Source organism: Dermacentor variabilis, chromosome 4, assembly GCF_050947875.1.
Source record: "Dermacentor variabilis isolate Ectoservices chromosome 4, ASM5094787v1, whole genome shotgun sequence".
Taxonomy (NCBI): domain Eukaryota; kingdom Metazoa; phylum Arthropoda; class Arachnida; order Ixodida; family Ixodidae; genus Dermacentor; species Dermacentor variabilis.
Window position 1 is genome coordinate 160,808,677 of NC_134571.1, and position 72,089 is coordinate 160,880,765.

The 72,089-nt window shown below is 47.9% G+C and overlaps 1 pseudogene; it reads right to left on the reverse strand.

Annotated features, from left to right (window-relative positions):
• Nucleotides 1-11,136: 11,136 nt before the first annotated feature.
• Nucleotides 11,137-41,130, reverse strand: LOC142578400 (uncharacterized; annotated as a pseudogene).
• Nucleotides 41,131-72,089: the final 30,959 nt, after the last annotated feature.

Below are 72,089 nucleotides of genomic sequence, written 5' to 3' on the forward strand. Positions count from 1 at the left end.
GACCGAACTGATTTACAGTGTTGATTACAGTGTGAACTGAACTATCGCCTTTCCGTTTCTCTACCACGGTTGCGCTTTAAAACCACGGCGCTGCAAGTTTGCTTCAGAGACTTTCCTTTCCTTCCCTCTTCTCCGCCCTTAAACTGGCTCTCTTAACTACTACACGCAGAGACAAAGAAACAGCGCGCGCTTTAGATCCTATAGATGAGATGAATATTTACAATTATTATTAGGGTTATAATTATATTCGAGTGCTGATTGCCGTGTTGTAGTTTGTTAACGAAGCTTCCCCTCAAGTCTAAATATTGTAAGGCAGTTTGCCGTGTGCGTATCATGGACACGCACGCTTATATCGCCTTCCGTTTCCCTACCACGGTTGCGCTTTAAAACCACGGCGCTGCAATATTGCTTTCCTCTCCTTCCTTCTTCTCCGCCCTTAAACTGGCTCTCTTAACTACTACACGCGGAGACAAAGCAAAAGCGCGCGCATGCGATCCCATAGATGAGATGAATACATATATATAGAAAAGCATCAGTCATAGCTCTTGAAGTATAGCCTGCTGAGCCGTTTCCTTTTTTTTCTTTGAAAGAAGTCCTATTAGGGTTATTATAATTACACGAAGGTATTTCGCCCTCGCCAGCAGCAGTACTTGAGATAGCTATTCCGGCGGCTAGCTTCCCACGCTATGCGTGCCGCCCTCGCACCTGTTTAAGCTTTTTCTAGACGCTAGAGCTAAACTATGCCTGCGCAACCTTGAGTGATCGGAAAGCGCGTTTTCCACGCTTGGCCGGCGGAGAGGGGAGGCTTGGTTCCGGCCGCGAAGCTCTCCACATCTCAACAAGGTTCCTGGTGGTGGTCTCGTGCTGACGATGCCCTCTCGGTGAGCGCATATTTCCCCCCCCATCTTTTAAGAGATTCAATACATACAAGCATTTGTCTCGCAAACCAGATTTATTTCAAGGGAATTTTCCACGTCTCAATAATTTCTCTCGTCGTATTCGGGCGCTGATTGCCGTGTTATAGTTTGTTAACGAAGCTTCCCCTCAAGTCTAAATATTTTAAGGCAGTTTTCCTAGTCTCTAAAGCCGCTCGAGTTCACGCTGCTCCTCTGGCGGCCATTTTTCCAAGAAATTATGCCTTCCAACCATTCAGAATCCACATCAGTCCCTTTCCACATAAGTACGAGGCTCGGAGCAGGAGCTATGCCGCTTGAACGTAACCGCAGGCTTGACGAACCAACCGACTGAGCTACCTTTCCGGGCAACATTGAAGGATCACGAGTTCAAATAACAGGTTATGTTCCTTTTTTCCCCCTTTTTTTCTTTCTTTTTAATGTCTTTTCCTTCATTTTATCACTGTACGGAAACACTCCTAAAAAAATTATATATCCTCAATTATGTGTGGCCACACATGTGCAGGTCATAAATACCAGGTTCTCTAGCCGAGTGCCATCCATGCGGTATAACCGAGCTCAGATTGGCCCACCTTGACTGGTCAAATAGGGCACCACTGTAGGTTAAATGAGGCGTACAACTCCTGCGGGACCCGCCGTGGTTGCTCAGTGGTTATGGTGTTAGACTGCTGAGCACGAGGTCGCGGGATCGGACCCCGGCCACGGCAGCCGCATTTCGATGGGGGCGAAATGCGAAAACACCCGGGTACTTAGTATTTGGTGCACGTTAAAGAACCCCAGGTGGTCGAAATTTTCGGAGTCCTCCACTACGGCGTGCATAATCAGAAAGTGGTTTTGTCACGCAAAACCCCATAATCCAATTTTTAATTTAACTCCTGAGGGGACGGTAGAGTATCCGTCTCCAGTGCAAGAGGACCGTGATTCAAATCCCAGTGCCGCGCAATTCTCTACCAGAAAATACAAAAAAACGTGTGTTGAGAAAATTGCACAAACAGGCCTGGAGTGCGGCCTGATCCCGGTGACCAGAACCGGTACCGCACTCTCTCACCAGAGCAGGATTGGCCACCCTGGTGCAGTACTTGGGCACAACCTCCTATATGAATACAACAATCAAACCCCGGCCCTCAGTCCCCAGCAGCCGCGAAGCAACTGACCACGGCGGCGGTCAGATCTGTGACGCTGCAGAGGGTGCTAAGAATACCTGGCTCCGGACAGGCCGCCATTGGAATTTGAACCTGGCAACGTTTAACGTTAGAACGCTATCCAGTGAGGCGAGTCTAGCAGTGTTATTGGAGGAATTAGAGTGTAGTAATTGGGATATAATAGGGCTCAGTGAGGTTCGGAGGACAAAAGAAGCATATACAGTGCTAAAAAGCGGGCATGTACTGTGTTACCGGGGCTAAGCAGAGAGACGAGAACTAGGAGTCGGATTCCTGATTAATACGGAAATAGCTGGTAACATACAGGAATTCTATAGCATTAACGAGAGGGTGGCAGGTCTTGTTGTGAAACTTAATAAGACGTACAAATTGAAGGTGGTACAAGTCTATGCCCCTACATGCAGTTATGATGACCAGGAAGTCGAAAGCTTTTATGAAGATGTGGAATCGGCGATGGGTAAAGTCAAAACAAAATACACTATACTGATGGGCGACTTCAATGCCAGGGTAGGCAAGAAGCAGGCTGGAGACCAGTCAGTGGGGGAATATGGCATAGACTCTAGGAATAGCAGAGGAGAATTATTAGTAGAGTTTGCAGAACAGAATAATATGCGGATAATGAACACCTTTTTCCGCAAGCGGGTTAGCCGAAAGTGGACGTGGAGGAGCCCGAATGGTGAGACTAGAAATGAAATCGACTTCATACTCTGCGCGAACCCTGGCATCATACAAGATGTAGACGTGCTCGGTAAGGTACGCTGCATTGACCATAGGATGGTAAGAACTCGAATTAGCCTAGACTTGAGGAGGGAACGGAAGAAACTGGTACACAAGAAGCCAATCAATGAGTTAGCGGTAAGAGGGAAACTAGAGGAATTCCGGATCAAGCTACAGAACAGGTACTCGGCTTTAACTCAGGAAGAGGACCTTAGTGTTGCAGCAATGAACGACAATCTCATGGGCATCATTAAGGAGTGCGCAATAGAAGTCGGTGGTAACGCCGTTATACAGGAAACCAGTAAGCTATCGCAGCAGACGAAAGATCTGATCAAGAAACGCCAGTGTATGACAGCCTCTAACCCTACAGCTAGAATAGAACTGGCAGAACTTTCTAAGTTAATCAACAAGCGTAAGACAGCGGACATCAGCAACTATAATATAGATAGAATTGAACAGGCTCTCAGGAACGGAGGAAGCCTAAAACGGTGAAGAAGAAACTAGGAATAGGCAAGAATCAGATGTGGGAGCTAAGAGACAAAGCCGGCAATATCGTTACTAATATGGATGAGATAGTTCAAGTGGCTGAGGAGTTCTATAGAGATTTATACAGTACCAGTGGCACCCACGACGATAGTGGAAGAGAGAATAGCCTAGAGGAATTCGAAATCCCACAGGTAACGCCAGAAGAAGTAAAGAAAGCCTTAGGAACTATGCAAATGGGGAAGGCAGCTGGGGAGGATCAGGTAACAGCAGATTTGTTGAAGGATGGTGGTCAGATTGTTCTAGAGAAACTGGCCACCCTGTATACGCAATGCCTCATAACCTCGAGCGTACCGGAATCTTGGAAGAACGCTAACATAATCCTAATCCATAGGAAAAGGGACGCCAAAGACTTGAAAAATTATAGACCGATCAACTTACTGTCCGTTGCCTGCAATGTATTTACTAAGGTAATCGCAAATAGAATCAGGAACACCTAAGACTTCAGTCAACCAAAGGACCAGGCAGGATTCCGTAAAGGCTACTCAACAATAGACCATATTCACACTGTCAATCAAGTGATAGAGAAATGTGCAGAATATAACCAACCCTTATATACAGCTTTCCTTGATCACGAGAAAGCGTTTGATTCAGTCGAAACCTCAGCAGTCATGGAGGCATTACGGAATCAGGGTGTAGATGAGCCATATTTAAAAATACTGGAAGATATCTATAGCGGCTCCACAGCCACCGTAGTCCTCCACAAAGAAAGCAACAAAATCCCTATAAAGAAAGGCGTCAGACAGGGAGATACGATATTTCCAATGCTATTCACAGCATGTTTACAGGAGGTATTCAGAGGCCTGGAGTGGGAAGAATTGGGGATAAAAGTTGATGGAGAATACCTTAGCAACTTGCCATTCGCTGATGATATTGCCTTGCTTAGTAACTCAGGAGACCAATTGCAATGCATGCTCACTGACCTGGAGAGGCAAAGCAGAAGGGTGGGTCTGAAAATTAATCTTCAGAAAACTAAAGTATTGTTTAACAGTCTCGGAAGAGAACAGCAGTTTACGATAGGTAGCGAAGCACTGGAAGTGGTAATGGAATACATCTACTTAGGGCAGGTAGTGACCACGGATCCGGATGATGAGACTGAAATAACCAGAAGAATAAGAATGGGCTGGGGTGCGTTAGGCCGGCATTCTCAAATCATGAACAGCAGGTTGCCACTATCCCTCAAAAGGAAAGTGTATAACAGCTGTGTGTTACCAGTACTCACATATGGGGCAGAAACCTGGAGGCTTACGAAAAGGGTTCTGCTGAAATTGAGGACGACGCAACGAGCTATGGAAAGAAGAATGATGGGTGTAACGTTAAGGGACAAGAAAAGAGCAGATTGGGTGAGGCAACAAACGCGGGTAAACGACATCTTAGTTGAAATCAAGAAAAAGAAATGGGCATGGGCAGGACATGTAATGAGGAGGGAAGATAACCGATGGTCATTAATGGTTACGGGCTGGATTTCAAGGGAAGGGAAGCGTAGCAGGGTGCGGCAGAAAGTTAGGTGGGCGGATGAAATTAAGACGTTTGCAGGGACAACATGGCCACAATTAGTACATGACCGGGGTAGTTGGAGAAGTATGGGAGAGGCCTTTGCCCTGCAGTGGGCGTAACTAGGCTGATGATGATGATGATGATGATGATGATGATGATTGCGTAAAACTATCATAATCTGTGGCGCTTTAATGTAAAGCAATTCTAAACATTACCATTCTAATTCTGCAATCAGCTCTCCACGATTGGTCAAAAAATTTTCGGGACACCCCCGTTTCGCCTGTGTATCCCGCAACATCACGAAAACCTCGATAGCGCTCTGTATGACATGACTTGGAACACTTAATATACATGACTAAACCAAACAGAAGAAAGTAATTTATTTCTCATTCAACGTTTTTTCGCCATTAGCCCTCGGATATTGGTCAAAAGTTTTAGGCGACACCCACTTTACAAGCCAGTAACGCCACGTCACAAAACTGCGAAAACTCACCACGTCAAAGTGACTTGTACGTGTTAATGATGCATTAATATGGCGAAAAAAGTTGAATTTTCTTCTGAATAGCCGCAGGCTGCGCCGTTCCGAAAGGAACAAAAGATGGCTGCCGCCGATTGTTCATACATTGGCTACTCGCCCCTGCCGGAGAGCATTGATTTATTTGCATACAATAAAGCTTTTTTTCGTGGTGTTGTAACGTTTTGGAGCACATTCGGCACGTTCACGACCTCATTCTGTCAACTCTTCTTTGGTGAGGGTCCGTTTTAGCGACACCCTTAACCTTCAGCTGCACGCCGCCGCGATTTTCGACCAGCCACCACAAGCTAAGTAAGCGGAAGCGGATTAATCGCAGAGGCCGGCGCCACCCTCTTCATCCGCTTGTCTATTTTCACCGCACTGACTCGGCCCCACCGGAATCCTCTCCAATTGAGCGTGCTTGTCTCCTCTTTGGAGCTAATTACATAAGAAAGAAGCAAAGCCATTTCCACCCATTGAAAGCTGTCAAACCGGCGAAGCTGGTGGTCATTTTCTCGAGTTTGTCATGTTTAGCGCGATTTTTATAGAAGTCTTTTGTGTCGTCGTTTTGATAGGTTCAAGCTTCGGCTACATATTGCGCACACTCTTCAATTGCGTGAGGTTGCGATCAAAGCACAGTCTGTCGCACACCTTGGAGCTGTGGCCACCCTCACGGTGGAGGAATTCTCTCTTGAGCCGTCCGTCGGCACCCTCCATGGGAGGAATCTCTCTGCGTCGACGTTTCTGCTCGGCCTCCTACACTCTAGGTTGGGGTTTAGCATGCCTTTGCTGACGCTAGGCTTTGGTTGTCTTCTCTTGAAAGTTGGGGTTAACTTGCCTCGCGAAGCGATTGGCTTGCGCTTCCTGTTGTCGAACCTCGGCCGTAGATACTTGCCCTTGCTGGCAATTTGCTTGCGCTTCTCGCTCTGGAAGCTCGGGATTTGCACGACGTCGGCGCTGCCGCTATTCTGTGAGCTCTCGCTGCCGCTCGCACCGAGCAGAGTCCATGGGGCGGAAGGCCGCGCGCTAGCAGAACCACGACCTGCTGGAACTCCAGACGTGCATAGATATCCGGCTTCTATGGGAGCCACATGGGCCCACTCTTGTTCAACCATAGGCTGTTGGTGTCGCTTTTATAACCTCTTCCTCTGCTACTCTACGGTTGACTCGTATGTCGTTGTACTTAGTCAGGTGGCTGTTGTTTGTGACGAACTGCTTGCCTAGTAGATGATATTTGCGAACACAGTGACAGTGATGTCACAAGGCTTTGATCGGTCACTTCGGTCCAAAAGTTCACTGCCCGAACCTTAAAAACATCGGTGCGTGTAGTCCTCTGCTCTCTGAAGTGGCGTTAAATAGCCGCTCCTATTGCCTTTTTAGGCAATAGCAAACCGCAGAGATCTTGCACATTATTATAAGTGAAATTGTTTATAGAGCTCATAAAGTACACGTTGTAATGTTTGCTTGTGCGCTCTTATAAACTGAACACTACCGACGTCAGAACAATTACAACTAGTTTTAACTCTTAAAAGTTTTGTGTAAATACGTCGCGGGTTAAGAAAGAGAATTACTCATACAGCTTCACTGCAAATGTATCTTTCGCAACACCGTTATTCTGCCACCGTAACACGCAGAGAAGCTAGTTTTACGGTCTGAAAAAAGTTCCGCGATACGCCTGCAGTGCAGCACGTTTTATTTGCACTGGGATTGCTTTTGCAAGCTTTCTGCTGATCGTGACATCCAACATCATTAAAAACAAGCTAAGCTCACCTTTTCTTGAAAGAGACTTGATCAATTTATTGCACAAATCGGGCGCAAGACTTACTTGTGAATACTTTTACCAGATCATCTGCCTTTCACTACTGCACAAAGAAGCAATCCCTAATGACATCTATGACATTAGGCTATGTGATTATAAACTCAAAAAAGCGAAATTATTCTTTGAATCTTAAAACGACATTTCTAGTCTCTTACGGGGTTTAGGAAATGAATATTTAGGCCGTTTAAAATTGCAGCTGCCACCTATGCTCGTTCCTTAACTTCCTTGCAGCGCTCCTCCTCCTCTAATTTCACTATTCAAACGCAAAGTATTCGCAAATTTTTCATTTTATATTTGTGAAGTTGTTCATTTACCAATAATACAAGCGCGTTGTGCCTCCAAAATGGCTGCACGAGAGATGAACACATCGCAGAAGCAGACGACAGCGATCAGGTTATATCTAGCGCCACTCTGCTCGAACGCTCTGTCCCTAGCGGCAAGAGGGGGCGAGCTAGACCAGTCGTGCTGGAGCAGGGAGATATGTGCCGATTTGGAGTTCTGTAGGTCATGGGCGAAACACCGGCTCCTATACCCCTCTCGTCCCCCTTCTGAATAGTAGACAATTGGGAATCTATAAGCAGCAAAGCTTCCGTAAAGTATTTATTTAAACGCTATAGAGAGAAAGAGAGATAGAAGTCATAAGGCAAAAGCAGTCAACGCTAGAACAATTGTCGTCTACGACGTGTTCTGCAGCCACGCGCTTTTCACGTGCGCGCTTTGTGCCTGTCCCGGAAATCAGCAAGACGTCGAGACTTCACCCACTTGTCCCCATAGCGTGATTTAAGTGGTTAACGTGACGGCGGAGTATGCTGTCTACGGGATGGACCAATACCCAAGTTCTGAATAAAGGAAGCCTTCGTTGCGGCCAGGCCCTGATTCCGTCATTTTTGAAGTCTTCCTTACTGAGGCGTGTTTAGTGAACATTACCTTCACGCTCTCTCACCGTAAGGCAGCCCTGATGGTACATTCAAAATCCCTTTCCTCATGTTTTTTTGTTTTCACTGAACCCAAGCTTCTTGGGAAAGCCTTTATGCACTCTATTTACTGAACGAAGGCTTTTTGGCAATGCTTACTCATACAACATTCATGGGACAAGCAAACTTTTATGTACATAGCCTACAAAATAATATTGCAAATATTGCAGCGCACGTCAACGCACGTGCCACCGCATCTCACGGTTATCACCGCTCATTATGTAGAGCCTCCTTGGCCAAGCGTGCAGCAAAAAAAGAATGAAGACGAAAGAAAGAATGAAAGACATGTTAACCCGTTAGAAGAATAGTGCATGACTGTCCCAGATACCTTGCTGTCGACCTAAACCTTGAGCACGCTCATTAGCAGCCTTACGTGTGTTTCTATCAAAAAGTGTATTCAGGCATAAATGTTTTCCTGTTTTGACAATGCATTTTTATGGAACTTCAAGTTTTTAAAGTACAGACAGATATGAAGGATTAAAATAAAAAAAGGAACGTTAAAGTTTTTTTACTAAGTTACAAGAAGAAAAAGGAAATCGTTCAGCGATTTATGACAGCCGAGAGAGTGGACACGCAGGTGACCTTACACATCCAAGAATTGATGTCTGTCTCAAATGTCTGCTAGTGTTATATCGGGGCTCTGTAGCCACCACCGCTTAAACAAGTTGAGCTCACAATTACGGCTTTAGAACTCCGAAACAAGATGTCTACGACGTCTACCCGGCTCTGCAATTGCTTCCAGTGCAAGAACTTATTGAAAACATGGCCTTCGAGACTAGCTGCTGTTGCCCCGAAAGAGGTGTAGCTACGGCGTACAGCTGAATATCACCTAGTAACCGATAAACATGAGCGCGTCGCGGGGAGGAAACATGATGAAAGCAACATATAATTTTTATCGACGCTTTACGACAGTAATAGCTTCATGAGTAATATTTTCCTGTTTCTGATGCTGCGCTGCCCATATATTCATATTAGAATACACAAGCCTAGTAGGTAAGAACGTGGCGTGGCTTTCGTGTAATATCCTACTTATATTAGAGTCGAAAAGCGGTGTTTTAATGGCTGTAAGCGGGGAGGCACAACACTATTTTGCCAGATATTATTTATTGCTCTAAAACCGAATGGATTTTCCTGTGCACAAACAATCCCATAATCACAAGTGCATATTTATGATATATTTCCTTGGTTTGATCGGATAATTTTTTTTTTCAGGTAGTATTCCGATGGCAAAATTCCAACTTATTTTAAACATCGTGGTTATATGCCAGATTCCCCTATTTGGTAAGTGCGCCTGCCTATAAGATAGCGCATGGTTCTAACATAATTGGGATAAAAATTACAATGAACTGAGAAAAATTAACATGTATGTGGACCGTAAGTGCCTGATGGTTGGCGCAGCGGCCAGTTTGCACGCTGCGCAACCTGTTTGTATGGGAACGAACTTATCCAGTGAAACAACAATCGGTACCTAAATATCCTTCAGGGCAAAAAAGTATACATATTAGAAAGCCTAATTATTTCAATAAATCAAGGTCTTCTGTCCGTTCATTCTCATTGTTGTTTAGGTGTGCTAGTTTATACCATGATCCCCACTTCTTTTGCGTCTAAGTGGACCTATAATACATTTTATTTGTGCAATACACGTTTATATCTCTACTTCTATTGATTCAATTCGGTTACATAAAAATAATAGTTGTCTCATAGAACAGTGTTGTGCCAAGTAGACGACGATATAAGAATGCCAGAAATATATATGGGACCTGCGCCTTTTGCTGGTGGGTCTGCAGTTCTTGTATAATAATAATAAAAATTCCTATCCCTAGAGAATCTCCGCTGATGTCCTATGACGCCGGCGCTTCACCACTACTGTTCCACATTGGTTTCCTCTATCTTAATGAAAAGGAAATACTTCTATTTGTTTTTTGCTTTGCCTTTCTATTTCTCTCCACAGCCTTGCCCCCTTCCCACAGCGTGCGTTGGCGGCGTGGCGATACGGTCATCAAAAGCGCCAAACTACCTTTGACCCACACGCGTGGGATGTTGTTACTTTTAAAATCACGTTAATTCGTCACACGTACTTAAGCGTCGTTGATAAAGCACATTTGCGCGCCCGATTTTCTTATCAGCTATCAGCAAGAAATGATGAGCTTGGCTGCAGCAGAGGTTGCTACTCACGTGGTTTTTAGTTAACGCTCAATAGTGCAGAGTAATAAACTGTTCAGTATTGCGTCACTTGATATTGTCACTAGCAGTGACGATGAAGAAGGCAGCGAAACTGTGATTGATGAAACTAGCCTTCTATTAGACGAACCTTTGCCCTCAAAAATTATGCTACAGCGAAAGAACGATAGCAGCGAACACAGTCCGCGATCGTCGAAATCTGATCTACCGGTCAAGCGCGTCGGACATTATACACGAGCCATTGAACGTCCCAGAGTAGTTGCTCGTGCCCGCGTGTTTTCCAGAAAGTTCTACACCATTCACGTCACGCATACATGCAATCAGATTACACAAGTTTTGGTCACAACATACCGCAGATAGAACCATTGATAACATTACAGAAACTTCTGATGCATGCAGGCACGTCCCGAGCTAGGTGATATAATTTGTTGGCCGATGAAGAGAGATCACACAAAAAAAGATAAACAAGTCCACGTGTCAATGCTCCACTATGAAAAACATCGACCCGATGCTACACACATAACAGGACAGCGAAACACAAAGCGACAGTTATCAAAGAAACAGAGCCCAAAGTAACACAGCCCAATGAAAACAAGAAAGTACAAAGGTCAGCTACGCAAAGTTACAAAGCTCATCCGCACTGGTAGAACGGCCTAAGTCGTGCAACGTGCCCTATTTCAGGTCGTGAGCGGCGCCGCTGTGATAGTGAAATGCCGTCTGGTATGACCTCATATTCGAGTGCGCGAATGCGTCGGATGACCTTGTAGCGTTCGAAGTAACGGCGTAAAAGCTTCTCGTTAAGTCATTGTCGGCGTATTCAGGTCCAAACACAAACACAGTCACCGGGCTGGTACTCGGCGTAGTGTCGCCGAAGGTTGTAGTGCCGGCTATCGGTCCTCTGTTGGTTCTTGAGCAGCATACGGGCGCGCTGCCGGCCTTCTTCGGCGCGCTGAAAATAAGTGGAGACGTCAAGATTCTCTTCGTCGAAGACGTGCAGCAGCATGGAGTCGAGAGTCGTTGTCCCAACAAATCCATCCCGATCTGCTGAAATGGTCGGAAAGGAGGCTCGATCGGCTGCAGAAATCGTACTGCACTTATCGGTGGTGTCTTGTGCCGCTGGCACTCTCGGCATGTCTTGATGTAACGGGCAACGTCAGCGCTCAGGCGCGGCCAGTAATGCCTTTCCTGTAACCTCGATAGCGTCCTGGAAAACCCTAGATGTCCAGCGGTCGGATCGTCATTTAGGGCATATAGTACTTTCGGACGCAGCGCTGAGAGAACAATAAGACGGTAGTTGGCACGGACTGGTGAGAAGTTCGTTACAAATAGATGGTTTTGAAGCGAGAACGAAGACAAATATCGCCCAAGTGCCGTAGGCACAGTGTCATTGTTCCCTTCCAAATGCTCGACGAAGCTTTTCATCCCCGGGTCTGCTCGTTGCTGTTCAGCGAAGTGTTTTCCGCCTAAGAGGCCAAGGAAGGCGTCGTCCTCCTGATATTGCAGCGGCGGGTCAATGGGAGCACGTGATAGGCCATCAGCATCAGAGTGTTTTCGTCCGGACTTGGAGATTACTGTGATGTCATATTGTTGCAGTATGAGGCTCCACCACGCGAGGCGTCCTGAAGGGTCCTTTAAATTTGCAAGCGAACACAATGCGTGACGGTCGCTGACGACGTTGAACGGCCTCCTATATAGGTAAGGGCGGAATTTTGCTGTAGTCCAAATGATGGCGAGGCATTCCTTTTCGGTCGTTGAGTAACTGCCTTCCGCATTTGACCACAACCGGCTAGCGTAAGCTATCACCTGTTCAAGTTCGTCTTTCCTCTGGACTATAAAAGCACCGAGTCCTAGCCTACTGTCGTCAGTGTGGATTTCTGTTTCGGCCTCCTCGTCGAAGTGCGGAAGTACTGGTGGCGACTTTGTGCTTCATTTATGTTCTTGAAATATGTCGGCCTGCAGCGCCTCCCACTTGAACTAGACGTCACATTTAGTTAGATATGTCAGCAGCTGAAGGATTGCGTGAAAAGTCATTGACAAAGTGCCTGTAGTAGGCACACATGCCAAGGATTCTACGCACTGCCTTCTTGTCGATGGGCTTCTGAAACTTTGCGATGGTAGCCTTCTTCTGCTTGTCGCGCTGGACTCCAGATTTGCTGATCACGTGGCCCAGGAACAGAAGCTCATCGTGAGCGAAGCGGCACTTTTCAGGCTTCAGGGTGACCCCTGATGACTTGATGGCCTCTAGTACTGTCGAAAGTCGCCTAAGGTGATCGTCGAAATTTCAGGCGGAGATGACGACGCCATCCAAATAAACAAGACAAGTCCTGCCATTTCAGTCCTGCTAACAAGGTGCCCATGACGCGCTGGAACGTTGCAGGCGCGAGCACGGTCCGAATGGCATGACCTTGATCTTGTAGAGGCCGTGTGGCGTGATGAAGGCGGTGTCTTCGCGATCTCTCTCTTTGACTTCTATTAGTCAGATTTGAGATGTATCGACAAGAAGTGGTTCACATTACAGAGCCGATCCAATGCGTTGTCTATTCGTGGGAAGGGGGTATACGTCCTTCTTAGTGTTCATCTTTTGTCAGCGACAATCGACGTAGAAACGTTGGGCTCGGTACTTTTCCTTCACCAAGAAAACAGGAGATGCCCACGGGCTTTTCGACGGCTGGATGATGTCGTCGCGCAGAATTTGGTACACTTGTTGTCTTATAACTTCATGTTCTTGCGTCGAAACTCGGTAAGGGTTCTGGCCTAGTGATCGAACGCACTTTTTGGTTAATATACGATGCTTTGCAGCTGTTTGTCGAATCCTCTAATCTTCTAATCGTCAGTGAAGGCTTCTAAACTGTTGCTATTTACTCATGGGGAAACTTTGATTTATATAGAAGTCTTGTTGGGCTACTATGGTTGCCAGGGTAGATGCAGCAGAATCCCAGAGGGCAAGGACATTGCTGGTTTCCACAATTTCCTCGATGTACACGATTGTCGTGCGCTTGTTGATGTGCTTGAACTCCTGGCTGAAGCTTGTTAGCATTACTTCCGCTTTCCCTCCATGTAGTCGATGGATCCCTCTTGCGACGGAAATTCCATGGTTGGGCTGTAGGCGTTGGTCGCTCTCGATGACGCCTTCTACATCGGCGGGTGTTTCGGTTGCGGCAGAAATAACATTGCTGGAGTGAGGTGGGATGCTCACTTGATCTTCGAGCATACTCAAGGCGTGGTACTACGAGAGCTCTCCGGCTGTACCGCTTGATCTTCCGACAGCGTTATCGACTTTGACTTCAGGACGATAATTGCCCCGTGTTGGTTCAAGAAGTCCATGCAGAGAATGACGTCTCGTGAACATTCTTGGAGGTTAACGAAGGTAGTTTGGCATGTCCGGTCATGAACGATAATCCTGCCGTACACATTCCAGTCGGCATTATTATATTTACTCCAGCGGTGCGAATTCGTGGGCCCTCCCATACAATCTTATCTTTCTTCGACTGGGTGGTTATGCGTCCACTCCTGACTGAGTAGTCGGCTCCTGTGTCCACTACGGCGGCGACTGCGTGGCCGTCGAGAAGCCAGTCGAGGTGAGTGGTTCATTGTCTTGTTTTGCCGGAATATCTTGGCATCGAATCACGGCGGCATCGTGTCGGCCTGAAGCGAGTACATCGCGTCGTCAGGCCGTCTTTCGGCGGCGTATTCATTGTTTCCAGATTTCGGTGGGACGGCGGGATCTCGTTGGTAAGTGGTCGAAACAAGCTTTTCAGCGTTTTCGCCAGCGGCGGCGAATCTTCGTCAGTTCGACGAAGAGCAACTGCAGCTCCATCGGTTGCTACATTTAGGTTTCTGGATATGAGCTTGCAGACTGGCCCCGGGCTGGGTCAGTGTACGGTCGGTGTTGCGGGAACGGGTAGCTGCTGGATAACGACAAACGGGACGGTCTTCATGGGCTCCAGTGATTGGTGGCTAGGTAGCCAGTGATATGGCGAGGCCGTTCATCTTGTTGCTGGAACAGCGCGTTGATGGCGAACCCTCGACGTCCCAGGTCTAGGTATGGGCATCGGCGGTAGACGTGGCCCGCTTCTGCGTAGTGATAGCACAGCGGGCGGTGGTCGGGGGCACGCCATACATCTGCCTTGCTTGGGTAGTGGTGCATAATGGCAGACGTGCGAGCTCGTGGTGGTGGCGGTGGCAAACAGCCGAACTGCGTATTAAAGGGCCCTGGCGCGGGCGTAGCAGGGGACTTTGATGGCTGGCGACAGCGGCGTAGGTCATCGCTTCCGGTACGGGAGGCGGCGATTGGGGCTGCACTTCGTAAACGCCCAGTGACCGTCGAATTTAGTCCTTGACCATGTCAATGGCCGAGGACACCTGAGGCTGAGTTAGCCGCGTTATTCCTGGTCGTATCAGGCAAACGTATCAGGGCAGTCCATGCAACCTATGTCTAGCTCGCCCGTCGCTGGACGTTGGTGTTCTCTTCAGGTTTCGGTTTTGGATAGCGGCTTTGCAGGATGTTCGGCACGTGAACGTAAAGCACCTCCACCAGATGTCACGCAGTAGTGATGGTGAAGAAGGCAGCAGAACTGTGTTTGACGAAACTAGCGATTATTGCGCGAACCTTTGCCCTCAAAATGCAAGCTGCAGACAAAGAACAGCAAAAGTGGCGAACACAGTCGGCGATCGTTGAAATCTCTCATCTGCCGATCAAGGGCGTCGGCTTTTATACACGAGGCTTCGAACGTTCTAAAGTAATTGCTGGCACCCGCATGTTTTCTAGAAAGTTCCATAGCATGCGCGTCTTGCATACATGCAGTCAGATTGCACAATATTCAATGACAACAGACAGCGGAAAGAACCATCGATAACATTCCTGAAACTTCCGACACCTGCAAGCGCATCCCGCGCTGAGCGATAACATTTGATAGTCGGTACCACCCGAAAAAGATGAAGAAGTCCACATGTGAATATACAACACTCGGTGCTACTGTTACTTGACCCGATTTCCCTGTTTCTTAAATTCATGATTTCGTTTTCTTTTCTTTTTTTCATTGACGCATTACCAATTTCACTGGTACACGACAAATGCTCGTCTCCTCTCGCTTTTACCTTCCTCCCTGCCTATCCAGTTTTATACTATCAAGTTCTTCAGACTCCTTATAGGCAAACATTGACTAACGGTTTAACTAATTGTTGCAAAAAAAAACTCTGCCGGACCGGAGGATACAAGACAAAGCGCTGAATAATATATATAGTAAACCATAACCAGGGCTACCAATAAAATCGGGCAAGTAAGATGAGGGCACCCAGCTTTTCGATTTCATCCCCCACTTTCACGCTTTCTGCTAGCACAATTGAGTGCCATGTGATAACGTGACTTCTTTAACCAATAACACAAATAAAGAATAGTGCTCCAGAAATTTATGTTTGCGAATAGGTATCCGCAGTAGAAGGTGGAGACCTATCTAGGTATTTTGTACTTTTCGGCTGATCAGAAAAGCCGGTAAAATTACAAAGGAGATTAATGTGTTTGTCTTGCCCCATGATTACCTAGACACATCGGCCAGAGTAAGATTACAGTAACGTTGGCAATTAGCGTACAAAAGATGCTCACTATACTACTTTGCTGAGTGCTTTGATTAGGTGAAACATAGCATGAATAACTATGCTGCCTGGAGAATAGATATAAGGCAGACGTGGAATATGAAAATATGCAGAATATAACTATGGGGTTGAATACATCGATGAAGATGTATGTGGAGAAATCTTTCCAATACCATTCATACGTTGCATGATGGCAATTTTAGTATATTTTCCGCATTTGCAGGTTTAACGCGTGAACTGCTGGCCAACTTGCCAAGCGGGTGCCCTGACGTAAGTGTACTGTAGAAAATTGTGTTAGATATTGTGTATCTGACGGTTGGGCTGTGAATTGTAAGGACTATGTTGTGCATAAAAACAGTGAAATAGTGGTGTATGTAGTCTGCGACAGTAGGCTAAGCGTACTACTTAAAAACTTCATTCTGTAACTCCTCTGGTAGTTGTCTTAAGTATGCGTAATCATTATACCCCTTGTTCTCCTTCATGCAGCCTGGTGCCATTACCAATGTTAGGAAATTTAATCTGATCAGTATAAATCCTTATCAACCATCATCGGATGTTATAACCCTTATCGGACTTGACCAGAACCTTATCATCCTTCATCCATTGGTATTGTTACGTTTGGAAAGCCCCAGCCAAAAGAGAGCGTACACTATAATTACACTGGAGCCAGACCACCAGGCAGGCACACTCGCGCCGAGAGGCCACACACCTCATCGTATTTTCTGCGTCGGCTCGTCTATTGAGCAGCTGTTGATGGTATCGCAATATTATCCCCCGGCAGCAAAAGCTCCATGCCGGTGCTGTTAAAGATCTAAGGTGCGTGGAGAGCTGTAGAGTGTGAGTCAAGTGACGTGAACAATGCCACTGGTTGTCACAACGGAGGACGTAGTGGGAGAGGATAAAATAATTTCATAGGTGAGATCGGTAACTTGACGGAGCACTAAATTTGGGCCTGCGTAACGGAAGAGCAGTTTTTCATACAGGCGAACTTTACGAATTGGCGACAAAAGTACCGCGCGGGTTCCGGCGGAAAAATAGCCATCACAGTCGTAACGGTGATCTGTTTGTCTTGATACATTTGCAGACGAGCGCGTGCAAGTTGGTGAGCATGACCAGCACGGGTGATAGCGTCAGGGGTATAATTACTAGTTGAAGCTACGGCGGAGGGAGGCATTGTATCTATTGGTAGCGTCAGTTCCCGCCCACACAAAATGTAGAATGGGGTAACCAGCAGTTTCAAGACGGGAAGAGTTGTAAGCAAATGTAATTTAGGGTAGAGAAAGGCCTAGTGATGGGTGGTCGGCTGAGGGGTATTTCGATAGCATGCCTGTAAAGGTTCGGTTGAAATGCTCAGTGAGGCCGTTCCTTTGTCGATTGTAGGGGATGGTAAGTGTGTGCTCAATAAAACAGACATGCATGATGTCGTCAATGACTTAGGACAAAAACGTATGGTCACGGTCTGTGAGAATTTGATGCGGAACACCATGCATTAAAATGATACCGTGTAAGAGAAAATTCACAACATCAACTGCGGAAATGGTCAGATGAGCGTGCGTTATGGCGTAGCGGGTCGCGGTACCGCCACAATGGCAACCCATTTGTTCCCATATGTATATTCCGGAAAGGGACCGAGAACGGCTAAGCTGTCACGACCACAGGGGCCGCCCGGGATTTCGATTAGCGCTGTAGGTAACCACGGGCGGAGAGCTCGAATGATTTCTTGTGTCGGTGGCATACGTCCCAAGTGGTGGTGCAACCTCGTACGAAACAGGCAAACGCCCGGTCAGAAAAAAACGACGGCACACTTGATCGTAGGTCTGAGATTCGCCGAGGTGTCCCGCGGCTGGTGCCTTGTGAAGCTCTTATGGAACGTTAGAGCGGAGGTGATTAGGTATCAGAAGTATAATATCAGAGCCGTATGGATGAAAATTACAATGGTAGAAAGTACCGTCTCGGAGAGTTGGATCCGCCGGAGAATATTCAAAAGCGTCGATGAGTGCTTTAATGCACGCGCCGCGACGTTGCCCGTTGCCGATATAAAGGAGCTGTGATATTGAAAAAAACACAAGCAGCACTGTCAGTATTTGAGTGCTGAGAGCCGTCCACAGGGTAACGCGACTAGCTGTCGGAGTCTTGGTGCAAGCTGCCAGACTTGTACACCACGGAATATTAAAACCCTTGGAGCCTCAAAGCTCATCGATCAAGCGGGCCTGGAGTAAAAGATCTTTATTATCATTATTTGAATGGCGAGAGCAGTGTGGGAGGAACCCTATGTCCAGGATCCCTAAGATGACTCCAGCGATGTTTCGAGCCCGTTGTATCACAGCTTGGAGGACCTCGGGAGATCCGTCGCGGAGGGCATCGTCCCACAGCTCTTTGTTGCGTAGGGGGTAAAGGAGAGTTGGCAAGGGAGGAAAGAGGTTTGCAGTGCACTCAATCGTGACGTGGAAGATTGTGGGCGAGCTGCCACAACGATCTGCATAACAATGCTGGAAGCATTTATTGAGAGAGACAAGACTTGGAAAAGTTAAGGTTTGCAATTGGCGTAACGCCATTGCTTCCTCCCGCGAGAAGGACGGCGGTGGTGCGGCGTGGGTGCGACGAATGCGTGTATAATGACGGAGTATGTCTTTTTAACGGAGCAAGGGATCCCTCCACTCTGAACTAGTCACCTCACCACGCCGAGTCGCCCGGAGGGAAATTTGTCGGGCAACCGTATGTGCGCTTTCGTTACCCGTCAGCGAGGTATGACCAGGGGTCCAGAGTAAGTCGATGCGGGGAGGTGTATTTTGCGCGATCTGTTTGAGCATTTGGTGCGCTGCTCTCGGGATACCCTGTCCTGATAGGAACGCCCGGCATGCCTGTTGCGAGTCCGTCAATTTATACACTTCCTCAGGAACACGGATGGCGTATCGAATTGCAAGAGCAACACCGAGAATTTCTGCGTAAGCGGCATTTGTTCCGCGCATTGCAGCAGAGTCTCTCAGGGATTCGGTGTCATCCAAAACTACCGAGGTATAGCCCTCTTGAGTGCGTGATGTGTCCGTGTATAAAGTATGTTTCCGGGATGTTTGCAAGCATGAGGCCAATGCATCGTACACGGGCTTTGAACCCCCCTTTGTCATGCTCGGGTGCATATTACGTGGCAATGGATGAATACTTAGTGCTTGGCGTATCGCTGACGACAAGATCGTTGGACGGGTTTCAGACTGAAGGCGTGGGACAGGGTATCCTGGCCGTGTCAGAAGATGGCGGCCAGTAGGAGTGAGTACGAAGCGCTGGCGATGGCTGACCCAATGTGCCTCTAGCAGCTCGCCCAGTGTGTTATGTGTCCCTAAGTTAAGGAGACGGTATGTGGAAGCATAGTTCGGGACGCCATGCGCAAGCTTCGTCGCTTTACGAATCATTGCGTCTATGCGAAGTTGTTGCGCTGGGGTCAACCGCTGAAATGGGAGATGGTATATGTAAGGCGGCTGATCACGCATGCCTCCACCAAGCGCAGCAGGTCCTCTTCTCGATGGCCCGAGCGCCTGTTGGAGACCCCACGGATCATGGCCAGAATTTGCTCAATCTGTCTGTATAGAAGGGAAACAGTGTAGCTTGACCTGCCACCCGCTTGGACGTGTAGGCCAAGGATACAAGCACGATTAACCGGTGGTATCGGTGTGCCGTCCACGTTCACAGTGATAGGGGGAGTACAGGAATGGCTCCGGCGGCGAATGATTATGAGCTCCGACTTTTCCGGAGCACATCTTGAGCCGCATTTTCTCGCGTACTCGGAAACTGTATCGACTGCTTGCTGCAGTCGGTCCTGAATGGCTCAGTCGGAAACCCGTGTCGACGAGATAGTAATGCCGTCCGCATAAATAGCGTGGGCGACATCAGGGATCTGATCGAGTAGCCGGGGGAGCCCTGCGAGCGCGATATTGAACAGTGAAGGGAAAAGAACTGAGCCCTGGGGTGTCCCACGTCCTAGAAGGCGAATCGTACCGGATCGATGCGGTCTCATTCCTACGGTGGCTGTGCGATCTCGAAGAAATGCGCGGATATAGTTGTACATACGAATTCCACATTGTGAATGTGCAACATTGCGAAGGATAAGGTCATGTTCAACATTATCGAATACCCCTTTTATGTCTAAGGCGATGAGTGCTGTCGTTTGGGCGGATGACGGAGGTCCAATGGCTTCCTCCCGTAATTGTAAAAGCACATCTTTGGCAGACAGATGAGCCCGATATCCGAATTGATGGTTAGAAAAGAATGATTTTTCTTCGAGGAAGGGCTGCAGACGCCGCAAGAGTACATGCCCCATGAGCTTACCAATGCAGGATGTAAGAGAGATGGGTCGTAAGTTTTCAACCTTAACAGGCTTGCCCTGTTTGGGGATCAGTGTGATGTCGGCGAGTCGCCATGCTTGGCGAAGCATGCCCTTCAGCCAGCAATCATTGCAGATATCGGTGACGTGGTTAATATCCGCGTCACTGAGGTTACGAAGGGTGGCGAATCGGATGGGGTCGGCTCCCTGTGCTGTGTTGCGGCGTAGGTCTTGTAGGACCACCCGCACCTCGTCAGATGTGATGTCTGCATCGAACAGTTCGTTCGCCTCGCCTACATAAGGATAGTCAGGGTACCGCGGCGGCGGGCCTGTGGGTATGAAATGCTTCTCTAGCTCTCTGAGGAGGGTCGAGACATCCTCCCTGTACTCGTGCATTAGGAGGTGCAGCTGTTGAAATGTTTTTCCCGTTGTTGTGGTGGGATCTGTGAGTGAGCGAAGGATTGACCACGTTTTTGCTGTGCTCAATGTGCCTGACAGGCGATCGCGAAATCCTCGCCAGTTATTCCTCGTAAGGATTTCTGCACACTCCTGAGTTTCCCGTGTAATTTGATATATACGTTTTCAAAGTTTGCGGTTGAGGCGTTGTCGTTTCCATCGTCGTGTCAACCCTCTGCGGGTGTTCCAAAGATGAAGTAAATGCGGGTCTAAGTCTGGTGTCTCGGTTGTGGTGCGCAGTGTGCTCGTGGTGGCCTCTAGATCTTGTGCGAGTTAGTCAAGCCAGCGTTCGCACCCTTGGCGCTCATGTGGGTCCTGGCGACGTTGCCTGAATTTCGCCCAATCCATTATACGCACATTTCGCTCGGGCCTGCGCGCACCCCGTAATGACAAGGTGGTCGCTACAATGTAGTGGTCACTACCAAGGTGCTCCTCAAAAGGCCCGTGCGCAACGACTGTGCCAGAATTGCACACGAAGGTAAGGTCAGGACAGGTGTCACGAGATACGCTGTTGCCCATCCGAGTTGGGTGCTCTGCGTCGGTAAGCAGTGTGTATTTCATGTTACAGATGGCATTACATAAGCGGGTCCCTTTGGCCTACGATATAACGTAAGCCCATGCAGTATGCGGAGCGTTAAAATCGCCAGCCACCACACAAACCCATCCAAACCTACCAAATTCTGTTAATAGGTGCTGAAATCAGTGTGTTTCCGAACGTGGGGAACTGTATGCATTGATTATAAACAGACTCTCGCTGCGTTTACCTTGCGTAATTATTTCCAATATTTAATGAGGAATGTAAATGTTAGTGGTATGCATGCGACATGTAACATGTTTCAAAACTATGGCTACCACAAGAAGAGAGACACCCGAGAGCGTGCTGTAGCCTGATAAAGAAAGGGTGCAATTGACTTCCTGTAAGAGGATGACATCGGGAGGGTTCGTGGATTTGGCGATATACTGCTGTAGGGAACCTCGTTTTCGGCGGAATCCCCTACAATTCCACTGCCACACCACAAGTTGCTCCGCGTTACGCGGCGCCTTCATCATCACGAGAGATAACAGGTGGTCGTGCATAGGGATGCGGGCGCCGGGTGCCCACATATGAAGCTTGCGGCCGAGAGCCTTCGTCGGAATGCGCGCTTTCGTTGTTACCGCTAAGCTCAGGAACTTGCATGCGTGTGAAAGTGCACTCTATACATGATTTCACCTGCTCCGCAATCCCTATTTGAAGGGCCACCATTTGGCGTTCTATCCTGTCCAGAGCCGCCTGCATACTAGTGCTCATGTCTGCCACCAGCGCGTCCATTTGTTTTTGCAGGCGCCCACAGCGCGCCTCCATGTCACGACGTAGGCAGGCTATTTCTATTAGAGGATCGGGATTTGGTAACGAATCGGTAATAGGGGAAGGGGTAGGGGGAGATATACAGGGCGGAGCGAGCTGTGGCGGACCCTCGCCCGAGCTACCTCCCGAGGCGCCTCCATTACTGTTTTCTTCTCCGGGGTCCGCTGCATCCCTGAAGAGACCAGGGTCACGTTGGCTGGGGCGTTGGTCTGAAGGGCCTTCTTGTAGGGTTGTTGGGAAGATGGGGAAGGAGGGCGCTTCGCTGGAAGGCGCGCCGATGCCTCGCGGGATCGGGACCGAGACGAACTTGCGACGGGATCTGGAACGGGTCTCCGACCGGAATTTTCTGGTCTCCTTCGATGGGGTGCGCGACGTTCGGGTCTCCGCCGTATCTGTGGTAGTGGTCTTGTCACTAGAGGGTTGGAGTTCACGCTGCTCTTTCTCGAGAGCTTTCCGCACCCAAGCTTTGTTCAGTGTCTGCCTTGCACGCCGCGGGCAGTTTGGATCCGCTGTAGGGTGGGTGCCATGACAGCATCTGCAGTGTGGGGTGCACGGATGTGACGGGGTGGAGTTTTCAGTCCCGCACGTCGCGCAAATGACCACTTGCGGCGTAGGACAGCAATCAGCCGAATGGCTGAGCTTGTGACCTATCTTGCGAACCAGTTGGCGGGGTCGATGGGGGGTAGCAGCGGAGTTTAGCACCATAGAAACGCACGTAGCGAAGCACTTTAAGTCCTTCTAGTGTTACCAACGCTACGTTGGTTTGACCCATCATTCGTGCTTGAAGTATTTGAGTTCCAGGAGCCGCAAGCTCATCCACAAGCTTGGAAGACGGTGTACCCGGCAAAAGGCTAGGAACAATTCCCTTGCATGAGTTGTTTGGGGCCGCAAAATATGTCGTGATGGGATAGACCCACCCCTCGCTGTTGGGAGGGAAAATGGGATCGGCGGCCACTGCCGCGGTATCCACCTATCCACCTAGGGCGTCTTCGTTATTGTTGAGGAACGCGCGGCGGCGTTCTCCGTCCCCGATTGCGTCTTCTGCTCGTTGGAAAATGACGTTGCGGTAGATAAATGCTCCATCGAAACAGAGCGGTGAATTGGCCGAAGGCCCTATGCACACCCGTTTAGAAAATGGGCCTCGGAAGAGCTGGTCGCTTGGCGCTCTTGGTTCATGGTGTAGAAAACACGCCAAGGCAGCTATGGCCCCGGCAGGGGCAGCCGCGTTGGAACTGCTTCAGAGCTGTAGAGGCGCGGGGAGCGGCAAGAAAGTCCCGGGAAGAAAAGGCGGTCGGTGGGAAATGGCGAGAAAGCCGCTTCCCATATGACTCCCGGTGAAAGCGGCCCGGGCAAGGGCGGTCAAGGGCGGTCGGTGAAGGTCGCGTAGTCTCGGTGGTTGAGGAGCGCGCCGACGACACGTCCGTTTACTTCGGCCGACCGATTGGAACTCCCCGGGCCTGGAGGATTCTTTAAGGTTGAGAGCTAGCATAGAGCATGATGGCCAGTGAGAACCGAGGAAGCAAGACGGTAGAGGTAGGGGTGGAACTGCACAATTACCCAGACAACAGCAAGGCACTCCCTTTTGGCAATAAAATATTTGCACTCCGATGGTGATAGGAATAGGCTTGTATGAGCAAGTACACGATCTTGGCCCCGCTCACGCTGGGCTAGGACAGCACGCACGCAACCGGCGCCATAGGGGCATCACGGTCGAAATGGGCAAGCATGGGTGGCGAGGTGAAAAGCGGGACGAGACGAGATATGGCGGCGGCTACTGCAGTACCCCGCGCGAACTGTACGCCTTTCTTAAAAAGATTAGTGATTGGTCTAGGAATTGCCGCCAAATTTTGAACAAAGCGACAAAAGCACGAGCACAGTCCTGCAAAATTTCGAGCGTTTACCGCTGTATTCGGAACTGGAAAGTCATGGACAGCGCAAGTTTTGTCGGGAGTAGGCTGTTCTCCGGCAGCGTCGGCGGAATGGGCTAAGACCCGTAATTCGGCCGTGGGCAAGACGTCATTTTGACGCGTGGAGTTGCAGCTTCACCATCCGAAATACATCAAGTATGGTTGCTAGACCCTCAAGTTGAGTGTCCAATGTTGGCGAGAAGACAATGACATTGTAGAGATCGTGGAAACATGTGTACCGTTTAAAACATCGGAGCAAGGAAACCATCATACGCTCAAATGTGGCTGGAGTAGGGCATAATCTAAATGGCGTCAATTTAAATTGATATAGGCCATCGGACGTTATCAACGAGGTCTTTTCTCTGACGATATCGCCAACAGCGATCTGCCAGCATGCAGAAGGGAGATATATAGAAGACAAATAGCTGGAGCCGTGGAGGTAGTCAAGGGCGTCGTGTACACGTGGGAGCGGCTAAACGTCTAAGCAACTTTGGAGAGGTGACGGTAATCTACACAGAAGCGCCATGTGGCGTCCTTCTTAACCAACACCACAGGTGACGCCCAGGGACTCTAAAAAGGCTCAATTCTGTTTTTATTAAGCATTATCTTTACTTCACTTTCAATTTTTCGGAGTTTCGGCGCAGACACTCGATATGGTCGTCGCTAAATGGGCGCAGCATGGCAAGTATGAATGCGATGCTTGACCACGAGCGCCAGGCCTAAAAAGCGATCGTCGAAGTCGAAAATGTCTCGACAGTACAAAAAACTGTGCAAAGGTCCTCAGGCTGCGTAAAGGACAGGTCCGCCGCAACCATTTTCTTTATGTTGGGATCGACGTTCGGCGCTGGCTGAGAGGCCTGCTAAGCTCGGATGATTCATCAGTTATCAGTATTTATCAACTCTTCCACTGTTTATCTGTCTGGGTTGGGCGACGTGAAGCGCATGAGCCCTCAGTGACCGGTGACATTTCCGTCTGCGAAGGAACGCCCTAATGAAAGGCGCATTCCGCGACCACCGAAATGCATCGGGGATTTGGCGTGCTTTACAATAAATTTGCGCAAAATCGGAATTTTCGTGGTGTTTAAAATACTCCAAGTCGGCTCTACATGTTGTCTTGAAGATGGCTTTTATTCCACCATCACCAGATACTTCAACAAAGCCTTCATAGAAACTGTTCTACTTCGACATTTCTTTCTTACCACTGGCATTTATGTAATTCCGATATATTTACCTCCTGAAACCGTGGGTGCTTAGCAAAATTGATAAGGTATTTGACTTCTGTGCAGGGGCTCGTAGGTTCGAAGCGCGCCAACGCCAATGTTTTTTTCCTTTTCGAATAAATTTTGTTTGATACACTAATTTCCTTACAGTGACCTGAATACCTACGAAGGTAGCAAGGCTGCCCCTCCTATTCCTTGCCCACCACATACTGCGCACCCACTCTCACCAGAAAGCTCAACAGCTTCCCCCCAAAAGGCGAAGCAGTGATCGCGACAGCAAATCATTAAGCCGCTTTACGATGTAAGGCTAGTCGTTTTAGCAACTGCATAAAACACTGTAAGGATTCGCTTAACAGCTGAATAAGAAGCACGTTCTCACGCGAACACAGATAAACACGAGCACACCTCGCTCACCGAATGGGGATACTCACTGTGAAAACCCTGACGTGATTAAGGCTTTTCGGTTAAACGCGAACTAGGCGTGCGCTAACATAACACGCAGGAAGCCACCACCTCGAGTTGGCTGCCCTTCGAACCCAGCGCAGATTTCCTCCAAAATAGGGCGCACACTGACCGAGCTTTGCGGCTGCACCACGAATAGAAGAGGTGCCTAGTAACCTGAACTTTCCCCCTACCCGCCTATTGAGCGCACATCTCCCCCCTCACCCGCCCCATTCCGTGCGTGAGAAGACGGCGATCACCTACTACGTCATCCTCCTTGGCGAGTGCGGAAAGACACCACCGTGTAAAACCACCAACCTTCTTCGTTCATCCTCGAAAGCTTTCGCGGGCACTTATAGCATGCGGCACGAGGTCGCGGAGCTATCGCACTTGGTCTTTTACAGTGGAGCTGTTAAAACCTCGCTGGGCTTCTCATTGCGTCCGCAGCTTCGGGGAGTTCCAATCGGTCGGCCGAAGTGAAAGGACGTGTCGTCGACGCGCTCCGCAACCACCGAGACTACGCGACCTTCACCGACCGCCCTTGACCGCCCTTGCCCGGGCCGCTTTCGCCGGGAGTCATATGGGAAGCGGCTTTCTCGCCGTTTCCCACCGACCGCCTTTTCCTCCCAGGCATTTGTTGCCGCTCCCCGCGCCTCTACAGCTCTGAAGCAGTTCCGACGCGGCTGCCCCTGCCGGGCCCATAGCTGCCTTGGCGTGTTTTCTACACCATGAACCAAGAGCGCCAAGCGACCAGCTCTTCCGAGGCCCATGTTCTAAACGGGCGTGCAAAGGGCCTTCGGCCAATTCGCCACTCTGTTTTGATGGAGCATTTATCTACCACAACGTCATTTTCCAACGAGCAGAAGACGCAATCGGCGACGCAGAACGCCGCCGCGCGTTCCTCAACAACAACGAAGACGCCCGAGGTGGATATCGTGGGAGTGGCCGCCGATCCCATCGTTGCCAATTTTCTCTCCCAACAGCGATAGGTGGACACTCCGACCCGGGAAAGGATGGAGGAAGATGCTGCCCCGAACATTTACGGCGACAAAACTGACGACGACACAGGTGGCTGTTGGAAGACAGCCGTACATAAGCGACGCATCCGTCGAACGCGCGCTAAGACGCAACCCTGCGAGAACATCTTGGGCATTCCGGACGCCTCCCAGCCTACCGTACGCAAGCGCATTCGGAATCAGAACCTGCCTCAACTTCCTTTGCACGATGAAAAGATAATTCTGCGGCCTCACGGAGGACTTTGTCTCGATAAGTGGACGCGCCCAAACTCGCCAGTGCTCTATGGAGTGCAGCCGGCTTGGCCACCGAGGGTCGTCAGGACATCATATTTCGACTGCGACCTCAGCAGAACTTGGCAATCATCAGCACACCCAAGTCACACGTAGCCGACGCATTGTACAAGGTGAGGGAGCCGAACCTTGGCCAGCGGGTCTATCCCATCACGACATATTTTGGAGCCCCAGACAACTCATGCAAGCGAATTGTTCCTGGCCTTTTGCCCGGTACACCGTCTTCCAAGCTAGTGGATGAGCTTGTGGGTCCTGAAACTCAAATACGTCAAGCACGAATGATGGGTCAAACCAACGTTGCGTTGGTAACATTTGAAGGACTTAAAGTGCCTCACTACGTGCGTTTCTATAGTGCAGAACTCCGCTGCTACCCCCATCGACCCCGCCAACTGGTTTGTAAGATATGTCACAAGCTCGGCCATTGGGCTGATTACTGTCCTACGCCGCACGTGGTCATTCGCGCGACGTGCGGGACTGACAACCCCACCCCGTCATATCCGTGCACGCCACACTGCAGATCCTGTAACGGGACCCACCCTACAGCGGATCCAAACTGCCCGCGGCGTGCTAGGCAGGCACTGATGAAAGCTTGGGTGCGGAAAGCTCTCGAGAAAGAGCAGCGTGAACTCCAACCCTCCAGCGACCCGACTGCTACCACAGATATGGCGGAGACCCGAACGTCGCGCGCCCCAACGAAGGAGACCAGAAAAGTCCGGTCGGAGACCCGTTCGAGATCCCGTCGCAAGTGCAAGTCTCGGTCCCGATCCCGCGAGGCATCGGTGCGCCTCCCAGAGACTGCCTCCTTCCCCATCTTCCCAACAACCCTACAAGAAGGCCCTTCAGAGCAACACCCCAGCCAAGGTGACCCTGGTCCCTTCAGGGATGCAGTGGACCCCGGAGAAGAAAACAGCAATGGAGGCCCCTCGGGAGGTAGGTCGGGCGAGGGACTCCCACAGCTCGCTCCGCCCCGTAAATCTCTCCCTACCCCTTCTCCTATTACCAATTCGTTACCAAATCCTGATCCCCTAATAGAAATAGCCCGCCTACGTCGTGACATGGAGGCGCGCTGCGAGCGCCTGCAAAAACAAATGGACGCGCTTGTGGCAGACATCAGCACTAGTATGCTGGCGGCTCTGGACAGGATAGAACGCCAAATGGTGGCCCTTCATATAGGGATTACGGAGTAAGTGAAATCATGTATAGAGTGCATTTTCACACGCATGCAAGTTCCTGAGTTAGCGGTAACAACGAAAGCGCGCATTCCGACGAAGGCTCTCGGCCGCAACCTTCAAATGTGGGCACCCGGCGCCCGCATCCCTATGCACGACCGTGTGCTTCCTCTCGCGATAATGATGGCGCCGCGTAACACGGAGCAACTAGTGCTGTGGCAGTGGAATTATAAGGGATTCCGCCGAAAACGAAGTTCCCTACAGCAGTATATCGCCACATCCACGAACCGTCCCGATGTCATCCTCTTACAGGAAGTCAATTGCACCCCTTCGTTATCCGGCTACAGCACGCTCTCGGGTGTCTCTCCTCTTGTGGGAGCCTTATTCTCGAAACATGTTACATGTCGCATGCATACTACTAACATTGACATTCCTCACCCAAATATTGGAAATAATTACGCAAGGTAAACGCAGCGAGACTCTGTTTATACTCAATGCATACAGTTCCCCCCGTTCGCGAACGCACTGTTTTCAGCACCTACTAACAGAGTTTGGTAGGTTTGGACGGGTTTGTGTGGTGGCCGGCATCTTTAACGCTCCGCATACTGCATGGGGCTACGTTAAATCGGAGGCTGAAGGGACCCGCTTATGGAATGCCATCTCTAACATGAGATACACACTGCTTACCGACCCAGAGCACCCCACTCGGATGGGCAACAGCGTATCTCGTGAGACCTGCCCTGACCTTACCTTCTTGCGCAATACTGGCCCAGTCGTTGGGCACGGGCCTTTGAGGAGCACCTTGGTAGTGACCACTACATTGTAGCGACGACCTTGTCATTACGGTGTGCGCGAAGGCCCGAGCGAAATGTGCGCATAATGGATTGTGCGAAATTCAGGGAACGTCGCCCGGACCCACCTGAGCGCCAAGGGTACGAACGCTGGCTTGACTCTCTCGCACAAGATCTAGAGGCCAGCACGAGCACACTGCGCACCACAACCGAGACACCAGACTTAGACCCGCATTTACTTCATCTTTGGAACGCCAGCAGAGGGTTGACACGACGATGGAAACGACAACGCCTCAACCGCAAACTCAGGAAACGTAGAGATCAAATTACACGGCAATCTCAGCAGTATGCAGAGATCCTTACGAGGAATAACTGGCGAGGATTTCGCGATCGCCTCTCAGGCACATTGAGCACAGCAAAAACGTGGTCGATTCTTCGCTCACTCACAGATCCCACTACAACAAAGGAAAAAACATTTCAACAGCTGCACATCCTAAAGCACGAGTACAGGGACGATGTCTCGACCCTCCTCAGAGAGCTAGAGAAGCATTTGATACCCACATGCCCGCCGCCGCGGTACCCTGACTATCCTTATGTAGGCGAGGCGAACGAACTGTTCGATGCAGACATCACATCTGACGAGGTGCGGGTGGTCCTACAAGACCTACGCCGCAACACGGCACAGGGAGCCGACCACATCCGATTCGTCACCCTCGGTAACCTCAGTGACGCGGATATCATCCACCTCACCCATGTCTGCAATGATTGCTGGCTCAAGGGCATGCTTCCCCAAGCATGGCGACACGCCGACATCACACTGATGCCCAAACCGGGCAAGCCTGTTAAGGTCGAAAACTTACGACCCATCTGCCTTACATCCTGCATTGGTAAGCTCATGGAGCATGGACTCTTGCGGCGTCTGCAGCCCTTCCTCGAAGAAAAATCATTCTTTTCTGACTCTCAATTCGGATATCGGGCTCATCTGTCTGCCAAAGATGTGCTTTTACAATTCCGGGAGGAAGTCATAGGACCTCCGTCGTCCGTCCAAACGAGAGCACTCATCGCCTTAGACCTAAAAGGGGCATTCCATAATGTTGAACATGACCTCATCCTTCACAATGTTTCACATTCACACTGTGAAATTCGTATGTACAACTATATCCGCGCATTTCTTCGAGATCGCACAGACACCGTAGGAATGAGACCGCATCGATCCGGTACGATTCGCCTTCTAGGACGTGGGACACCCCAGGGCTCAGTTCTTCCCCCTACACTATTCAATATCGCGCTACTCCCCCGGCTACTCGACCAGATCCCTGTTGTCGCCCACGCTATTTATGCGGACGTCATTACTATCTGGTCGACACGGGGTTCCGACGGAGCCATCCAGGACCGACTGCAGCAAGCAGTCGATACAGTTTCTGAGTAGGCGAGAAAATGCGGCTTAAGATGTGCTCCGGAAAAGTCGGAGCTACTAATCATTCGCCCCCTGAGTCGTTCCTCTACTCCCCCTATCACTGCGCACGTGGATGGCACACCGGTAGCACAGGTTAATCGTGCTTGTATCCTCGGCCTACACGTCCAAGCGGATGGCAGGTCAAACTACACTGTTTCCCTTCTTTCCAGACAGATTGAGCAAATTCTGGCCATGATCCGTAGGGTCTCCAACAGGCGCTCGGGCCATCGAGAAGAGGACCTGCTGCGCTTGGTGGAGGCATGCGTGATCAGCCGCCTTACATTAACCATCTCCTATTTCAGCGGTTGACCCCAGCGCAACAACTTCGCATAGACGCAATGATTCGTAAAGCGACGAAGCTTGCGCATGGCCACCCGAACTATACTTCCACTCACCGTCTCCTTAACATAGGGACACATAACACACTAGGCGAGCTGCTAGAGGCACATTGGGTCAGCCATCGCCAGCGCTTCGTACTCACTCCTACTGGCCGCCATCTTCTGACACGGCTAGGATACCCTGTCCCACGCCTTCAGTCTGAAACCCGTCCAACGATCTTGTCGTCAGCGATACGCGAAGCACTAAGTATTCATCCATTGCCACGTAATATGCACCCCGAGCATGACAAAGGGTGGCGCAAAGCCCGTGAACGATACGTTGGCCTCATGCTTGCAAACATCCCTGAAACATACTTTTTACACGGGCACATCACGCACTCAAGAGGGCTATACCTCGGTAGTTTTGGATGACACCGAATCCCTGAGAGACTCTGCTGCCATGCGCGGAACAAATGCCGCTTACGGAGAAATTCTCGGTGTTGCTCTTGCAATTCGATACGCCATCCGTGTTCCTGAGAAAGTGTATATATTGATGGACTCGCAACAGGCATGCCGGGCGTTCCTATCAGGACATGGCATCCCGAGAGCGGCGCACCAAATTCTCAAAGAGATCCCGCTATATACACCAACCACACCTCACCGAATCCACTTACTCTGGACCCCTGGTCATACCTCGCTGCCGCGTAACGATCGCGCACATGCGGTTGCCCGAGGAATTTCCCGCCGGGCGACTCGGCGTGGTGAGGCGACTAGTTCAGATTGGGGAAATCCCTTGCTCCGTTAAAAAGACATACTCCGTCATTATACACGCATTCGTCGCACCCACGTCGCACCACCGCCGTCCTTCTCGCGGGAGGAAGCAGTGGCGTTACGCCAATTACAAACCGCAACTTTTCCAAATCTTTTCTCTCTCAATAAATGCTTCCCACGTTGTTATGCAGAGCGTTGCCCTGGCTGTGGCAGCTGGCCCACAATCTTCCACGTCACGATTGAGTGCACTGCAAACCTCTTTCCTCCCTTGCCAACTCTCCTTTACCCCCTACGCAACAAAGAGCTGTGGGACGATGCCCTCCGCGACGGACCTCCTAAGGTCCTCCGAGCTGTGATACAACGGGCTCGAAACATCGCCGGAATCATCTTAGGGACGCTGGACTGAGGGTTCCTGCCACACTGTTCTCGCCATTCAAATATTATTAATAAAGATGTTTTACTCTCTCTCTCACCACAGCTTCGCTAAACTTGAGGAGAAGCAGCTGAGAGAGAGATAAATGAGACTATAAAAAAATGGACGACGCTTAAGCTTCGCCTTCAAGAGAGGAACGCGATTGCGTTATCGCACCCCGTTGGCACCTCCCACTTATTCGCTCGGCATGCTCTTGACGAGACGAAGGGGAGAAGCGGGCGAGTGGCGCGCCATCTGTCGGAGCAGCGCCGTACATTGCGAGGAGGGGATCTTCTGTGTTTGCCGCAAGATGGGTCTGCATATGCGCCAAGCGCGGAATAAATGTAGCGGAAACGTACTTCGCTACTCGTTTAACTGCGACTTCTGTAATTTATATGCTCATAATTACCAATATACACCGCAGTATTACTTTCTACAGCACGTTTCTAGGGCAACACCGCATTTACTAGAGGCGCTTTTGTCGCGCTTTCAACCATCGATCTCGTGACTGAGTGGTAGCGTCTCCGTCTCACACTCCGGAGACCTTGGTTCGATTCCTACCCAGCCCATCTTGCAAGTTGTTTTTATTTATGAATTGCCTTCCGGATTTTTCGCTCATGGCCAACACCACCGACGTCGACGACAGCGGCTTTCCTGCGACACGAGCTTTAACGCTGTCTAGTTAAAATAGTATCGCGCATCGCAGCGACGCGGCGAGTGTGGTAGGACTAGCGCGGGAAGAACAGCGGCGCGCATGCGAGCGAGGAGCGCGGCCCGGATGCGTGCCCTCACCTGTGGCGCGCGTGGCTTTGCCAAGGCAGGGAGGTCAGGCGAGGGAGGAGGGGCGTTCTTATACGGCGGCTGCTATGATGTCTCGATGTCCTCCTCGCCCGCCGCTCCGTACAAAGCACAAACAACCGCGGCGTCTGCTACGGCGTTGGCTTCGCGAATCGCGGACGCCGTACTAGACTGTTTTAGCGGACGCGGCAGGGACGCGTTGCCGCACTCGTGTGTCGTGTGTGTGCTTTGGCACTACTTTACTGGCCTTCCCACAGCTCCACTAGTCTCTGGTGTTTGCGATGGCAGAGGCAAGCGTAATTCTTTGCGATACATTACGGCGACTCCGGCGGTCACGACGAAGACGCAAATTCACCTGGAGTGCCGGTTAATGTATAAGGGGACATTGCATTAGCACGTGCAAAACGACATGGACAGAAACATAAACAAAAAGACCGAGCGCTAGACATCAACTGGCTTTATTCTCAGGAGGACACTAATAAATATGCAAAAGGACGCGTGCTACATCATCAATCCCTGAACTAGGTTTCGATAACGGTTTCGCCGCTGCCTGTGAGCGGGGGTCCTCAGCACCGACCAACACCGTAACGCGGGGACGCTATGGTCCGCTGTGGCCCCGTGGTGCCGGCTGCAAAAGAACAGAAAGTTGGGGGCCGCGGGGCTTATTGCGCGAGCAGAGCACACGCTCCGGACAGGCCGCCATTGGAATATGAACCTGGCAACGTTTAACGCTAGAACGTTATCTAGTGAGGCGAGTCTAGCAGTGCTATTGGAGGGAGGAATTAGAGGGCAGTAAATGGGATATAATAGGGCTCAGTGAAGTTAGGAGACCAAAAGAAGCATATACAGTGCTAAATAGAGGGCACGTCCTGTGCTACCGGGGCTTAGCGGTAACATACAGGAATTCTATAGCATTAGCGAGAGGGTGGCAGGTCTTGTTGTGAAACCTAATAAGTCATCCTGGTCATCATGACATCCAGTCATGATGACCAGGAAGTCGAAAGCTTCTATGAAGACGTGGAATCGGCGGTGGGTAGAGTGAAAACTAAATACACTATACTAATGGGCGATTTTAATGCCAAGGTAGGCAAGAAGCAGGCTGGAGACAAGGCAGTGGGGGAATATGGCATAGGCACTAGGAATAGCAGGGGAGAGTTATTAGTAGAGTTTGCGGAACAGAATAATATGAGGATAATGAATACCTTCTTCCGCAAGCGGGATAGCCGAAAGTGGACGTGGAGGCGCCCGAATGGCGAGACTAGAAATGAAATAGACTTCATACTCTGCGCTAACACTGGCATCATACAAGATGTGGACGTGTCGGCAAGGTGCGCTGCAGTGACCACAGGATGGTAAGAACTCGAATTAGCCTAGACCTGAGGAAGGAACGGAAGAAACTGGTACATAAGAAGCCGATCAATGAGTTAGCGGTAAGAGGGAAAATAGAGGAATTCCAGATCAAGCTACAGAACAGGTATTCGGTTTTCACTCAGGAACGAGACCTTGGTGTTGAAGCAATGAATGACAACGTTGTGGGCATCATTAATGAGTGTGCAATAGAAGTCGGTGGCAACTCCGTTAAACAGGATACCAGTAAGTTATCGTAGGAGAAGAACGATCTGATCAAGAAACGCCAATGTATGAAAGCATCTAACCCTACAGCAAGAATAGAACTGGCAGAACTTTCGAAGTTAATAAACAAGCGTAAGACAGCTGACATAAGGAAGTATAATATGGATAGAATTGAACATGCTCTCAGTAACGAAGGAAGCCTAAAAGCAATGAAGAATAAATTAGGAATTGGCAAGAATCTGATGTATCCGTTAAGAGACAAAGCCGGCAATATCATTACCAATACGGAAGAAATAGCTCAAGTGGCTGAGGAGTTCTATAGAGATTTATACAGTACCAGTGGCACCAACAACGATAATGGAAGACAGAATATTCTGGAGGAATTTGAAATCCTACAAGTAACGCAGGAGGAAGTAAAGAAAGCCTTGGGAGCTATGCAAAGGGGAAGGCCGCTGGGGAGGATCAGGTAACAGCAGATTTGTTAAAGGATGGTGGACAGATTGTTCTAGAGAAACTGGCCACCCTGTATACGCAATGCCTCATGACCTCGAGCGTACCGGAATCTTGGAAGAACGCTAACATAATCCTAATCCCTAAGAAAGGGGACTCCAAAGACTTGAAAAATTATAGACCGATCAGCTTACTGTCCGTTGCCTTGGACTTCTGGCAACCAAAGGACCAGGCAGGATTCCATAAAGGCTACTCAACAATAGACCATATTCACACTATCAATCAAGTGATAGAGAAATGTGCAGAATATAACCAACCCTTATATATAGCTTTCATTGATTACGAGAAATTGTTTGATTCAGTCGAAACTTCAGCAGTCATGGAGGCATTACGGAATCAGGGTGTAGATGAGCCATATGTAAAAATACTGGAAGATATATATAGCGGCTCCACAGCCACCGTAGTCCTCCATAAAGCAAGCAACAAAATCCCAATAAAGAAAGGCGTCAGGCAGGGAGATACGATATCTCCAATGCTATTCACAGCTTGTTTACAGGAGGTATTCAGAGACCTGGATTGGGAAGAATTGGGGATAAAAGTTAACGGCCTTGCTTAGTAACTCAGGGGACCAATTGCAATGCATGCTCACTGACCTGGAGAGGCAAAGCAGAAGAGTGGGTCTAAAAATTAATATGCAGAAAACTAAAGTAATGCTTAACAGTCTCGGGAGAGAACAGCAATTTACAATAGGCAGCTACTTAGGGCAGGTAGTGACGGCGGATCCGGATCATGAGAAGGAAATAATCAGAAGAATAACAATGGGCTGGAGTGCGCTTGGCAGGCAGTCCCAAATCATGAACAGCAGGTTGCCGTTATCCCTCAAGAGAAAAGTATATAATAGCTGTGTCTTACCAGTACTCACCTACGGGGCAGAAACCTGGAGGCGTACGAAAAGGGTTCTACTCAAATTGAGGACGACACAACGAGCTATGGAAAGAAGAATGATAGGTGTAACGTTAAGGGATCAGAAAAGAGCAGATTGGGTGAGGGAACAAACGCGAGTTAATGACATGTTAGTTGAAATGAAGAAAAAGAAATGGGCATGGGCAGGACATGTAATGAGGAGGGAAGATAACCGATGGTCATTAAGGGTTATGGACTGGATCCCAAGGGAAGGGAAGCGTAGCAGGGGGCGGCAGAAAGTTAGGTGGGCGGATGAGATTAAGAAGTTTGCAGGGACCGCATGGCCACAATTAGTACATGACCGGGGTTGTTGGAGAAGTATGGGAGAGGCCTTTGCCCTGCAGTGGGCGTAACCAGGCTGATGATGATGATGATGATGATGATGCGAGAACACGCAGTGTTGTAGAAGCCCGTTCTTCTGGCAGTCTTTGTCTGGCGCTTCGCGACGACCCCTCGGTTATTGACAAAGTCCATCTTAAATAAATGTGTTTTAATTAATTTCACCGTATTTAACACCAAAGATTGTGCGTTTGACTCTCGACCTTCATGATGCAAATTGGTATCTACATGGAGATGTGGTCGATCCGCCCATATCTCGTTGTGGGTTCGACTCCCGCCGAAGGTCGTAGATTCGAGTGCCCTAATTAAGTGTACCATAATTACATGTGTCTTAATTACGTTTGCCTTAATTAACAGCACAGGCTGGGCTGACGCTTCTTCGCTTCGCCTTCATGCTTTATAAATTGATAGCGTAATCCGCCCTAATTATCGCCAAAGGTCGTAGGTTTGACTAGCCCCAAAGATCGTGAATTTTAATTAGGTTCGCCATAATTAACACCACAGGTCACGGATTCAACTTCCGCCAGAGGTCCAGGGTTCGATTCCGTATGAATTTCGATATTTTGAATTTTTGTGCCAGAACGGCGGACATCAGATGTTTCGACCCATCAGCAATCTGAGGCTTTCGCCGTAATATATGTTCCGATTTAGCTGCTCAATAATAACTCTCTACGGCGTAAGTGCGGTGCGCCACTACATTTCTTTGTGCTAATCGCATTCACGTCGAATACGTGGTGAGATGGGTTCTGCTAGAATTCTTTAAAACTGCACATGTAGATGGCAGATGCCCAGGACAACATCTTTTGACTGCACTGCCTTCCGGGCCGGCTCGCGTTGGAGGATACAAACTGACATACTCGATACGGAAAAGTGGAGGGTTATATGCCTAGAAAGGTATTATGTTTACGAAAATCTTGCCGATAGCTCAATAGCTACAGCGTCAAGCTCCCGTATACAACTGGGATTATTTGGACCTAATTAGTTAGTTAGTTAGAAAAGCTTTCTGTTTTGCTGTAATCAAAACGCATGCCTTTGTTTACAGTGTCTTGGCTTTTCGTTGGATTCTCATTTGATTCCCCAGCGGCTGTCGTATAATGGTGAATTTACCTGATAAATCCGCACCAGATATAACGGTCGCTGGGTCAAGACAATGTTTCTTGCTTTGATGCGTGTTAATATAGGCTTTGTGCAAGCAGGTTAGAGAAGGAGTGTGAGGAGAAGGAACAGTGTTGATAACTGTTGCCGTAAGCTGGCGTGACGTCATTCTGATTTAGCATCTCGTTCACCCTACTGTACAAAGCAGTCTGGGGGTTTTGGTGTCCGGCCCGACTGGCGCAGCGCTGGCGTCGGGGTGTTCCGGGCAGCCTCGCGCATTCCTGGCCCCTGTCCTCGTTTCCCAACTACTTGGAGACTGGCGGTTTGTTCTTGGCGCTCAGGGTCACAAGCTCCATCGTCCAGGTCAAGCTCTCCCACTCGTGGCTTGATCTAGTTGCTGTGTAGACGAATGTTTTGCCCCTCTGGACCATCGGCGTTCCCCATGCGAGTGCCGTCGGATGACATGATTCGGGCTGGGGTCCATGGCTCGCCTCGCCCGAAGTTCTTTACCCAGACAGGTTCCCCCGACTGCAACACACCAGGAACGTGGCAGTCAAGTGGAGACTGCGGGCGGGAGACCCAGGTCGTGCCACGGCGTTGTCCAGTCTGGAACGGAGCGCGTAGCCCATAAGCAGTTTCACTGGGGTACTGGCTTCGGCAGACAGCGTCTTTCGGTACCTGTGCAGAATCCTTGCCAAGCGTGTTTTCAAAGACCTATGGACATTCTTTTTCAAAAACTCTTTAACAGTTCGCACGGCGCGTTCCGCGAGCGCGTTGAACTGCGGATGATACGCTGCTGTCCGGAGATGTGGGATGTTATTCAGCTTCATAAACTCCGGAAATTGAGCACTTGTAAATTGCGGGCCATTATCAGAAAACAGCGTCCAGGGCAATCCGAACGTGCCGAACAAGGTGCGCAGGGCTTCTATGGTGGCGTGGGCTGTGGTGGTTTTCAGGGGTACTGCTTCGATCCATTTACTATGTGAATCCACAACAACCAGTAGCATGTGTCCATCGATCGGCCGAGCAAAGTCAATATGCAGTCTGGACCAAGGATCGCCCGTTTCTCGCCATGTGACCGGGGGTTTCTTGGGGTGCATAGGTGCTGCTTGTACGCAACTGGGACACGACTTAACCATGTTCTCAATCTCGTTATCCATCCCGGGATACCAAAGCAGGGAGCGGCCTAGCTGCTTCATTGAGCAAATACCTTGATGGGTATCGCGCCGCAGGCGTAACATTCCCGCTCTTGCGCTGTTAGGCATCGATTACGTCATGGCCCCAGTATAGAAGCCCATGACTCCAGGTTATCTCTGCCATCAGGTTGAAGTATAGTCGCCAATGCGGGTCATTCGGCCCCAAGTTTCTTGACCATCCTTCCTGCACCCAGTTTTGCTCCATTGCCAAGTCGTCATCGTGCCAGGGGAGAGCAGCCAGTTGTTTCGCGGACGTCACACCCTCATTGATGTTTTCCGTGAGAACACATACTCGCCATCTCCAGTTTTTTCCAAGGTCTCTGGCTGAGACGTTGCGGACGTGGGGATTCGGCTGAGGGCATTTGCTGGAACGTTGTCCTTTTCCGGCTGGTGTTTGATGACCCAGTCGTATGCACTGAGCAGCAGGGCCGATCGCTGGATTGGGGCGGCGGCCGTCACTGGTACAACTCGATCTGGATGAAAAAGTCCCACAAGCGGCTTATGGTCATTCAACAGTGTGGATGGTTTACCGAGTAGGTACTGTTGGAATTTCGAGGCTGCAAAAACTAGAGCCAGAGTTCGCTCTCCAGCTGTGAATAATTTCGCTTGGCTTCAGTCAGTACCAGAGAACGAAAGCTTATGGGCCGATGCCCCCCGTCCTCGTCATCGTGAGAAAGCAGTGCACATATCTAATCCGGGGAGACATCACATTCCACGACAAGAGGCTTGCGTGAGTCAGAATGCGTCAGGAAATCAGCGGATTTGAGGAAATTCTTTACCTTTCTGAACGCCCGTTGTTGACGAGGACCCCACACCCACTTAGCTTCCTTGCGGATCAGCTGATACAGTGGCGCCATGGCCGTAGATGCATTGGGAAGAAACTAGTTGTAGTATGTTACCATGCCAAGATACGACCTTAGTTCTTCGAGGTTCCGCGGCACCTACATCTGAAGAATGGCCTCCACGCTTTTCGACTTTGGTTGCCGTCCCTGAGCACTAATTCCATGTCCCAGGAAATCCACCTGTGCTCGACTGAACTTGCACTTGTCCGCATTTAGTTGCACGCAATTTTCCCGAAACCGCTGCAATACTTCATGCAGTGTGCTGCAGTCATTGTATTTCTCTGCGATGATGACGTCGTTTAAGTAGACCTGGACCCCAGGAAATCGTTGCAAAATGGTCTCCATGCGACGTTGGAACACTGCCGGCGCGGAAGCGACTCAAAATGGCAGGCGAGTGAAGCTGAAGAGTCCCTTATGCGTGTGAGTAGCATGGCTTCCTCGTCGAACGGTAGCTGAGCGTAAGCTTCCCTCTAATCTATCGTGGTGGTAACCTGACCACCGTTCAACATTGCCAGGATATCTTCTACCCGGCGCAACCTATATTGCTCAGTGTGACAAGCTTTGTTTACCGTGAGTTTGAAATCACCGCAGAGGCGAATGTGGCCGTTACGCCTTACTACGGGCACCACCGGTGCGGCCCACTTAGAATGAGGCACAGGGACAATAACGCCCGTGGTCAAAAGGCGCTCAAGTTCAGCGTCTACCCTTGGACGAAAGGCGTACGGAACTTTCCCGTGAATTTCGGTGCCACGTTATCCCGCATCTAAAGTGCACCGGTGCACCCCTGATGAGACCTAAGCCTGGCGCGACCCCGTAAAGCGAATTCTGGTACAAAACGGTGCACGTTAAAATCATCCATCCCGACGAAAGGCGCGCGCTCACCTGTCGTATTCACGTTCATTACTGGCGCCTCCAGCATGCTGAATGCCTGGATCAGGTCGCCTCCGCATAGGTTGAGGCCGGAGCAACCGAGGACTGTGAGGGAACCCTCCGCCGACCGGTTTCCGCACGAAACCTCGAGTTTGAGTTGACGGCGAAGGGGAAGCCTTCCCTAGAAGCAAGTCAGTTTCAATGGCGAATCACGCAGCTTGGGCCACACTGATTTGTTTTGCTCATAGTTGGGCCATGTGATGACCGGCACTGGTGACCCTGTATCGGCCTGCATGTCCACTAGAACGCCCCCACAATTCAATGTGCGTAACATGACAATGAGTTGCGTGATGGCGACGTGGCTGACATTACTGTCCGCTGCTTGCAATGCAAATATACCGTCCGTGCCCACAGATGTGCTCTCCTGCCGAGACGATAGGATACCTGACGCGACAGGCCTTTTGGCCCTGCAACGAACTCTCTCTCTCGACGGAAACAGGCTCCGGCGATATGACCCCGCTGTTGGCACTTGAAGCATGTTGCCGAACGGAACCGGCAATCCTCTGGTTCGGGCCCTTTCGCTCCGCAGTGGTTTCATGAAATAATCCGTGGCCAGTTTCTTGAGAGATGATACTCCTCCCATCGCATGCACGCTTCCTTCAGCTTCTTATCTGCTGCGCGCTCGCTTCTGCCATTTCGGCTGATAGAACAATGTCTTCTGCTTCACTTCTCGTCTGCTGTGGCTTCGCAAGCAACTGTCAACGCACTCCTGCACTTTGCAGCCCACAAACGATGCAATCTCGCAGAATTCGATCCAGCGTTGCACTAAAACTGCATATGTTCGCTATTTGACGAATGGCAACTATGAAATCTTCGACCGGTTCGCCTGGCAGCTGATCGAGTGTAAAGAACTAGTAAGACTATGCTATTTCGTTTATTTGCGGCGAAAAGTGCTGCTGAAACAAAGCTACCACTTGGGCGTAAGAAAGTTCGTTCACCTTGTCTGGCGCGCATCGACCACTAAGTAAATCCACGGTGTGCGTAGTCAGTGCTGCAACCAATAGGGCCGGCTTCTTCTTGTCTTCCGTGATGCCATTGCCTTCGAAGAAGGTCTCCAGTCGAACTTGGTAAGCTGGCCACTAGTCGCTCGTCTCGTCAAACTGCGGCGGACTGTGATATCCTCCCATGGTGGCGAAGGCTGTGGCGTACTAAGACGGCGGCCCGTTGTCATCCCATTCTCGTCACCACTGATAAAGTCGGACCAGGCGCAGCGGTGCCTGGGCCAAGACAACGTTTATTGCTTTGATGCGTGTTAATATAGGCGTTGTGCGGGACGGTTAGGGAAGGAGTGTGAGGAGGAGGAACAGCGGCGATAACTGTTGCCGTAAGCAAGGCGTGTCGTCATTCCGATGCAGTATTACCCTTTGATACGGGGCTCCCGATATGGCATTGAAGGCTTTTACAATATCCTAAATGCAAAACGGTGCACCACGAGAATATGTTATAATGTTTTCGGGTTAGTATTTTGTTTGCAAAAACATACCGGGCGTTTCAATAAATGCGTCTGGAAAATCCTAAAAAATTAGGGAAATGCGTTATTTATTCATTGTCTTTGGCATTACCTTTTCTCTGGAGGCAGACATCTTGAAATAAGTAGAAGCAGTAATTAAGGCAGCAATTATAGAAATTAAATTATTACCTTTTTAACCAGAGGAGGCCGACAGCTGGGAGAAATTGGAGAGTTGAAGTCCTTCCTGTGAATAGCCCATAGCCGTTTTGAAGTTTTCAGATACGTGTTCCACCCAGTCTCGCCTCACGACAAGTAGGTTTGTTTAATTGTGAAAACGAATAAGCTTGCGTAAATACTCGTCGCAGTTTGCATTGCTCCTTCAGGTGGCTTCGACTCTAAACGACTGCACGACGTGCTATCAGCGACACCCGGCCCTAAGATTCTCACCGGAGATTTTATTGCTCGCCATCCGTTTTGGGGGAGCTTGAAGATGGACTCCAGGAGAAAGATACTGGCATCCTTTGCCACACAGCACAACCTTTATTGCCTCAGCGATGGTAGTCCAACACATCTACGCGGGCTTACATACAGCAGCTGCCTAAACTTGACCCTGGTTTCTCGGAATCTTGAAAGAAACTTGCAATGATTTCCAGACAATGAATCACATGGAAGTGACCACATTCCGACGTACCTGAATATCAAAGAACTATCTAAATGCGCCTCCATGGCCCTCCGGAGAATTGACTGGTCGGCGTTTCGGTCGCATATGGAGGAAGTACGTCAGCAGGGGACCATTCGAGTCTGGAACAGAAATTCAAAACGCCATGCAAGCTGCTACGAGTGCTGTTCAGCCTTTCCCGAAATACGAAGAATTTGAAGCCGAACTGCAGCGACTACGAGCAATTCGCCGGCTGGCTGAAAGAAGATACAGGAGAACCAAATCCATTGATGATCTCAGAGAGGCAAGGCGGATGCAAAAGAAGATTCAACGCAGCATTGATGCACTACAAACTCAAACATAGAAACGTTTCTGGGAGTCGTTCGATCCACGGCAGCGATTATCTCAAGTATGCAAAAGTGTGCGTGGACTTCGCGTATCACCGCAACAGCGTGTTCCCTTCAAATCGCTCGCTTTGCACGAAGGTCACAGTGGAATAAACATTCCTTAAGGATTTTGCTAAAGACTTGCCAGCTCGCATCTCCAACGCGCACTTACACCATGTGCCACTCCTGTGCCACGGGATTCCCGCATGGATGTAATGTTTTCGGTGGAGGAGCTTGAAGCGGCACTGGCGACTTGCAGGCGCTCTTTGTCACCTGGGCCGAACGGCGTTACCTATGCGGCGCTCGCCAACCTTGGGCAGAAAGCACGACTCACGCTGCTAAACCATTACAACAAGTCTTGGCGTAACGGTTTGGTTCCACGTGAATGGAAATGCAGCCGCTTGGTTCCACTTCTCAAACTTGGTAAATCACCCTTAGATTTGTCATCGTACCGCCCCATCGCTCTGGCCAGTTGCATAGGGAAAATAATGGAAAGAATGATTTTGAATCGCCTTGAATGGTACCTGGAAAGTTACAACGTGTGCCCAGATGCTATTGCTGGGTTCTGTCTTGGGCGCTCATCCATAATTTCATCGACTTGGTCACGCTTGTTCAACATCAAAAACGTCTGAAACGGCTCACTGCGGCATTATTCCTTGACATAAAAGGCGCCTATGATAATATAGCACAGTATGCCATTATAGAGGCTCTAATTAAAGCTGGAATCGGTGGCCGCACTTTTCAGTTGTTGTGCAGTTATTTGACCAACAGGCATTTCTTCGTGATGACCGACGGTGTCGCCACGACTCCACACCAAACGTTCCGCGGAGTACCACGAGGTGGAGTGTCGAGCCCGACGCTATTCAACCTAGTGCTTGTTGTCCTAGTCAGATGCTTGCCCAGCACAGTTCAAGTATCAATCTATGCCGGCGACATCTGCATTTTGGCGTCTGCTGTAACACCACGGCAGGTAAAAGCACGACTACAAAAGGCAGCTACCTTAACATCACTGTAATTGCGAAAACAGAACTTAGAGCTGTCTTCAGAGAAATGCTGCCTTGTTACATTCACTCGGAAGGCAACGAAGCGTTACATTGTAAGTGTCAACGGACAAGCAGTTGCAAAGCACGGAAACACCGCTTTTTAGGGGTAATTATCGACCGCGACCTATCATGGAGCCTGCACGTTTCATACCTAAAGAAGAGGTTGATGACAATAATACATCTCAAATTTCTCGGCGGAAAGTCATGGGGCACATCGGTGCGGTCAATGCTGCAGCTTTATAACGCCTTGTTCCACGGTTTCCCAAGATACCACCTCCGTGTGCTTGGTAACACATAATACATCTGAAATTTCTTGGCGGAAAGTCATGGGGCACATCGGTGCGGTCAATGCTGCAGCTTTATAACGCCTTGTTCCACGGTTTCCCAAGGTACAACCTCCGTGTGCTTGGTAACACATAATACATCTCAAATTTCTCGGCGGAAAGTCATGGGGCACATCAGTGCGGTCAATGCTGCAGCTTTATAACGCCTTGTTCCACGGTTTCCCAAGATACCACCTCCGTGTGCTTGGTAACACATAATACATCTCAAATTTCTCGGCGGAAAGTCATGGGGCACATCGGTGCGGTCAATGCTACAGCTTTATAACGCCTTGTTCCACGGTTTCCCAAGATACCACCTCCGTGTGCTTGGTAACACATGCAAAAGAAACCTGCATGCACTCCAGGGACTACAAGCTAAAGCCCTAAGGACGTATCTCGGTCTTGCGAGGTATGCGTCTACAGCGGCAACGATTGTCATAGCTGGAGATCACCCAATATTAACGTACTTGGTAACCGACGCTCTCACAGCGCATATTCGCCAAGTTGCCCGACTACATTCTCACCATCTTGCCGCTCTACCCACAGAAACACCACACGCAACTATCAATCGTATAATTGTTGCCAATCGTACCTCATTACCATCGAACTACATACATACAGCAAGACCATCCTCACCTCTATGGTGCCTGCACAAACCTGAAATACGCCTCACCATCTCAGGAATCACGAAGAAGGCTAACATGCCGTCGTTTGCCGTGACGCCGACCACATTAGCACTTTTACATGAGGTCCGCAGTGTCCGTGCACACGTTTACATCGATGGCTCAGTCACATCTGCAAGTTCAGCTGATACTGTTGTGATACCAACCAGATCCGTCAAAATGCAGCTAAAAACGTCACATGTATCATCAACGGCAGCTGCTGAACTGGTAGCCTTGCGTGCGGCTCTTCATTTCATTCAGGACGAACCACCCCATGTATGGTCAGTCTTCTGTGATTCCAGGCAGCCCTACCGAGTGTACTCTCAGCACTGCGCCATGGATCACATGAACAGCTCATTGCAGAGATCAGAAAAGTACACCATCGCATAGTTGACGAAGGACACGATATCATATATCGGTGGTTGCCTAGTCACTATGGCATACATGGCAATGATCGAGCAGACGCAGCTGCCCGATCTGCCCATGACGGCGTCAACTGCGTTGCCATTGCTCTTTCGAGAGCTGACGCAACGAAAAAACTTGCCGTACTTGCACATGACCTGACATTAGCTCAGTGGAATTCATCCGATGTCCGAAGTACACACCTTCACACCCTGGACCCTAATTTACAACTACGTATTCCACCCGAGCTCCCATGACGTGACTGCACCCTTCTAGTTCATCTATGGCTTGGAGCAGCATATTCAAATGCGTACTCCTTTCTTATCGGAATGTCCAACAGCCTGCTTTGTGTCTTCTGCGGTTGCAATGAAACAATCGCGCACCTTCTTTGTCAGTGCTCTCGTTTCAACCAGAAAAAGCAGTCCTCTCAGCCACCCTAGACAAACTGGACAAGCGCCCAATGACAGAGAACAAGATATTTGGGAATTGGCCTACGCGAGCGTCAGCGCGATCGGCTATGAAGGTACTGCTGCGGTATTGAAAAGACACTGGACTTTCTGACAGATTGTGACTTCACTGTGTGACGCCGGATTGCACGGTGACACTGCATAACACTAGAACGCCTTTGCGGGCTGCGTGACAGTGCCCACAGAAACAGTTTTTTTATACGTGCTTGTGTGTGTAGTTTTACTATTTCTTTTTTTAATCCTTCTCTCTCGCTCCTATCGCATCCCCTTGCCCCTCTCCCAGTACAGGGTAGTCAACCAGAGATAATCTCTGGTCAACCTCCCTGTCTGTCCTTCGCTTTTCTCTCTCTTTCAGGAAGCCACCGCTGGTAATTTTGAGAAGCTATGAAATCCGCCCAATTTGAGCGGCCAAACCGAAACTGAAATGCTGAAGAGTGCAAATGGCATGCCTTTTCGTGACGCCCAGAATGACGACATTTATTTTCCTCGAATTTCCAGGCTGGGATGAGTCAGTGTCCTCATGAACCATCAATCTGCTTTGCTTACTTGCTGTACGGGCTGCCCTCGCCATGATGACACGCTTGGCGCACGTATCTTTGTAGAATAACAGCACAGAAATCGTGTCGGGGCATTTCGGCCTGCTTTCGAGGCTGGCGGCGGCAATGCATGGCGCATAATCGACAGCAAAATACGCCAACTTGATCGTAGGTTGCCTGCAAGCCCGAGGCCAGACGCATTTAGCTGCAAGCTTCTACTCTGCTGGACGTCAAAACAGTCCCGTAACCCCGCCCAAGACAATCATGAGGACAGTTGAGTTTTCTGTTCTATCCTCACTTGCGGTTTTGCAGTGTTCTGATCACTAGCGCCAGGCCTTGTAAAACGTTGTAAGTGTTCCCCGCCATGTTCCTTTTCTCCTGTTGAAATCAACGCAGTTTTTGTCAGGTTGCCTTGGGAAAAAGTCGCACTTTTCTGTGGTGCTTTCCACCCCGGCCATTAGGCTTCCTCACGTAGATCCCGCTTCCGGCCGTCCCGTCGAGGCACTGCAGCGTACTGGCCACAAATTAAAGAAATATTCTGGTACTGCTCGCTTATGCTGCTACTTCTACTCGGCTTCCTGCATAGAAAACGCTTTGCCATCTGTTATTATTTCTCCTTCGGCGACGGCAATTTGTTCGCCTGCTTTGTTCATTGTTCCCAGCATGGCGTTCGCTCCTCCTCCGCCGCCATTCCTTGCTACGTTCGATACTGCTACTGCACCTTGACTAACGTGGAAATGATCTTTTCAAACGTTTCTTCAGGCTACCGGAAGCGAGGCGATAGCTGACGAGAGAAGGAAGGCCGTACTACTAGCTTACTTAGGCTTCTACGGGCAGCGTTTGTATTACGACCTCGCGTTGCAAGTGGACCTGGCAACAACAACATTTCCAGACGTCTTGCGCATCTTTGACAAGCATAATGAAGAGGGTACCAACTGCCTTGTACACCGCATCCTCTTCCGGGTTCATAAATAGCAACCTGGAGAGATTTTCGAAGATGTTGTCGCCGGCTGATAGGAGGGCACCTGCTAGCGCGTTCGGTTTTGAGCATGACGAGTTCCTCCAAGATCAGATATTTGCAAAGCATCACGTTTGCAACAATTTGTGAGATGCTGCTGTACTAAGGAGATTCATTGATGCATTGATGCTACAGAAGGCTGAAGAAATTGGAAGGAGCGTCGAGCAAGTTTCCAAAGAACCAAAGGTTTTCAACGGTTCGCCCGTGCATCGCGTCTCTGCACAGCGGCAAGATGGCGTCGTTTACAATCGCCTTCCTCGTCCGGGTGGTTAAAGTGGCGGTCCTCACTAACCTTCTTCCTGCACCCGACGAGCTCAAGATGGCGCCCGACAACAAGGCGAGAAGAACGATGTTTGGAACCCGGCCAATATGGCGCCTGGCAAGAATTTCCCAAAGCCAGTCAAGACGCAACAGTGTATTGCTGCCCATGTGATCAACTCAGTACATAGCATAAGATCCAGGCTGTACAGCCAAGCACGCTACCTGTGGCGCTTAGAAGAAAGTGGGACAAAATGCTACTGTTTGCCGCCCATGGAATCGAACGCATCGAGCGTTTCCTGCGCGAGCTCAGCTAGTTTCCTCTTCTGCTGAAAGAGAACGAGCAAGTACAGTCTCTTCCGTTCTAACAATACAAGCAGCGAATCCCCGTCCGGTCATAATTTACGCCGAAGTCCTCATTGCAAATACTTCGCTCAAGTTGCTTGTTGATACGGGATCTACGCCCTCTAGTATGAGCAACACCACATAAGAATAGCATTTAAAGGTTTTTCTATTGTCCGCATAGAGTCTGTGACTGCTTTTACGAAAAACATAAATGCATTTACGACATTTCTCCATCGTAGTGAAGTACCGCGATATGTCTGCAGTAACATTCCACATCCCGGACCAGGGCACTTCTATCCTGCGCCTAGACGCCATTCAAGACCTAAGCATTAATATTCAAGAATCTTCATTTGTCACCGAATGCCAGGAATTCAGGCTGATCCGGCTGTAAAATCCTCGTATGTACCGCACAACGCTCCTGTGGAATTGTCGCAAATGTTATCAGGACACCTGGAACGTGTAAAGCGCTTCAACCATGAAGTTCATCTACGAGTTTCTGTGCAACCAGTTTCTGAGAAACTACGCGCTCAGCGCCTGGTGCTCTGCGAGCAAGGTTGATGAAATGCATTGACTGGAATCAGCTGAAATCATCGAATGTGTCTAGGCGTCCGAGTGAATTTCTTCATTCGTTGTGGTTCTGAAAAGATGACAATTCCTTTCGAACTTGCGCCGATCTCTGGGAGCCCAACAAGGCCATCGTGGGCAACGATTTTCCGCTACCGCGAGCTAAGGAAATGTTGCATCGACTTGTTTATCCCACTGACTCCAGCAAGTGGGACTTACAATCCGCATATCAACAGGTTCTATCATCCGAGAAAAGCTGTCACCTCACCACTTTTATTACTCGTCATGGTCTCTTCTGCTTTAAGCGAGTGTGTTTCGGGTTGGCATCTGCACAATCAGCTCTTCAGCAAATTATGTCATATGTCTCGAGAGTGTCCTGCTGGATTACACCGCCTTGGTGCTTTTGTTTGGGGTCACGCTCATTGGGAAAACAATAGAAACTTGCAAACTGTCCTTTGTACGAAAAGTCAGGCTGGCATGCAGTCAAACAATAAGTGCGTATTCAGTGTCCCGAACTACCTTTCCTAGGAGATAAAATTTCTGCAAACGGAATTTTTGCAAGCTGAAAACGAATGCCTGGCCACTATTGTTTCACAATTTCCTGATGTTGCCACTTTCCAACAGGAATAGCGCAACGGCATTTGTTATAGAAGTGGGGCACTATAACGTAAAACTATTCCAAACTTTTCTATTCCAATTCTGCTATCAGCCCTCCACGATTGGTGAAAAACTTTTTTCGACCACGCCCACTTCACCTGTCTGTCACGCGACGTCACGGAAACCGCGATAAATCCCCATCTGATGTGATGCGTACACACTGATTATGCATGATTTGATAGAAAAAATAGAAACAGTTATTTCTGATTCGACCCCTTTTCGCCATTAGCCCTCGGTTAAGGTAAACGTTTTTGGGCTGCACCCACTTCACCTGCCTGCAACGCGACGTCCCAAAACCGCACAAACTCACCGCGTCAAAGTGACGTGTACGCGATAAAGATGCAATAATATGCCGAACAAAACTGAATTTTCTTCGGAATAGCCACAGGCTGCCCCGTTCCGAAAGGAATAAAAGATCGCTGCCACTGATCGCTAAGACGCTGGCTACTCTCACCTGCTGGATAGCATGGGTGTGTCTGCGTATAATAAAACTTCTTGCGTGGCCGTGTAACGTTTTCGAGCCCTTTCATCACGTTTACCACCACATTCTGCCAACTCTTCCTTGCTGAGGGTCAGTTTTAGCGTCATTCTTAAGCTTCCGTTGCATGCCGCCGTGATTTTCGACCAGCCACCACAAGCTAAGTAAGGGTAAGCCGACCAATCGCAGACGCCGGCACTACCCTCTACATCCGGTTATCGATTTTCAGTGCACTGGCTCTGCCCCGGTGAATCCCTCTCCACTTGCGCGTTCTCTTCGCCTCTTGTCAGCCAATTAGATACGACAAGCCGCTCAGTGTAGGCAATGTTATTCGTTTTTCAAGCAAACAAAAGTGACCTCCTATGAACGAAGAGAGCGATTGATTGGTCTGTTCAGACAACTCTGCGGGTGACCGCCCGGTGCTTGCGTCGGTGGTGACGCAAATTTGACGTCAGGAGATTGGAATAGAAACATATTGGAATAGTTTTACGTTATAGGGCCCCTGTTTTTGTCGCTGTACGCCATCGCAAAGCGAGTGGTCATTTTCGTATTCGTGACGACCTGATGAATAAAACCATCTACCCAGCGGCGGAGCGGGCTTTGTTCTTCTGGTCCAAGGAAGTATTCGTAGTGACGTGCTACTTGCCACTCGTGATGCGACGACATCAGGTAATCTGGAATTCACCTGCACGCTGCAGCGTGTCCAGGGGCGCTTTTTGCTGGCCACAGATGCGACAAAGAACCAAGCAACATGTAGACAATTACGATCATTGCCAACGCCACAAGCGACTTTCAACTGCTTCAGCAGGCCTTCCCCATCCACTGATTCCTCTGCATAACCCATTTGAACAAGTTTTTATGAACCTCCCTGATTTTTTCCTATGGCCATCGAAAAGGCACTCATGGGTCATCGTCCTTCTTCATCGTTTACTTGCTGCGTATAAACCGCAGTAACAGCCTCATTCACTGCTGCTTACGTAGCAGCTTTGTCGTCGCGTTTAATTATACTACGCTATGGCCCACCTATGCAGGCACAATTCCGACAATCGGCACCATGCCGTCCACGGACCTACGGTCTTGTGGAACGGGCACGCGGAATTCTGGAAACATGCTAGCCTAGAACGTGTCCTCTGTCCACAAGAACTGAGATGACCTATTGCGATTCATCACTTACGTTTATGAAACCACGAAGCATGATACAAATGACTACAGCTATTTCGACCTTCTTTGGGTCCGATCGCGCCAGAGCTTCTTTGTTACCATTCTGACATTTTCTCTACATACCGCATATTGAATCAACTAGATACTCCGCCTTGCCGAGGTCATCTTCCAAATAGCACCTCTCCACGCTGTAGCATTGCTAGACTACTGAAAAGAGCAGTACGAAAACACGCACAAACAATCTTTTTTTATGCAAAAGGCGATTTATTGCAACTTTGAACACCACAGCTCTGGTGCAAATTCTGCAGCAAGACTGCACTGCAGTGCAATGTCTTCTGTGTGTTCGGTATGCGACAAGCCGGTAGAGGGCAAGTTCCTTGTATGTTCCGGTTGCAAAGCAAGTTTCCATTTAGGTAAACACTGTTCCGGGATAACAGACAGTGTTTACACCAAAATGTCCACTATTAAACGTGAAACATGGACGTGTCAGACATGTAGCTCTGGTGCTGGTTCCAGTCATAGCGATGGCTCACTCGGCCCCCACTTCTCGTCCATTAATACCAAACTTGACCAATTAACCAGCACTGTTCAGACGCTCATGGTAAAGGTTCAGGAACTGCTCTCTTTCAAGGCAACTTGTGAAAAGATGGCTGATGCGGTGACTGGCATTCAAGCCTCTATCGCTTTCCTTTCTGAAAAGTATGATTCTATGCTCTCCACTGTGAATAATTATCAAACCGAAGTGTCTCAGCTACGGGCTCAAGTGGAGTCACTTTCCGGTACTGTCGCCCGTCAGGCTGAAATTCTAGACCAAGCAACGATGCAAATAAATGAACTTGATCAATATGGCAGACGTTGCAATTTTGAAATCCATGGTCTCCCTTTGAAACCTGGTGAAGACTTGAAGTCCTTCATGTGCGACTTAGCTGGACAACTGCGCCTAAGCAACTTCAAGGAAGATGAAATTTGCAGGATGCACCGTTTGCCTACCGCGAACAAATTTAGCTCTAGCCCTCCTATCCTGGCGCAAGTACAGAACGCTTCAGTGAAAGAAAAATGGTATCGTGCTCGGAAGTGTCTCTCGGATCTTGTTCAGCCGGAGAAGTTTCCTCGTCTGTTCTTCAACGAAAACTTGACGCGGTTGAACCGGGAGGTCAACCGGTTGGCCCGCTCCAAAGGAAAGGAAAATGGATATAAGTTCATGTGGACGAGAAACGGCAAGGTTGTGGCGAGAAAATCTGAGGGAGCACCTTTCATTCGAGTTGAAAAATTCTCGGATTTGGATAGGATTGCCTAGACATGGCTGGCATAGAGAGTATAAAATGCACTCACTTTGCGGATGTAAATAGTTTTTTTTTCTGATGCCTTCACCAGCAGTTTCAAAGTTGCGCATGTGAACATTCGCAGCGTTCGGAAACATTGCAATCAGTTTTATGCCATCATTTCATCATCTCGCCTAACGTTCGATGCTTTTGTACTTACTGAAATTAATATTCCTTCCGAGAGCATTCCACAGTATTCTTTGCCGCGTTTCCAAGCCTTCTCGTACACGCGTCCAAGCAGAAAAGGAGGAGGCATCGCAGTTTTTATAAGTAACAGGTGGCCAGCTTCACAGTTAACTTTTTCCTTTTCCCAAGCTGAAGTGATATCGCTGCGCTTGAGCACACCTGTTTTTTCGGTGATCCTGTTATCGGTGTACCGACCTCCTAATTTTAATGCGCGACTTTTCTTATCCGAAGTCGTTTCCACATTGTCAACCCTATCGCTCGAAGAGCACGTGTGTATCATAGGTGATATGAATATTGACCTTTTGCGTCCTACTGTAGGCTTGGTCGCAGATTACCTCGATAGCCTTTCCAAATGGGGCTCGGAATGCGTCATTTATCAAGCGACTCGTGAGGAATTTTTGGCTGGTAAGCTCGCTGTGTCCTGCATTGATCACGTTATCGTACGCGCTCAAAATCTAGCCATAAAATCCGCTATTGTAGATATTAAACTTGCTGACCATTATTTCGTTTGCGCCACAATGAGTAATCCAGATACTGCGACAGCACCCACAGATTCCAAAAAACTAATTTCAATGCTTGATCCGAAAACATTTGATAATCTGGTGGCTCAATATGACTGGAAATCTCTTTTAGCAATAGAGTCTCCTGTTGCTATATATGATAACCTCGTAGAAGAGTTCAAAAACTTAAAAGAAAGTGCTACCCGAACAATACATATCAAACAACGTAACGTGGATAACAAGTGGATGTCGTCTGACATACTCGCTGCAATAAAAGAAAAAGACTTACTGTGGGCCCAATGCAAGCGTGCCCGAATTATGCCGACATACGGGCCCAATTTAAGTAGCTCAGAAATAAAGTTACTGCCATGATCCGCTCCGCAAAGCGAATACATTTTCGAGACAAATTTAAGGCCGCTAGTTACAGTAGTAAGAAAACATGGTCGTCAATTAACAGCTTTAGAGGCACTAACACGCGAGCTGATAGAATGAATTATTTTCCTTCCAGTTTATCCAGCGGCAGACTGAATATTTCTGATGAGTTTAATAATCACTTCTCTCGTGTAATGAGAAACACAAACTTACAGGTAGATTTGTGCACTTTGCGTCACAGCATTAGTGAATCGGCATATCTGCCTTCAATTTCCCAGGAAGAGCTAAGATCGATTATATTTAACTTAAAATGTAATAAATCTCCTGGAATCGACGGCATTTCCATTAATTAGTTGCGCAGAACATAAGAATACATCCAAGAAGTTTTGCTAGCACTACTTAATCGCATAATCTCAAGTGGTGAAATTCCTGTCAAACTGAAAACAGCAAAAGTTATACCTCTTTATAAAAGCGGCGCGCGTAATATTATTGAAAATTATCGCCCCCTTTCAATTCTGCCTTCTATCGCTCAAATAGTTGAAAAACACTTATTGTTAACAATGACAAGTTTTCTGGACGCCCACAGCATTTTGTCGCCTAGTCAGTATGGTTTCCGACCCGGCAAAAGCACTCAAACAGTTCTGGAAGATTTATCCGATCAGTTGAATATAGCTTTCGATAATAATAAAGTTGCTTGTGCGCTCCTTCTTGATTGTAGCAAGGCTTTTGACAGTGTTCATCATGGTCTGCTGTTAAATAAGCTTTTCTTGTTAGGATTTCGAGGTGCTTTCTGGTGGTTGTCAGCAAATTTCCTTCGGGGTAGATGTCAAATCGTCTCAGTTGGGCAATTTCATAGTGCATTCTCCAATATTAATGCTGGAGTTCCGCAGGGATCTATACTCAGCCCGTTATTATTTAATATTTTTGTAAATGGACCTCTCTAGCGTGATACCCGTTTCTCTTTATCAATACGCCGATGATACGATGATCGTAACTACTGCCCACAGCTACGATGACGCGATTGCTTCTTTACAGTCTGCTGCCACAAAAGCTATGGATTGGTTTCGAAACAACCAAATTACTATAAATGCATCTAAGACGCAATTATTCTGCTTCCGTAATCCTTTGAGGAAAGTAGCCCTTGACTATCCTCTTGTTTTGCATTCTTCATGTTGTTCAGCTTGTTCTTGTAGACCATTACAGAACTCATCTGTTGTAAAATATCTTGGGTTATATCTTGACAGCGACCTTTCTTGGAACAGCCACCTTGCTTACGTTTGTAAAAAACTTCGCGCCGTATCCTGTCTACTGTACAATATAAGATACTACATGCCCTTATCAGTAAGGAAAACTATAACACATGCTTTAGGCTACATTCTACTCCGGTACGGAATAACAATTTACGGGCACTGTGCTGTCCGCTGGCACAACAGAATAAATGCGATACTTCAATCCCTTATAAAAAACATATCTTATGATCTGAACCTGAATGCTGACACAGACCGTTTCAAAGTACTTTCGATGCCGAATTTCAGCGATATTTTAATGCAAACGGTTGTTTTAAAACACTTCTGGTCCAGTCAATTCCTAGTTCCTTACACAGCTTCCCGGTGCTTAAGGCCCAGGGACCCCTTTTGGAGGCCACGTTGTTCCACAAGGTACGGCACTAGAGCTCGGGCCCATTATGTGCCGACCTACTTCAATAAATTACCGTACAGCACCTTCTGTGTAAAAACGAAATATAAGTTAAAGAGACTGCTAAGGCGTGTCTATTCGTAAAGGCGTACTTGTTTCGTTTATTTACCGTTATTGCTTGTGTTCGTGCATGTGACTGTGCAATTCCTTTGCACCACGACAGTTAGTCTGGTATATGGTTGTGTTTTATCTCATGGTAATTTTTGTTCACACGCATTGCTGTACTTCTGTGTTCCATTATGCTCAATGAAATTTCTCTTCATAGACACTGTATAAATTCTAACAACCTTTTTTGGTGTTCTATACTTGAGTTCGCTGCTTATAAGTGGTCTATCAATGTACCATGTATGGTTTTGCTGCCTGCCAGGCGCTGCCGCTCAAGCCTTCAAAGGCTTTGGCAGGCCTGTATGAATGTACTGATTTGATCATTGGCAATAAAGGTATTATTATTACGCTATGGCCCACCAATGCAGGCACAATTCCGACAATCGGCACCATGCCGTCCACGGACCTAAGGTCTTGTGGAACGGGCAAGCGGAATTCTGGAAACATGCTAGCTTAGAACGTGTCCTCTGTCCACAAGAACTGAGATGACCTATTGAGATTAATCACTTATGTTTATGAAACCACGATGCATAATACAAATGACTACAGCCGTTTCGACCTTCTTCGTGTCCGATCGCGCCAGAGCTTCTTTGTTACCATTCTGCCATTTTCTCTATATACCGCATAGTGAATCAACTAGATACTCCGCCTTGCCGAGGTCATCTTCCAAATGGCACCTCTCCACGCTGTAGCATTGCTAGACTACTGAAAAGAGGAGTACGAAAACGCTCACAAACAATCTTTTTTTTATGCAAAAGGCGATTTATTGCAACATTGAACACCACAGCCCTGGTGCAAATTCCGCAGGAAGCTTAAATTATATTATATTGGCCGATTCGCCATGTTACACAACTTGAGCGACCTAACTTATGTGGTTAATGTGATCGCTTAACGTTTCTCCACAGGTTTGTTGTCTAGCTAAATCTAGAATGCACATGTTGGGCGTCTTAAGCGCTGCTTCCCTGCCGCAGAACAATGACTTTCACAGACAGCAAAGTTGGCGAAGCAAGGATTGTGACGCTCTGAGAATAGGATTTTAAGGAGAAGAGAATGTTGGTATCTAAGACAAGTGGCAGAAATGTAGGTATGCGTCAGAACCACTGAGGTCAACAACAACAGCCTCTCAGTGGCAGTCTTCCCAGTCTATCGCCTTTCTAGCCTTCATCTGTAAATGAACACGCCTGATTGGTAACAATATAATAAAAATACGACACATCACTACAAGAAGCAAGTGAAGTAGGCAACAACTACACGTAATTAAATAAATATTCATTGCACTTGATGGTGTAATACCTCGCATATCACATGCAGTTTGTAATTTTGCAATACTTTCTACCTCTTAAAACGCGGCACTAAGCAACGACGCTTAATTTTGCAGCTTTGTTGTATTGCCTAGTCTGCACGTGATATCTTTTATTGGAATTATGAATTTGGAATTACATTATGAAAGAATTATGCATAGGCGCATAAAATGTTATTCTCCCCATTTAATTACTGATGAAGAACGACGTATATATAATTAAAGGTCATAGCTTAGATGAAACGTAACATTCACACTACCTTTAATTACATTAAGCCTGTGCGGGTATTTTTGGTTTTCCTGTTAAATAGGTAATCATTCAATTTCCCCCACATTAGGTGGTAGTCACATAAAAAAACATAGGTGTTAGAATGATTTAATCTTTTCTATTCATTTCAGATACCTTGGGATAACTGCACCTGTAACAAAGGAGAAGAGACGTACATTTACCCAGAAAATTCTACTTGTTATGTAAGTAGATCATCACTTTTACTCCTAGCAGTGCTGGTTATAATGCATATTGGTTTTCATGTTAGCTTCGATTATGTTCGAAAGAAACTGTGTCCTCGTAATCTTGAGTACCCGGGAACAGTTAATTTGATAATCTGTGAATGCAGCGGCTACACAAATTTAAGTAGAAGCAGATATATTCAACATTTCTTATGCAGTATTCTCATTTTATTATTTAAAACTGGCGTACTCGTGAACGGGATCTGGCAAAAACTGCTGATTTGGATCTACGGGGTGATCATTTTTAATGTTTATACATTTCTTAAAAATCGCCTGTTGTAGATAACATAACCGTTGTCCTTAAGTTGCATTGTTCAGTGAGGCCAACATTACTTCCAAGAAAACTACAAATACATATGGAACTAATCATTAACATGTAATAAATATTCCTTGATTAGTTACTTTACTACATATATTGGCATTTACGAATTGTAGCCGGCCATATTCTAACATATATCTTCTTGGAATGAATTTTCAAAATTATACCAGTTTGAAAATATGCGCCACCAAAGTCACCTTAAACATACCCTGTTGGTCCACTAGCTTTTTAACAAAACTTGATTTTGTGCATTTAAATATAAATGTTTCTACAAGTCAATGCATTTCGTCCCATATTTCGGGATATAATATTTCGCGGCTGGTGCCATCTTGTAAAATAATTTCCAGTAGATGAATCTTGCAAGCTCACCGGCTAATATTAGTAAATTTAAGCATATGCTGTAATGTAATTTATTATGAAGTGATTGAGTCAATATTGATTTAGTTGAAAATGTGTTTCGATTCGCCGTTGCACTCATTGCCGCGATGACAGCGTCGCTTGTTTACATAAACTTTTAGAAGTCAGAATAGGCATTAAATAAGAGGGAAACGCCTATGTAAAATAAAGACTGTGATTTTAAGCTTTTACAGGAAGAAGGCACTTTTCATTTCTAATAGCCAGCATTAATGCTTCACAGGTCTACCGGAAACTGCCTGCATAATTTTATCCTCTCTTTTATCCTCTCATAATGTAATATACGCTTCTCAATCACGCACACCAAAAACTACGTTTTGATGCTTGCTTCAAGCGCCTCAGCTGCTTGATATACGCTCAGTTTTCGTTAATTGTGCATGGAAATAGGCGTGATAGTTTATCAAGCCTGCTCGAGGACACCCTCAGCCATTGAGCCCCCCGAACCGTGACTTGGTGGGGCGCTCCGCAGGAACGTTGTAACAGACTTCCCCAAGAACTGCTGAATAGGCTGCAGTGCTAGAGTGCACAGCAGCGTCATAATGAGCTTGCAACCAGCAGTTGCTCTCTTTAAAGCGATTCAAAGGCCGCCGCTTGAGACTACTTATTCGCATTATGTGACAAATGACGAGCGGCAACAGAAGAGTCACGGATGAGACCTTCCCCCGGGAACTATTTCTGCAGAGCTTTTACAGGTAATGACGAAATTCACAGATAATGACGAAATCTTCACAGCTAATGACGAAATTTTGACCCAACCTCTTGGTAGTGCCTTGAAAATGGCGACTACAGATAAATTGTTATGCTGCTGAGCTCACCTCGGAGACATGGCTACTCGGTGGGCTCGCTCGATGGTTTATGAGGTTGATAGCATCGAACATTTTTGTTGTGTAGAAGTCTGGTCACTAACAAAAGGGCGCCGACATGGTTTCTTGCTCACTCGTGGAAACTGCCTCCGCACATAGTCAAGGAGAGTAGTTTTGATGGAGCCATCGACACCTCCAGCTTGACGTCACAGTAGTTCACTGGTCATAAATTACAACACGACCCGCGGTGACTTCGGCGCCGCGGGTCGTGTCGGGTCGGTATTTCGCTATCTTCCGGAATGGGCCCACATGTGGGGAGCGCTTAACGCCTGCTTCACCTCCGCCGCATATCGGTTCAGTTTTGCAGTATCTTGGGGATCGGCCCGTGTATGGGCAGTGCTTAACGCCTGCTCCACCGCCGCCGCGGGTCAGTCCGGTATTGTGCTATCTTCGGGATCTTGTTCTACACGCGGACACGATAGTGGAGAAAGTAGCCCTTAAGAGGAACCTTTTTCTCGGGTGATTTTATATAAATATATGTAAAAGGAGAATTCTTTTTTCTTGGCAACCACTGCACTAAATTTGGCAAGGTTTGTGGCACTTTAAAGAAAAACGTAAGATCTAGTGACTTTTAGTTTCGAATTTTTTTAAAGTCATCATTTGTTTAATGAAAATTGGCAAATATCGCAAATTTTCGGAAAACGAAACCATCAAGTATACAACTCTATCTTTCGGCAATGAAAAATGATATAATTCCATGCATTGCATTTTACAGCACATCTGAAGCGGAAAAATATATTACACATGAATCTCAAGAGAAAATTAGTAATATGGAAATACAGCTTTTGCAGAACCCTTGTAGACAACGTAAAGGATTCACGTAAGATATAGATCCACATATCGAATTTGTCCGCTTTGTACGATCTAATGGATGCCGTTTACAGAACCGTGACATCTATTCTTGATGTGGAGCTAATAATTTGTAAACTTCGCGCTTCCATCTTTTTCGCACTTTCGAATCTCTAAAATTCATGTAACAACATTCAGGCCTTAAATGGAAAGTCTGCCTCCAAAAGTCACTAGAATATTCCTTTTTCTCCAGAATCCAGCAACTTTCTGTAAAATCGGTCCAGGGGTTATCTGAGAAAAGCGTTTCGGCGTTTTACATCTATTTGAATAGGCCGCGTCGGAGTTGGGCCCGAGTTATAACTTCCTCTTAACGGCTTCATTTCATTATTACCTTAAATATAAAAATACATAAAAAATATAAAAAAAGGAAATAAAGAAACTAAATGCCTCAGCCGTCACTACCGCCGCCACAGATTTCGTCACGATGGCACCGTCACCATCGGCAGGGCTCCGCGAGCAGCTACAAAGCTGTTCACTTTTGTTATCTTCCTTTCCTCGGCAACAGTGCATTGTCTTGATGTCAGCGACGCGCTATATCTGCACGGTCATTGCGTCATGCATCGTTTCTGCGACCAAGCAAGCTTTCGGCGGCACACGTTCGCTGCTATATTGACAATAGGAATTTAAACTGCTTGCCTTCGAAACAACAGCGTGAATAAAAATCGAAAGCGGACTGGCCGGCCACAAAGAACATGCTCACGGGGGCCATACTATTGAAGACCGCATCACAAAAAGCTAGGCGCGGTCATGTTGACTTTACAGGTTTGCAAGTAATGACTGACGGGCTAGTCGCTTCATTTTCACAGAAAGAACAGCGCTTCAAGTTGTTAGCGCAGTTTGTGTATGGTTCCTCCTTTGTGTCCCGCCTTGAAGAGCTGTTTTGTGACTTTACATATATTCTTTTTCTGCGTCAGTTACGCCTTCCAAGAGCGTTTACTTTGAAAATTTTTATTCGCGTGCCTCTTACAGAAGCATGTGACACAATGTTAAAAGTTTCTGAAATGCAGCGGCCCCTGGCAGCCCTGCTTTTTGTGTTGCTGCTGCGCCATGCCTAGCGGGCAATATATAAGGGGCCGCAGTAGTCGCGCCTGGGCAATAAAGATGTGAGTTCGTCACTACTAGGCGTGCTGGCCTGTTCTTCGGTGGATGCGCTTCGCAGGCCATACACAATTGTATCAACTGGCGACGAGGGTGATACGGTGGTACAAGCATGCGGCGTATTCCGTTTCAAATTAAGAACTCATGGTACTGTGCACTGGTAAACGCAGGGCCATTGTCAGAAACTATTACGTCAAGGAGGCCATGCTGATCGAATGCAATACTCAGGGCAGAAATGGTAGCTTCTGCAAATGTAAATGACACAGGTAAACTTCTATCCACTTCGAACAAGCATCCACAATGACTAAGAACATGTGTCCTAAGAATGGTCCCCCAAAAGCAATGGGAAGCCGTGACCAGGGTCGGTGTGGAAATGGCCATGGCATCTGTGGAAGCGGCTGTGCAGCCCGTTGTTGAGCCTGGCATGTGGAGCAGCTTTTCACACTGTTGGTAATGTCATTGTCTATGTCTGGCCACCAGACATGGCTCCTGGCAATCATTTTGCTTTTCTCAATACCAGGGTGTATGGCGTGAAGTACTCCAAGGACTTGGGCCTGCAGTGATTTGGGAATTACTACTCGTGACCCCCATAGAAGGCAGCCTTCATGGAGACTGAGTTCTGAGGTTCTTATGTTTGCTCTCTCCTTTCAATACAGAATGCACAACGTGACGCAGAACTGGATCGTTCCTGGTGGCTCGTGCCACCACAGCCGGTGAAAGAAGTCGTGGATAGGCCTCCTCCAACATGAAAATCTCGGCAGGGGCAGGCAGCGTGGTGCTGTCGTTAGGTAGTGGCAGTCTGCTAAGAGCATCAGCAGGGCCAAGCTCTTTTGCAGGCTTGTATAGAAGTGCGTACTTGTACGCAGATAGCTTGAGAGCCCACCTGACAAATCTTCGGGATGCTTGCACAGGGACACGCTTGTTGGCACCCAACAGTCCGAGAAGTGGCCTCTGGTCAGTGTATGCTTCAAATGGTATGCCCCACAAGTACAGGTGGAACCGATCTACACCAAACACGAGTGCCAGGGCCTCCCTGTCAAGTTGACTGTAATTTTGTTCTGCTTTTGACAAGCTCCGTGAGGCAAAAGCAATGGGATGTTCTCGGCCATCAACATCTTTGTGGGCCAGAACTGCACCTATGCGATAAGGTAATGCGTCACAGCTCAGGCACGCAGGCGTGTCAGGGCGGAAATTTACGAGAACTGGAGCTGAGGCCACCAGGTGCTTGCAGGCTGTGAATGCATCTTGCTGGTCCTGCCCCCACTCCCATTTCTTTCCATCACAAAGAGAGTGTAGGGGAGAAAGAAGCGCAGAAAGATTATGCAAAAAACGTCGATAAAAATTGACAAGTCCCAAGAAACTCTGAAGTTCTTTGATGACTTTTGGCACAGGGACATGCAGAATGGCAGCCACCTTGTCGACGTTCGGGGAAAGGCCTTCCTTGTTGATGATGTGCCCAAGATACTCCACTTGTGGCACGAAGAAACGACACTTCTCGAGTTCCAATTTGAGGCCAGATTCTTGAAGCTTGCGTAGCACAGCACGAAGGTTGTTGAAATGCTCGGCATCATTAGCACCTGTGACAAGAATGTCGCCGAAATAGACGGCCACATGTGGTAGTCCTCTCAGCAAGTTCTCCATCTCACGTTGAAATATAGCAGGCGCTGACAACACTCCAAAAGGCAAGTGGGTATACTGAAACAACCTAATGTGTGTCGAAATTGTGACGTACTCTCTGGAGGCCTCAAGAACTACTTTCTGATACGCGTCGCGCAGATCCAATTTGGTGAATTTCTCACCCCCTGCAAGGACAGTCCACAGGTCCCTAATTCTTGGAATTCGATATTTGTCCGCTGTCGCTACTGGGTTGATGGTGACACTAAAGTCTCCGCAGATTCTGATGGGCCCATTCTTTTTTACCACAGGAACAGTAAGTGCAGCCCACCTGGATGTTTTCACTGGAACAAGGATACCATCTCTTCTTAATCGCTATATTTCTTGTGTGACTCCATCTGTTAAGGAATATGACAGAAGGCGTGGCTTGAAGAACCGAGGTGGGGGATCTGAAGGAACATGTAATGACGCTTTAGCACCTTTGTACGTTGCAAGATCTTCTTCGAACACCTCTGCCATATCTTCGACTAGGTAATTGATATCAGAAAGTGCATGTATATTTACTTCAACATTGGACAGGCCGATGCCGAGATCGCGCATCCAGTTGCGTGCTAGCAGAGTAGGTGAATTGTCCCCGGTCAGAAAAATGGGTAAATCTGCCTCCTTGCGGTGAAACTTCACAAGGAGGTCAGCCTTGCCTTCGACTTTTTTCAGTTCCCCGGAATAGTTTCGCAGAAACACTTGCGACGGCTGCACATTAACCGAAGGCAGAAGCTGTGGGAGTCGCGACTTGGCAATGACGGAGATGCTTGCCTCCGTGTCCACTTCCATGCGGAGCGGCTTGCCGCAGACATCAACGGTGACGGTGAAAAACAGGAGCGGTTCGGCGTAGTTAATATGCCACATGTCGCAGACTTCCGAAGGCGAAACTGCAGCGGCATCTTCATATTTTACAGCGTGTACGCGAAGGCGGTGGCTTGACGTCTGCGAACTTCGTGCAGTGGACGAATGCTGCTCGTGAGGACTGCTGCTTCGGGCTTGGCTGTCCTTTCGTTTCGTATTGCAATCTTTCGCAAGGTGAAACTGTTTGTGGCAGTAATTGCAGACGGTCTTAACATGCTTGCATTCGGATGCAAGGTGTCCACCCCCGCAGCGATAGCAGGTGGCGGCCTCGTAGCCTGACGAGACGCCGTGGGTCGAAAAAGTGCCGTTAGAGTTAGCTTGTGCAATCTCTCCGGCATCCCTCTTAGCTGCTTCCAATGCTGAGGCTCTCTGCACGGCATCCTGGAAAGTGAGGTCCGCTATTTCCAGCAATCTTGTTTGAGTGTCTGCGTTGTTGCCACCACCATATCTCTCCGGCATCCCTCTTAGCTGCTTCCATTGCTAAGGCTGTCTGCACGGCACCCTGGAAAGTGAGGTCCGCTATTTCCAGCAATTTGAATGTCTGCGTTGTTCCCACCACATACAATACGGTCGCGTATCATGTCTTCTAGTTCGACACCGAAGTTGCAATGCTTAGAGAGTCTTTCCGGCGCTGCAATGAACTCGCTGATAGATTTGCCTTCCGCGAAAACTCGGGAGTTGAAACGGAAACGCTGCACGACTGCAGACGGCTTCGGGCAATAGTAGTTTCCAAGAACCAAAAGAATCTGTTGGAGCGTTTTGTCACTCGGCTTGTCGGGTTTCGCCAAATTGCGAAGCAACGCTTACGTGTTCTGTCCGCAACGACTGATAAATACGGACGTTTGTTTGTCGTTGGCGATATCGTTCGCCGCAAAAGATGCTTCGAGTCGGTCCACATAGCAGCGCCAGTCATTTCCTGCGCCCTCGAATGGCTCGAGACTGCCGAAATTCAGCATGTTGAAGGCTGACATAGGGTCACAGCAGGCTCCACAACTCCAACCAGGAGATAAAGTGTATGCGAGAAACTTCCGCACAGGTGCACCATGGGTACCTACTGCCAGTGTTTCAGATGTCAATCCACCGTCGGCCCAGGTTCTTTGTCAAGACGGTTCGACATGGAGCCGACACAATGGCCACTTGCGTTTAATCGAAATTTCTTCGCTTGGCTGCATAATATCGAGGACTGGCTTCAAGCTGCCCATTTTCTTTAGCCATGTAAAATCAATTACTGAAAAGATAATTAACGTAGCTTTGTTAATTATGCACACAATTTCTCAACTTACTCCGCATCCAAAGTTTACAAATCTGAACACTCGCATAATAATATGATGTCACCATAGCTTGTATTGGTTTATTAGTTTTGTTTGGTGCAGTTAGAAGCAGCCGGCATATTGGTGGTGCGCTAGGATTCTTTTAAAGTAAGTATGAAAGTATGGACAGGTTATCTTGGCGCGAATCAACTTCATGAGCTTAAGAGGAAGCTTTAGCACGGGCCCAACTTTGACGCGGCCTATTCATATACACGTAAAACGCAAAAACGTTTTTCTGAGATTACCCCTGGACCAATTATAATGAAATTTGTTGCATTTGAGAGAGTAAGTTCAATTGTAGCGATGCTTGGAAGCGGAATTTCGATTTAGGGTCTGAATATTGTGAAAATAATTTTTAAAAATTCAAAATTTTGCAACTATTAGACGCACGAAGTTTATAAATTAATAGCTCTGCATCAAGAACAGATATCGCTGTTCTGTAAACAGCATCCATTACATCATTCAAAGCGGACAAGTTCTCTATGTCAATTTATATCTTACGCTATTTTGTTACGTTGTGTATGAGGGTTCTGCAAGTTCTGTATTTCCATATTACTGAATTTTTTTAGGTTCATGCGTAACATATCAATATTGTCCGCTTTAGATCTATATTAGTTGATATTCATAAAATTGTGACATCATGTTTGATTGCTGAGTTACGGAGTTGTAAATTGATAGCCTCTTTTTCTGAGAATTCTCGATATTTGCCCATATTTAATAAAAAATTGGCGATCTCAATCAAAAATTTGAAGCAACCTGTCACTATATATCAAATCTTTCTTTTAAATGCAACAGACCTCGTCAAATTTGGCGCAGTGGTTGCCGAGAAAAACGAATTCTACTTTTACATGTATTTAGATAAGAGCATCCGGGCTAAAGCTTCTTAAGCCCATGTTGCTAACCATGCACATCTGCCTTTACAATGGACTATCCTCAGCGCTACGGCAAATCACACAGAGTGTGCGAGAACATTGTTCACGTTCCTGTTTAGATATATGAGCGCTGGTGGCATCAGGCTCGGTTTCGTGCCATCATCAGGAATAAAAACAGCTGCCTGGGGGAACGCATTCGAAACATTTTCAGTACTTGGTAACATACGGATCAGTGCGGACATGTACGTTAGAACGAGAAGTATTAAAGAATTAGGATGACGGTTTCGCTGCATGTATTTTGGCTGTCTAATGTTAAGCTCTAAAGAAAAAATGCTGTGATTTTGCGACAAAAAATGCTGACATGAAAAATGAGCTCCGACACGTTACCCGTGGTGGAACTGGCCCCTGGACTACAGGGCTACATTGAGCCACTAAATGCTGGTTTGATAAATACCAATAACCTAAAAGTGTTTAGCGCTTGAATTTTCTGCATGTCGGTGCCGCTGTGCAGTCCTCGGGGGCCCTTTTTACCACGAGCACTATGTTTCAGCTAATATTAAAAGCAATTGTATTCTCTCCTTTTTTGGGGGGGTGGGGGGAGCTTTTTTTAGCTTCTTGTCACTGTTCCAAAGTTATAGGTTAGCTCAAGATGCCCATGTATGTGTTTCTAATATCCAGTATGTTGTCAGGGATTCATTGGCTAAAGAGCGTTGTCTTATCAGATTGCGCGTGTGAAGCGAATACTGGCGCACATTCTCCATCACATTTGAGGACCTGAGATTGCAATGTACCGGCATTCAAATCTGATCAACCGATATCTTGATCCGTAGATCAGATCCAGAGGAAGCACTACTATGCGCGCACCCATCATTGTGCTTTGAGTGTTTTCCAGCGCAAGCTCACCTTTCATAATATGCTATATTCGTGACTCACTCTTTTGGAAGTGTTTTGTTCTTCACATCGCTAAAAGGGGTGAGAGTATAGATGTTCTCCATCTTCATTGAGTGAATACTAGGAAATGGACTAGGACTCTTCTTGGCGTCTGCGTTTAGACATTCACCGTAACAATTTGTTTTTCATAACTCACTATTTAATTTAGGATGCTGTAAAATCCAGTAATCATATATTAACATGAGGTCTTCATAACACAGAATATTTAAATGCTTACTAGCCGGCTTTCACCTCATGTTAAGTACTTTCATTAAAGATATCCTTACGGTAATTAAACGCCTATCCGCTTGACAACGTTTCATCCGAGTTCCCCTTTGCAAATTGATATGGACTTGCAGGTGGTTCATATCGGGGGACCTAGACATATGCCCAACCGTCAAACAAAGAGTTTTTCCGAATGTTTCATTTCAGGAAGGCGTGTTACCGTCCTGCCTTTCATTTCCGTTCGAAAACAGGCGTAAGACGAAAGTGCTGCATGAAGAGCGCTGTTAGTACAAACCAACGAGCTACCGTAACTCACATCGCCTATATCACTGTATTTTAGGCTGAGATAAGAAATATTTATTTTAAATCGACGCATCACGAATCCGAGATGAGCTGCCCCCGGCCAGCCCAGGTAGGTTTCTTTCATTTCGTACTGCGTGCTAGGGGCTTATAGCAGCTCGCGGAGCAGAGCGCTAAGTGTAGATGTGGCAGAGAAGGCGCTTTATATACTGTCTCGACAACCACCGAAAATTGCACGCTGTCCTGGCCATTCCTAGAAAATTGTATATGTGACGCCCAGCCATTTGCAACACGCCAACATTGTTTTGCGATGGGAGAGTCCAGGTGAAAGACACGGTAGTTATGGAGATGGAGACACGCTATTTTCTGCAGCAACTTAAGAATGAATTATTGATTGTCTTCATTTATTTAGAAAAAGGAGCAACAAGCATCAGTGAAAGCACGTCTCGACACATTGGGAAAGAAGCGAGGCACAAAGAGAGGAAAAGCTGGAGCCCGGGTGGAAGGCGAAATTGCAGTTTAGGGTCGAGAGAATATAACCGAGAGTTGGTGAAACCAGTTGAATTCCACTATAGATGAGTGATGTGGCGAGTAAATGATTGGAGTCACCACCCAGCATCCGTCCTTTGCGGTAGTATAAGCACCCGCCGTTCTTGGTAACAAATGTTTACTGAAAACCAATCTTGGCAATTACTTATTCATCAGCGATGCCTCACCGCTCATTCCTTACTGGCAGGGTCTGTTGACTGCAACTACGCTGTCGCTTCAAGTTACGGCTATCACTTCACACTTGCGGTTACGCTAGCTGTACTCGGGACTCTTGCTATTGCGGGAATACTATAAACATGGGTTTGCAGCACAAGTTAGAGAACAGACTTTTAGAACAGCATTTCTCGCCTTACATACGCTCAACACAAGCACCATTACAGCATGTCACGGTGCGCGTTCCTTCAAGACAGAGACGCGAACGCAAACGCAAGAACGTGTTAGAAGACAGGGTGCCGACATGGGCCTCGTGCCAAAGATGTCCAAGCCAATAATATATTAACAATCATGATGTCGCTTCTGTGCAATGAGGTTATATATTTAATCTCCTGGAGTGACAGTCCAATTCACCGCCTACAGGAGCGCGTAAAGCCGCTGGCAGCCATATTGTTAGAGGAAAAGGAGGGCGGATAGGGTACGTGTCCGCAAAATATGGCGCGGCGCTTCCTGCGCTTGGGGTTCTGCGAGGAAAAATAAAATTAAGACCCTTTAAGAAGTATATCAGTCCGCCGTTGCGTTGTCGAAAAAATGTTATGTTGGTGGGCGCTTATTGTTCTGTGTCTAATAAGTTGCGTGAACTGAAAAACTGTCATGTTTCCTGTTTTCATCATTCAGTAACCTGCCGCATGCATCGGCAGTGTGATGCCCTTTCGTCGATACGTGGTGCTGGCCCCTATTAGCAGCGACATGGCCTCGAAATACATCATCCTTACGCCATTTCTTAAGATAAATCACTGTTTGTGCGAATGAGTGCTTTTGGTTTAAACTTAAAAAACAAGAGAAGAATACAACGGTACGTCTTATTTTTGTCCGGCGTTTCAGTTTTATCCGAAAAGAGTCGGTGAAAGCAAACTTAAAATAAAGCTAAGGCGACCTACGATCTGCACTTAGCCGCAAGCACATGAGCTACAATGAGAGTAACCTGCCAAAGTTAAGGTCATATGTTAGCTGGCGGCTGAAGCAATCTTTACTTCTTTTTCGTTTCTATGTCCGCTCTGCCTTCGTCTGCGAAGAAAACGAGAAGTGTGAAGGCAGATGTACAGAAAATTGTGGAGGGACGTAGTCGCGTAATGGTTAGCGCGCCCAGCTCCCAAATGGAGGACGCGGCGAACACATGGGCACATGTTTGTTTCGCAAGAACGCTGGTCCGATGCGGTTGCTTCGTTGGGGAGAGGATAGCAGTGAATGAATGCCGCGCTTTGCGAAGACGCTGGCCGCCGCAGCGTACCACACATGCAGAGTGGCATCTCCACTCGCCCGCCGTGCACGCTGGCCCGTAAACCCGCTAAGCTATAACTCGCTAGTACAGTTCAAGCAACAAACAGTCACGCTTTTGCTTCTGCCACATCTTGGATGTACCATTAAGATGCGATGCCTTCAACGCTGCGGGAGGCTCTCAACACACCAGCGTTGTCAGACGCCTAATAGCTGCCACGTCGGTGTGTCTGCGGCTCAGCAGCAGTGGCTTTGCTGTGCTGTGTCGCGTGAAACTGTTTTAGCTTTGTATTCTTGGAGCAGTGTCTGAGCAGCTTGAGCCCATTGCTAACTCTGGTTAGAGCTGTCAACGCGATAATGCCCTTTTTTGAGGCTTCGAAGAACTATGCTTGTTTGCGACATGAAATATTTTGGTGAATTACAGTCAATGTAAGACTATTGATGGCATATTACTTATCGCATAAAAAAAACTACTATAGGGTCGATGGCGTCGACCTGCGCAGTAGGCGTGAAATGGCCCTATTCACTTCACTTCACTTTACTACCTTAAAGGCTCCCGGGGTTGGAGGTGTTACATAAGGGGTGGGTTACATGTATAAATCATATAGTAAACAAAGAAAACACGTAATGAACATAAATTATTCGCTGTTAAATACTGTAGTTATACAGTTCAGAAATTTAGATGTGCAGGTGATTGCGGCGATGTCGTGTGGAAGGCCGTTCCACTCCGGGGCTGAGCGCGGAAAGAATGAAGATGCGAATGTAGCAGTGCGCGTACGAGGCCGTGCAACTTGAAGGGGATGACCAATGCGGGGGGAAATACGTGCCAGCGGATTGATGTAGGGCGGATGACGAAGTGAGCTGTAATAAAGTTTATGAAACAAGCACATACTAGTAGTACGACGTCTACAAGCTAGAGATGTTAAACCTGCCTCTGCTTTTAATGATGATTTACTAACGTTATATGAATAGCACGAATATATGAATCTTGTAGCTCGACGTTGTACTGATTCTAGGGAAATTGTTAGATAATTTTGGTTAGGGCTCCAAATAGCAGAGGCGTATTCTAATTTAGGACGGACAAGTGATTTGTAGGCAAGTAATTTTAGGTGAATGATGACCAGGAAGTCGAAAGCTTCTATGAAGACGTGGAATCGGCGGTGGGGAGAGTGAAAACTAAATACACTATACTAATGGGCGACTTTAATGCCAAGGTAGGCAAAAAGCAGGCTGGAGACAAGGCAGTGGGGGAATATGGCATAGGCACTAGGAATAGCAGGGGAGAGTTATTAGTAGAGTTTGCGGAACAGAATAATATGAGGATAATGAATACCTTCTTCCGCAAGCGGGATAGCCGAAAGTGGACGTGGAGGAGCCCGAACGGCGAGACTAGAAATGAAATAGACTTCATACTCTGCGCTAACCCTGGCATCATACAAGATGTGGACGTGCTCGGCAAGGTGCGCTGCAGTGACCACAGGATGGTAAGAACTCGAATTAGCCTAGACCTGAGGAGGGAACGGAAGAAACTGGTACATAAGAAGCCGATCAATGAGTTAGTGGTAAGAGGGAAAATAGAGGAATTCCAGATCAAGCTACAGAACAGGTATTCAGCTTTAACTCAGGAAGCGGACCTTAGTGTTGAAGCAATGACCGACAATCTTGTGGGCATCATTAAGGAGTGTGCAATGGAAGTCGGTGGTAACTCCGTTAGGCAGGATACCAGCAAACTATCGCAGGAGATGAAAGATCTGATCAAGAAACGCCAATGTATGAAAGCATCTAACCCTACAGCTAGAATAGAACTGGCAGAACTTTCAAAGTTAATCAACAAGCGTAAGACAGCTGACATAAGGAAGTATAATATGGACAGAATTGAACATGCTCTCAGGAGCGGAGGAAGCCTAAAAACAGTAAAGAAGAAACTAGGAATTGGCAAGAATCAGATGTATGCGTTAAGAGACAAAGCCGGCAATATCATTACTAATATGGATGAGATAGTTCAAGTGGCTGAGGAGTTCTATAGAGATTTATACACTACCAGTGGCACCCACGATGATAATGGAAGAGAAAATAGTCTAGAGGAATTCGAAATCCCGAAGGTAACGCCGGAAGAAGTAAAGAAAGCCTTAGGAGATAGCTGGGGAGGATCAGGTAACAGCAGATTTGTTGAAGGATGGTGGACAGATTGTTCTAGAGAAACTGGCCACCCTGTATACGCAATGCCTCATGACCTCGAGCGTACCGGAATCTTGGAAGAAGGCTAAGATAATCCTAATCCATAAGAAAGGGGACGCCAAAGACTTGAAAAATTATAGACCGATCAGCTTACTGTCCGTTGCCTACAAAGGATTTACTAAGGTAATTGCAAATAGAACCAGGAACACCTTAGACTTCTGTCAACCAAAGGACCAGGCAGGATTCCGTAAAGGCTACTCAACAATAGACCATATCCACACTATCCATCAAGTCATAGAGAAATGTGCAGAATATAACCAACCCTTATATATAGCTTTCATTGATTACGAGAAAGCGTTTGATTCAGTCGAAACCTCAGCAGTCATGGAGGCATTACGGAATCAGGGTGTAGATGAGCCATATGTAAAAATACTGGAAGATATCTATAGCGGCTCCACAGCCACCGTAGTCCTCCATAAAGCAAGCAACAAAATCCCAATAAAGAAAGGTGTCAGGCAGGGAGATACTATATCTCCAATGCTATTCACAGCGTGTTTACAGGAGGTATTCAGAGACCTGGATTGGGAAGAATTGGGGATAAAAGTTAATGGAGAATACCTTAGTAACTTGCGATTCGCTGATGATATTGCCTTGCTTAGTAACTCAGGGGACCAATTGCAATGCATGCTCACTGACCTGGAGAGGCAAAGCAGAAGAGTGGGTCTAAAAATTAATATGCAGAAAACTAAAGTAATGCTTAACAGTCTCGGGAGAGAACAGCAATTTACAATAGGCAGCGAGGCACTGGAAGTCGTAAGGGAATACATCTACTTAGGGCAGGTAGTGACGGCGGATCCGGATCATGAGACGGAAATAATCAGAAGAATAAGAGTGGGCTGGAGTGCGTTTGGCAGGCATTCCCAAATCATGAACAGCAGGTTGCCGTTATCCCTCAAGAGAAAAATATATAATAGCTGTGTCTTACCAGTACTCACCTACGGGGCAGAAACCTGGAGGCTTACGAAAAGGGTTCTACTCAAATTGAGGACGACACAACGAGCTATGGAAAGAAGAATGATAGGTGTAATTTAAGGGATAAGAAAAGAGCAGATTGGGTGAGGGAACAAACGCGAGTTAAGGACATCTTAGTTGAAATCAAGAAAAAGAAATGGGCATGGGCAGGACATGTAATGAGGAGGGAAAATAACCGATGGTCATTAAGGGTTATGGACTGGATCCCAAGGGAAGGGAAGCGTAGCAGGGGGCGGCAGAAAGTCAGGTGGGCGGATGAGATTAAGAAGTTTGCAGGGACGGCATGGCCACAATTAGTACATGACCGGGGTTGTTGGAGAAGTATGGGAGAGGCCTTTGCCTTGCAGTGGGCGTAACTAGGCTGATGATGATGATGATGATGAATTTTAGGTTTTGTGGGGCATGTCTTAGATGACGTTTTAAGAATCCAAGGGTTTTGTTAGCGGACATTATGATTTTTGTGACATGTGCGTTCCAGGTTAGATCATTGGACAATGTTACGCCGAGGTATTTATAAGTGTGAGTTAATTCTACCGGGTCGGGCAAGATTTTGTATGAGAAGAGGAGAGGATTACGTTTTCGGTTAAAAGACACGAGTTTACATTTATTGGGGTTTAGTTCCATGAGCCATTGGTTACACCAGTCCTGTACGCTGTTTAAGTCATTCTGGAGGGCGAGCTGATTAGGGGTGTTATCGATTGTGCGATAGATGACACAATCGTCGGCAAAAACACGGATGTTACAAGAGACATGCGTTGGTAGGTCATTAATGTATATTAAAAATAATAGCGGGCCAAGGAC